Source organism: Canis lupus, chromosome X (assembly GCF_048164855.1).
Source record: "Canis lupus baileyi chromosome X, mCanLup2.hap1, whole genome shotgun sequence".
In the NCBI taxonomy this organism is placed as follows: Eukaryota; Metazoa; Chordata; class Mammalia; order Carnivora; family Canidae; genus Canis; species Canis lupus.
Genome location: NC_132876.1, coordinates 95,838,656 through 95,910,744, shown reverse-complemented (window position 1 = coordinate 95,910,744; position 72,089 = coordinate 95,838,656). Strand labels below are relative to the sequence as shown.

General features: G+C 36.9%; 1 pseudogene; it reads left to right on the top strand.

Annotated features, from left to right (window-relative positions):
* Positions 1-43,751: 43,751 nt before the first annotated feature.
* On the top strand, positions 43,752-44,938 carry LOC140628203 (NPC intracellular cholesterol transporter 2 pseudogene; annotated as a pseudogene).
* The last annotated feature ends 27,151 nt before the right edge of the window (positions 44,939-72,089 follow it).

The window sequence follows — 72,089 nt, the reverse complement described above, 5'->3', positions numbered from 1 at the left end:
TTTCCAGAAATGCATCCATTTCTTCTAGAATGCCTAATTTATTGGCATATAGCTGCTCATAATATGTTTTTAAAATGGTTTGTATTTCCTTGCTGTTGTAGTGATTTCTCCTTTCTCCTTCATGATTTTATTAATTTAAGTCTTTTCTCTCTTCTTTTTAATAAGGCTGGCTAATGGTTTATCTATCTTGTTAATTCTTTCAAAGAACCAATTCCTGGTTTTGTTGATCTGTTCCACAGTTCTTCTGGTCTCGATTTCATTGAGTTCTGCTCGAATCTTTATTAACTCTCTTCTGCTGGATGTAGGATCTATTTGCTGTTTTTTTCTCCATCTCCTTTAGGTGCAAGGTTAGCTTTTGTGTTTGAGTTCTTTCCAGTTTTTAGATGGAGTCTTGTATTTCCCCCTCAGGACTGCTCTTGCTGTATCCCAAAGATTTTGAATGGTTGTATCTTCATTCTCATTAGTTTCCATGAATCTTTTTAATTCTTCTCTAATTTCCTAGTTGACCCTTTCATCTTTTAGCAGGATGGTCCTTAACCTCCACGTATTTGAAATCCTTCCAAACTCCTTCTTGTTATTTAGTTCTAATTTCAAACCATTATGGTCTGAAAATACGCAGAGGACAATCCCAATCTTTTGGTATCGGTTAAGACCTGATTTGTGATCCAGTATGTGGTCTATTCTGGAGAAAGTTCCATGTGCACTTGAGAAAAATGTGTATTCAGTTGCTTTTGGATGTAAAGTTCTATAAATATCTGTGAAATCCATCTGGTCCAGTGTATCATTTAAAGCTCTTATTTCTTTGGAGATGTTGTGCTTAGAAGACGTGTTGATTGTAGAAAGTCCTACATTGAAGTCACCAAGTATAAGTGTATTATTATCTAAATATATCTTAACTTTGGTTATTAATTGATTGGTATATTTGGCAGCTCCCACATTTGGGGTATAAATATTCATGATTGTTAGGTCCTCTTGTTGGATAGATCCTTAAAGTATGATGTAGTGTCCCACTTCATCTCTTACTACTGTCTTCAGGATAAACTTTAGTTTATCTGGGCAGCCTGGGTGGCTCAGTGGTTTATCACTGCCTTTGGCCCAGGATGTGATCCTGGAGACCCGGGATCAAGTCCCACATCAGGTTCTCTGAATGGAGCCTGCTTCTCCCTCTGCCTGTGTCTCTGCCTCTCTCTCTCTGTCTTGAATAAATAAATAAAATCTAAAAAAAACCACAAAACTTTAGTTTATCTGATATAAGGATGGCTACCCCTGCTTTCTTTTGAGGACCATTTGAATGGTAAATTGTTCTGCAACCCTTTATTTTCAGGCTGTAGGTGTCCTGAGGTCTAAAATGAGTCTCTTGTAGACAGCAAATAGATGGGTCTTGCTTTTTTATCCAGTCTGAAACCCTGCGCCTTTTGATGGGGTCATTAAGCCCATTCACGTTCAGAGTTACTATTGAAAGATATTAATTTAGTGTCATCATGATACCTATTCAGTCCCTGTTTTGTGGATTGTTTCCTTGGACTTGCTCTTTCTTTTACAGTCCCCCTTAATATTTCTTGCAGAGTTAGTTTGATGGTCACATATTCTTTCAGTTTCTGCCTATCTTGGAAGCTCTTTATCTCTCCTTCTATTCTGAATGAGAGCCTTGCTGGATAGAGTATTCTTGGCTGCATATTCTTCTCATTTAGGACCCTGAATATATCCTGCCAGCCCTTTCTGGCCTGCCAGGTCTCTGTGGAGAGGTCCGCTGTTAATCTAATATTTCTCCCCATAAAAGTTAAGATTTCTTGTCTCTTGCTGCTTTAAGGATCTTCTCTTTATATTTGGAATTTTCAAGTTTCACTATTAAATGTTGAGGTGTTGAGCGGTTTTTATTGATTTTAGGGGGGGATCTCTCTATTTCCTGGATCTGAATGCCTGTTTCCCTTCCCAGGTTAGGAAAGTTTTCAGCTATGATTTGTTCAAATACATATTCAGAACCTCTGTCCCTTTCGGTGCCCTCGGGAACCGCAATTAAATGTAGATTTTTCCTTCTGAGGCTGTCATTTATTTCCCTTAACCTATCCTCATGATCTTTTAATTGTTTTTCTCTTTTTTCCTCAGTTTCCCTCCTTGCCATCAACTTGTCTTCTATGTCACTCACTCGTTCTTCTACCTCGTTAACCCTCATCGTTAGGACCTCTAGTTTGGATTGCATCTCATTTAATTGATTTTTAATTTTGGCCTGATTAGATCTAAATTCTGCAGTCATGAAGTCTCTTGAATCATTTATGCTTTTTTCTGGAGCCACCAGTAGCTTTATAATTGTGCTTCTGAATTGGCTTCTGACATGGAATTGTAATGCAAATTTTGTAACTCTATGGGAGAGACGACTGTTTCTGATTCTTTCTTTTGAGATGAGTTTTTCCTTCTAGACATTTTGCTCAGTGTAGAGTGGCCAAATAAGTTGTACTTGATAGAACCTGTTCTCCCTTTAAATCTCAGGCTGAATTCGTAAGTTTTCAGGATGATTTAAAAGTTATCTAGGTAATTTGGTGGGGACAGGTGACTTGGGGACCCTACTCTTCCACCATCTTGCCCTCTCCCCCTACATGATTACTTTTGAATACAATCTTGGAACTCTAGAGTTACAAGAAAACTTACAGCAAGGATTTCTAACTTTTTCAAGAATCAAGACTTTTACACATCCGATTAATGCTATAAACCCTCTCTTTAAAAAATGTACACCTGAAATGTACTTAAAATTTTGCTTAACTATAGGTAGTTTAAAGGAAACCTGAAAATCTCTTAGGGATCATATATTCCAGGTTAAAAACCCCTGTTTTAGATGTAGTCAGTCTGTATATTTTATAACATGCATTAATCAGCTTTATCACATACATTAATGAGAACCTGATCATACTTGAATACCTCTATTGGCAGCAACATCACTAATCTACAACACATTTGATTTTTTTACAGTTCTATTCACTGCTACTTATTCATCCCTTTTCATGTGATAGCCTTAAAATATAACATATAGCTCTAACAGCCTTCTTAGGTTTCCTTTTGTTCAGGCCAAATATCCCCCAAACCTTCAATCAATCTTCATAAATCCTGATTTTGCAAGTCGTTAAAAATTCTGATTGCTCTCCTCTGGGTATTCCAATTTGAAAATGTTCTCCTTAAAATGTAGTAACCAAAGAGAAGTGAATATGTGATCTGATAAAATAAAAGTTGGTTTTCCTTACTTACTGTGTGGAATCAAAACCTGATAATGAGTAATTGGTCACCTTTTCCTCCTAAACCCCAGTTCTTAATAGATGAAATTAGAAAGGATCAAATATAATAAAAATTATTAGGATCTTACCTAAGTAATTATCAAGAATTTTAACGTAGAGAATAATGCTATTAGCCTCCTAATCTATTCTTAATATTTTATCAATGAAATCTCAGGGAGGCAGGGCAGGAATATTATTTGAGCTAAGAGAAATGAAAAAAATATTAGCATAGTTATCTCTATAATCCCTGCTTCCTCCACTGCTAACCTCCTTACCTACAGTATCACACTTTTTAACAATGCTCTCTCAGGAAGTCATACATATAACCTAAATTCTGATAATTGTAGGTTCAGATCATTCTGGTGTTTATCATTACTTTGACAATAAAATGTTCTTCATTATTCTTCATATATTATCCGTTCATGTACTGCTTACATTTTGCCTATTAAATATATTTTATTATATTTCTCCTTAGCACTTACAAGATGCATTTCCTACACTGAACTTTGCCAATATTGATGATAACTAACTTGATAAATATTGCCATGATAATTTTTAGTCCTTAATTATAATCCTTAAAAATTGCCAGGTGATGATAAGAATTATATGATTAGAGTCATATGTTAACATGATAATTGGATCAATATCTTAGTCTAAAATGAAAAGTCTATTCCAAATACAATGAAGGCAAGTTGAAATGAAAGCTAATAGAATGTCATAAATTTACATATGACCTGCTAACTAGTAGCTGCTCACTCAGAAGTGTCCTGTTTTTAGGGGTCCTGACTAAATGCTGTTGTACATGATCTTATTTATATTTATTTTTTTAGTTTTATTTTTTCTTTACCTTATCTTATCTAATATTTTGATTAACCATATGGACAAGGGAATAATAGCATTTATTTAGACTTCTAAGTGAAAGGAAATGAAGAAACTGTGTGGCAAACTATTGAAGACAGAAACAATAAAAATAAACAAAGGAAGGTTACCAGATTGACAGGAGATGAAATAATGTCTAATAAAAATGAGTGCAAGTTAAGAAAATTAGGTAATTTTTTTAAAAGATTTTATTTATTTATTTCAGAAAGAGAGAGAGAGGGCACAACCATGAGCAGGGGGAGGGGCAGAGGGAGAAGCCAACCCCACCCCTGAGCAGGAGGCCCAATGCAGGACTCTACTCCAGGACCCTGGGATCATGACTTGAGCCAAAGGCAGATGCTTAACCAACTGAGCCACTCGGGGGCCCTGAAAATTAGGTAATTTTTAAAGAGTTTATTTATTCATTAAACATTTGGGGGCAATGTTCTGTGGTAGGTTCTAGAACAAGGGGAACAGAATACAGGTCTTAGCTTGAAGAACATCATGATCTGGAGACCAGTGAGTTATAGACTCATTAAAACTAAAATTCCAATGCACTATTTCCAGATGCTTAGATATGACTCAAAGTCCACTATTCCATTTCTGATATTATTACCAAGATCTACATTATTCATCAAAAACTGATCACATTAATTGGGCCATTTTGGTTTCAAGCTATGCATACTGTTCCATGCATTGTGTTCAGGTACAGAAACAAACACTATAAAGGATAAATACTAATAGATACTTCCTGACTCAATGCCCCATAATTCTAATATCTCAAGAAAATTGAAATATTATAAATCTGGCAACAAACACCCAGTAGATCCATTAATGCCACTGAACAAATAAAATACCTTTTAACAAAATGTTCCCCTTGCATATTTTCTGATGATGAAATTAAAAAAAAATCTTTGATGAGACTGGATCTTGGGAAGATGGCAGAGTAGGAGGACCCTGGGCTCACCTCATCCCATGTTAACAGATAGATATCATCCACATCAAAGTAAATAAAAACAGGAAAGCAATTCAAAGACTGGCAGAACAAACTCCACAACTAAATATAGAGAAGAATTTGCATCTTAAAGGTTGAGAAGGTCAGAAAAAGCAGAGGGAGTCTCAAGGAGCTGCACACATGAAAAAGGGCAGAAAAGCAAGCCCTGGCACCAGAGAGGTCACACAGGGAAGACTAATCCCCATAATGTTTGGTTTTAAACACTAGATGGGGTGAATTCCATGAATTTGTATAACCAGTGGGTCTTGGAGCTCAGAGCTTTGAAAGTCATCTGACTCTGCACTGGGCAAACCTGAGGTCACGTGATAGCTGTGTTGCTACCCTTAAAAAAAAAAAAAACCAGCAGCCTGCACAGAGAGGCAACATAAAAACGGCAGTTTGCACATTGCAGGGCGGGATACAGGAAACAAATATATTCATACTGATTTCAGAGTGTGTTGAGGGGCTTCTGTGAAAACAAGGGAGGTGGTAGGCATCATTTTCCTTCCCACCTCCCAGCATAGAGTCACCTGCTGGGGCTGCACAGACATTTGTAGCCTTGGCCCAGGGTTCAGAACAAATTTTATTAAGACTATGTGTACACACCATGCCTAGGTTCCTGGTACACTGATGCCACCTAACACAGCACCCAGCTGCCACACCATACCCAAATACATACCTCCAGCCACCATTGTGCACTGAGCTTAGCCACACCCAGCCATCATGATGCACTGTGACAAACCTTGCACTCAGAGCTGCCACAGTGCTTCAGGGAATCCACCATAGGACTAGTGGCCCCATGCAAATTCTGCTAACAACATTGCCCCACTCCTAAGTTTTCCAGTGGGTGAGCCTCTTCAGAGCTTGGCCTGCCTAGGTCCCACTAACACCACAGAGAGCAAGCACAGTCCCCAACAGGCAGAGAGGCAATGCAGACAACTGCGCTGAAAGGAAAAGTGAGCCAGACACAATAGCATGGCATAAGCAACACAGATAGGATACTCTTTGAAGTGTCAGGTTCTGGTGAAGGGGGGACACTGAACCGCTGGGTACTCTAGGACCTCTTCCTCATAAAGTCACTACTTTCAAGAATAGAAGACATAGCTGACTTTCTAAACACACAGTAAGAGACACAGAGAGGCACACAAAATGAGGAAACAGAAATCTATCCCAAATGAAGGAAGTGGACAACACCACAGCCAGAGATCTTAGCAAAACAGATATAAATAACATGCCTGATAGAGAATTTGAAGTAATGATCATAAGAATACTGATTGAAATTGAGAAAAGAAGGAAAAACATGAGCAAGACCCTTAGCAGAGATAAGGAAAAACATAGCAGAGATAATGGGCTCAATAAACAAAATGAGAAACACGCTTGACAGAATGAACAGCAGGCTGGAAGAAGCAGAGGAATGAGTTAATGACCTAGAAGCCAGAGTAATGGAAAGTAATCAAGCTAAAAAAAAATTATTCAAACTGAGAATATACTTAGGGAAATCAGTGACTCCATCAAACATTACATTCATATTAGAGGAGTCTGAGAAGGAGAGAGAGAGAAAAGGGAGCAGGAAATATTTGAAGAAATAATAGCAAAATACTTTCCTAATATGGGGAAAAACAGATATCCAGACCCAGGAAGCACAGAGAACTCCCATCAAAATGAACAAAAGCAGATCCACATCAAGACATATTGTAATTAAGTTGGCAAAATATAGTGATACAGAAAACCCTTTTTAAAGCAGTAAGACAAAAAGAAAACAGTAACACACAAGGGAAAATCCAAAAGGCAATCTGGGGATTTTTCACAGAAACTTTGCAAGCCAGAAGGGAGTGACATGATATAGTTAAAGTGCTAAATGGGAAAAATCTGCAGCCAAGAATCTATATCCAGCAAGGCTATCATTCAGAATAGAAGAAATAAAAGAGTTTCCTAGAAAAAAAACTAAAGGAGTTTGTGATCACTAAACTAGCCCTGCAAGAAATATTAAAGGGGACGCTTGAGTGGAAAAGACAGATCAAAAGTGAAAGTATAGTAGTAAAAATATTTCTTTAAAAAATCAGTCTAGGGCACTGAGGAGGGCACTTGACAGGATGAGCCTGGGTGTTATACTATATGTTGGCAAATCGAACTCCAATAAAAAAATATATTAAAAAAATCAGTCAAGAAACTCACAAACCAAAGGAGATATATATATATATCTATATATATCTATATATAGATATATATATACACACACACACTAATATACCTATAACATATATATAGTATATATATACTAACATATATATACTAATATACCTATAACATATATATATAGTGTGTATATATATATATATATATATATATATATACACACTAACATATACCTAAAACATGGAGAAGAGACTTGAAAAGAATGGGTTCAAACTTAAACGACTATCAACTTAATATAGACTGTTATATGCAGAAGAGGTTATATATAAGCCCAATGGTAATCATATATCAAAAACCACTAATAAACATACAAGAATAAAGAGAAAGGAGTCCAAATATATCACTAAGGGAAATAAGCAAACCATGAAAGTAAGAAAAGTAAAAGGATGAGAGAACATCCTCAGACATAATAAACATAAAATAAAATGATAATAAATACAAATCTGTCAATAATTCCTTCTAATGTAAATGGAATAAATGCTGCAACCAAAAGACATAGGATGAAAAATGGATAAACAAATGAGACTTATATGTGGCCTACAAGACACTCATTTCAGATCCTGTAGATTGAAAGTGAGGAGGATGAGAAACATTTATCACACAAATGTATATCAAAGAAAGACATGGTACCAACACTTATTTTGGACAAACTATACTTTAAAACAAATACCATAAAAATATACAAGGAAGGATATAATAATAAAAGGGACAATCTAATACAGAAGATATAACAATTATAAATATTTATGCACCAAATATTTGGGAGCACCCAGATACATAAAACAGTAAATTACAAACATAAAGGAACTAATTGATAATAATACAATACTATTAGAGGACTTTAACACCTCACTACCATTAGTGGACATATCTAAACAGAAAATCAACAAAGAAGCAGTAGCTTTGAATGACACATTGAAACAAAGTTGACAGATATTTCAGAACACTCCATCCTAAGACACCAGAGTACACATTCTTTTTAAGTGCACACAGAACATTTCCCAGAATAGATCACATGTTAGTCAACAAAACAAAGCTCAAGAAACCCAAGAAGATCAATGTCATATCATGCATCTTTTCTAGCCACAACGATGTGAAACTAGAAATCAACCTCAAGAAAAAATCTTGAAAGATCACAAACACATGGAGGTTAAGTTGCATGCTACTAAACAATGAATGGGTCAATAAGGAAATATAAAAAGAAATTTAAAAATTACATGGAAACAAATAGAAATTAAAACACAATGGTCCAAAACCTTTGGGATTCAGCAAAGGTGGCTCTGAGAAAGAAGTTTATAGCAATACAGGCCTACCTCAAGAAACAAGAAAAACGTCAAAATAAACAAACTAACCATACACCTAAAGGAGGTAGGAAAAGAAAAAAAAAAAGTAAAGCCAGCAGAAGAAAAGAAATATTAAAGATCAGAGGAAAAACAAATGAAATAGAAACTAACTAACTAAATAAATAAAACCGATAGAACAGATCAATAAAATCAGGAGCTAGTTCTTTGAAGAAAATAAATAAAATTGACAACCTAGAAGAAATGGATAAATTCCAAGAACCATATAACCTACCAAAACTGAAATAGGAAGAAATAAAAAATGTAAACAGATTAATAACCAGCAAAGAAACTCAGTTGGTAATCAAAAACTCCCTACAAACAAAAGCCCAGAAGCAAATGGCTTCATAGGCAAATTCTATCAAGCGTTTAAAGAAGATATAATATATATTCCTCTCAAACTGTCACAAAAAATAGAAGAAGAAAGAAAAACTTCCAAATTCATTCTATGAGGCCAGGATTACCCTGAAACCAAAACCACAAAAAATAGCAGAGGCCAATATCTCCAAGGAATACAGATGTAAAAATCCTCAAGGAAATACTAGCAAACAAAATCCAACAACACATTAAAAATATCATTCACCACAATCAACTGGGATTTAGTCTCTGGTTGCAAGTGTGGCTCAATATTTACAAATGAATTAATGTACTACACAACATCAATAAGAGAAAGTATAAGAACCATATGATCATTGCAATAGATACAGGGAAAGCATTTGACAAAAAATATCCATTTGTGATAAAAACTCTCAAAAAAGTAGATTTAGAGAGGGGAGAGGCAAGATGGCAGAAGAATAGGGTCCCCAAATCACCTGTCCCCACCAAATTACCTAGATAACCTTCAAATCATCCTGAAAATCTACGAATTCAGTCTGAGATTTAAAGAGAGAACAGCTGGAATGCAACAGTGAGAAGAGTTCGCGCTTCTATCAAGGTAGGAAGACGGGGGGGGGGGGGAAGAAATAAAGAAACAAAAGGCCTCCAAGGGGGAGGGGCCCCGCGAGGAGCCGGGCTGAGGCCCGGGCGAGTGTCCCCAGGACAGGAGAGCCCCGTCCTGGAGAAGCAGGAGCTGCACCAACCTTCCCGGGCTGAAGGGGCTCGCAGGGGGTTAGAGCAGGACCCCAGGAGGGCGGGGATGCCCTCGGGCTCCCGGGGACACTAACAGCACCTGCGCGCCCAGGAGAGTGCGCCGAGCTCCCTAAGGGCTGCAGCGTGCACGGGGGGACCCGGAGCAGCTCAGAGGGGCTCGGGGGCGGCTCCGCGGAGGGGGCTGCGGGGCGGGAGCGCGAATCCAACAGCACAAACCGGGAGCACAGGGCGCCGGGACACAGCCCAGGATCCGGCCTCCCTCGGGACAGGCAGAGGCCGGGAGGGCCCAGGACAGCAAGGACGCTCCTGCCCCGAGCTGAGCAGATCAGTGGCCCCACCCCGGAGCCTCCAGGCCCTGCAGACCGAGAGCTCAGGAGTTACTGCAGGGGCTGAATCCAGGGTTCCAGAGCTGGCCGCCGCCACTGTGGTTGCTCCTCCTGGGGCCTCACGGGGTAAACAACCCCCACTGAGCCTCACAGTGGCCTCACCGGATAAACAGGATAAACATTACTCACTGAGCCCTAAACCAGGCAGGGGGGCAGAGCAGCTTAGATAATAATACAGTTATACTTGGTGACTTCAATCTAGCTCTTTCTATACTAGATAGGTCTTCTAAGCACAACATCTCCAAAGAAACGAGAGCTTTAAATGATACACTGGACCAGATGGATTTCACATACATCTACAGAACTTTACATCCAACCTCAACTGAACACACATTCTTCTCAAGTGCACATGGAACTTTCTCCAGAATAGACCACATACTGGGTCACAAATCGGTCTGAACGGATACCAAAAGATTCGGATCGTCCTCTGCATATTCTCTGACCATAATGCCTTGAAATTAGAACTAAATCACAACAAGAAGATTGGAAGGACCTCAAACACGAGGAGGTTAAGGACCATCCTGCTAAAATATGAAAGGGTCAACCAGGAAATTAAGGAAGAATTAAAAAGATTCATGGAAACTAATGAGAATGAAGATACAACCGTTCAAAATCTTTGGGATGCAGCAAAAGCAGTCCTAAGGGGGAAATACATCGCAATACAAGCATCCATTCAAAAACTGGAAAGAACTCAAATACAAAAGCTAACCTTACACATAAAGGAGCTAGAGAAAAACAGCAAATAGATCCTACACCCAGCAGAAGAAGAGAGTTAATAAAGATTCGAGCAGAACTCAACGAAATCGAGACCAGAAGAACTGTGGAACAGATCAACAAAACCAGGAATTGGTTCTTTGAAAGAATTAACAAGATATATAAACCATTAGCCAGCCTTATTAAAAAGAAGAGAGAGAAGACTCAAGTTAATAAAATCATGAATGAGAAAGGAGAGATCACTACCAACACCAAGGAAATACAAATGATTTTAAAAACATATTATGAACAGCTATATGCCAATAAATTAGGCAATCTAGAAGAAATGGATGCATTTCTGGAAAACCGCAAAGTAGCAAAACTGGAACAGGAAGAACTAGAAAACCTGAACAGGCCAATAACCACGGAGGAAATTGAAGCGGTCATCAAAAACCTCCCAAGACACAGAAGTCCAGGGCCAGATGGCTTCCCAGGGGAATTCTATCAATAGTTTAAAGAAGAAACCATACCTATTCTACTAAAGCTGTTCAGAAAGACAGAAAGAGATGGAGTACTTCCAAACTCGTTCTATGAGGCCAGCATCACCTTAATTCCAAAACCAGACAAAGACCCCACCAAAAAGGAGAATTACAGACCAATATCCCTGATGAACATGGATGCAAAAATTCTCAACAAGATACTGGCCAATAGGATCCAACAGTACATTAAGAAAATTATTCACCATGACCAAGTAGGATTTATCCCCGGGACACAAGGCTGGTTCAACACTCGTAAAACAATCAATGTGATTGATCATATCAGCAAGAGAAAAACCAAGAACCATATGATCCTCTCATTAGATGCAGAGAAAGCATTTGACAAAATACAGCATCCATTCCTGATCGAAACTCTTCAGAGTGTAGGGTTATAGGGAACCTTCCTCAACATCTTAAAAGCCATCTACGAAAAGCCCACAGCAAATATCATTCTCAATGGGGAAGCACTGGGAGCCTTTCCCCTAAGATCAGGAATAAGACAGGGATGTCCACTCTCACCACTGCTATTCAACATAGTACTGGAAGTCTTAGCCTCAGCAATCAGACAACAAAAAGACATTAAAGGCATTCAAATTGGCAAAGAAGAAGTCAAACTCTCCCTCTTTGCTGATGACATGATACTCTACATAGAAAACCCAAAAGACTCCACCCCAAGATTGCTAGAACTCCTACAGCAATTTGGTAGCATGGCAGGATACAAAATCAATGCCCAGAAATCAACGGCATTTCTATACACTAACAATGAGATTGAAGAAAGAGAAATTAAGGAGTCAATCCCACTTACAATTGCACCCAATAGCATGAGATACCTAAGAATAAACCTAACCAAAGAGGTAAAGGATCTATACCCTAAAAACTATAGAACACTTCTGAAAGAAATTGAGGAAGACACAAAGAGATGGAAAAATATTCCATGCTCATGGATTGGCAGAATTCATATTGTGAAAATGTCAATGTTACCCAGGGCAATTTACACGTTTAATGCAATCCCTATCAAAATACCATGGACTTTCTTCAGAGTTAGAACAAATTATTTTAAGATTTCTGTGGAATCAGAAAAGACCCCGAATAGCCAGGGGAATTTTAAAAAAGAAAACCATGTCTGGGGGCATCACAATGCCAGATTTCAGGTTGTACTACAAAGCTGTGGTCATCAAGACAGTGTGGTACTGGCACAAAAACAGACACAAAGATCAATGGAACAGAATAGAGAACCCAGAAGTGGACCCTGAACTTTATGGCCAACTAATATTCGATAAAGGAGGAAAGACTATCCATTGGAAGAAAGACAGTCTTTCAATAAATGGTGCTGGGAAAATTGGACATCCACATGCAGAAGAATGAAACTAGACCACTCTCTTCCACCATACACAAAGATAAACTCAAAATGAATGAAAGATCTAAATGTGAGACAAGATTCCATCCAAATCCTAGAGGAGAACACAGGCAACACCCTTTTTGAACTCAGCCACAGTAACTTCTTGCAAGATACATCCACAAAGTCAAAAGAAACAAAAGCAAAAATGACCTTTTGGGACTTCATCAAGATAAGAAGCTTTTGCACATCAAAGGATACAGTCATCAAAACTAAAAGACAACCTACAGAATGGGAGAAGATATTTGCAAATGATGTATCAGATGAAGGGCTAGTTTCCAAGATCTATAAAGAACTTCTTAAACTCAACACCAAAGAAATGAACAATCCAATCATGAAATGGGCAAAAGACATGAAGAGAAATCTCACAGAGGAAGACATAGACATGGCCAACATGCATATGAGAAAATGCTCTGCATCACTTGCCATCAGGGAAATACAAATCAAAACCTCAATGAGATACCACCTCACACCAGTGAGAATGGGGAAAATTAACAAGACAAGAAACCACAAATGTTGGAGAGGATGCGGAGAAAAGGGAACCCTATTACACTGTTGGTGGGAATGTGAACTGGTGCACCCACTCTGGAAAAGTGTGTGGAGGTTCCTCAAAGAGTTAAAAATAGACCTGCCCTACGACCCAGCAATTGCACTGTTGGGGATTTACCCCAAAGATTCAGATGCAGTGAAACGCTGGGACACCTGCACCCCGATGTTTCTAGCAGCAATGTCCACAATAGCCAAACTGTGGAAGGACCCTCGGTATCCATCGAAAGATGAATGGATAAAGAAGACGTGGTCTATGTATACAATGGAATATTACTCAGCCATTAGAAACGACAAATACCCACCATTTGCTTCAACGTGGATGGAACTGGAGGGTATTATGCTGAGTGAAATAAGTCAATCGGAGAAGGACAAACAGTGTATGTTCTCATTCATTTGGGGAATATAAATAATAGTGAAAGGGAATATAAGGGAAGGGAGAAGAAATGTGTGGAAATATCAGAAAGGGAAACAGAACATAAAGACTCCTAACTCTGGGAAACGAACTAGGGGTGGTGGAAGGGGAGGAGGGCGGGGGGTGGAGGTGAATGGGTGACAGGCACTGAGGGGGGCCTTTGACAGGATGAGCACTGGGTGTTATTCTGTATGTTGGTAAATTGAACACCAATAAAAAATAAATTTATTGTAAAAAAAGTAGATTTAGAAAAAACATCCTTCAACATAATAAAGGCCATCTAGGAGAAACCCACAGGTAGCATCATCATAAGTGGGGAATAACTGAGAGCTTTTCTCTAAGGTTAGGAACAATACAAGGATGTCCACTCTTACCACTTTCATTCAACACAGTTTGGAAGTCCTAGCCACAACAATCAGACAGTAAAAGAAATAAAAGACATCCAAATTGGCAAGGAAGATATAAACCTTTGACTATTTGCAGATGACATGGTTCTCCATATTGAAAACTAGAAAGACTTTACCCAAAAATTGCTAGAACTGATAAACTAATTCTGTAAAGTTGAAACATACCAAATCAACATACAGAAATCTGTTGCATTTCTATATACCAATAATGAAACAGCAGAACAAGAAATTAAGAAAACAATTCCGTTTACAATTGCACCAACACAATAAGATAACCTAGGAATAAATCTAATTAAAGATGAAAAACACCGATACTCTGAAAATTGTAAGACAATGATGAAAGAAATTGAAGACAACACAAAGAAATGGAAAGACCTTCCATGACCATAGATTGGAATAGCAATTATTGTTTAGATGTCTATACTATCAAAGCAATCCACACATTTAATGCAATTCCTATAAAAATACCAACAGCATTTTTCCCAGAGCTAGAACAAACAATCCTAAAGTTTGTATGCAACCACAAAAGACCCTGAATAGGAAAGCAACTTTGAAAAAAACAAAGCAAAGCTGGAGACATCACAATCCCCAACTTCAAGGTATATTACAAAGCTGTAGTGATCAAGACAGTATGGTACTGGCACAAAAATAGACACATATATCAATAGAACAGAATAGAAAAGCCAGAAATGAGCCTGCAACTATACAATTAATTAATCTTCAACGAAGAAGGAAAGAATATCCAATGGGGAAAAGACAGTCTCATCAACTAATAGTGCAGGGAAAACTGGAGACTGATATGCAAAAAAAATGAAACTGGACCACTTTCTTACACCATACACAAAAATAAATTCAAAATGGATCAAAGACCTAAATGTGAAACCTAAAACCATATAAAACCTAGAAGAGAGCATAGGCAGTAATTTCTTTGACATCAGCTATAGTAACCTATTTCTAGACATGTCTCCTGAGGCAAAGGAGATAAAAGCAAAACTATTGGAACTTCATCAAGATAAAAAACTTCTGCACAGCAAAAGAAACAACAAAACTAAAAGGCAACCAACAGAATGGGAGAAGAAATTTGCAAATGACATATCTGATAAAGTGTTAGTAACCAAATATAAAGAATTTATACAATTCAACACCCTAAAAATGAATATCCAATTAAAAATAGGCAGAAGACAGGAACAGGCATTTTTCCCAAAAGCCATATACAGATGGACAACAGACACATGAAAAGATGTTCATCATCACTTACTATCAGGGAAATGAAAATGAAAACTAGAATGAGATATCACTTCACACCCATCAGAATGGCTAAAATCAACAACACAAGAAACAACAGGTGTTGGTGACGATGTGGAGAAAAAGGAACACTTGTGCCCTCTTGGTGGGGATGTGAACTGGTACAGGTACTGAGGAAAATAGTATGAAGGCTCCTCAAAATTAAAAATAGAACTGCCCTATGATCCAGCAATTGCACTACTGCGTATTTACCCAAAGAATACAAAAATGTTAATTCAAAGGGATCCATGCGTCCCTATGTTTATAGCAACACTGTTTACAATAGCCAAGATATGGAAGCTGCCAAAGTGTCCATCAATTGATGAATGGATAAAGAAGTAGTATAGGGAGGAGTTTAGATTGCAGAGAAGTAGAGTGACCCTAAGCTTGTCTCATACCTGAACATAGCTAGATAGTTACCAAATCATTCTGAACACCCAGAATAATCCACAGGAGGCCTGAGAGAACAAAAACTGCAGTCTACAAGTAGAAAAACAACTTTTAGAAGGTAGGAGGTGTGTGGAAGTTCACTTGGGGAGATGCAGCTGTAAATACAGCCCTGGGGAGGGAGCCTCCTTAACACTGCAAAGTATTAGAAAAGGCAGAGCACAAAATTTGAACTTTTAGAAGTTCGCTGCTGTGGGGGAAGTGCCTGGCTTAATGGTGTGCAGGTGGAAAAAGAGGCAGAATCTTAGGAATGACAGGGTGGTCTGAGGATCCCCTGGGTTGCAGGAAAAACGGATGGCATCCAGGTGCTACACTGTTCCCAGGTATAGGAGTTGGGTAGCCGGTCACGAGCAGCAGGTCTTGGCACCAGCGTTCTGCTATAAACTGTGAACTGCAGTGCAGTCCTTTGAGTGCTTTCCAGGGTCAGGCTGGCAAAGGAGGCAAGACCCTCCCCTGGAGGAACAGTGTGGATCGAGCCCCAGGAGTTTGGAAACGCAGCCATATGCCTTAGATAAAGAGGCTCAGACATGGGCAGAGTGAACGCAGGGTTCAAACAGAAATCAGGGACACAAATAGGAAAATTGATTTCTCTTCTATAAGGGCTCACTGAAGACAGGCGGTGCGAACATTCATCTCTGAGGCTTAAGAGTAGGGTCCAGCCATTTTCATCCCTCCCATCAGTGCTAAAAGCATGCAGGGAGCAACACAGCGCCCCCCTGTGGTGTCCAGAGCTGCATACACCAAGCCCCACCTAGCCGGTGCCCTGGTGATGCTCTTCCATTGAAACAAGGAAAAGAGCTAGGGGTGGTGGAAGGGGAGGAGGAGGGCAGGGGGTGGGGGTGACTGGGTGACGGGCACTGAGGGGGGCACTTGACGGGATGAGCACTGGGTGTTATTCTGTATGTTGGCAAATTGAACACCAATAAAAAATAAATTTATTATTAAAAAAAAGAAAGAAAGAAACAAGTCAGTCTGAGAATCAGTGCAGCAGACCCCTCCCCCAGAAGACCAGCACAAACAACTGGTTCCCACTGTTTATTGATCACAGAACGCTGGAAAGCCTCAGCTCTGGGGGAAATAGGATCTGCTTCCTTTTTACTTTTATTCTTTATTTTTAAATTATTATTATTTTTTCATTTATTTTCTTATATCTTCCAATTCCTTTTTTAAAATGTTTATTATTTTTTTAATTTTTATATATACTTTACATATATTATTTTGTTTTCTTTAATTTCATTTTGTTTTCCTCTTTTTTTTATTTTGGAATTTAGATTCTTTTAACAAGCAGATGAAAACACATCCAAGATATAGTTTTTCTTTTGCTCTGTCTTCTTGTGTTTTTTTTTCTTTGTTTTTTCATTGCTGTTGTTGTTGTTGAGGATGTTGTTTTTATTGTTCATATGTCTCTTCTTTTCTGGACAAAATCAAGAGATGGAGGAATTCACCTCAAAAAAAATGAAACAAGGTAGAACATGCAGCCAGGGATTTAACCAATACAGATATAAATAAGATGTCTGAACTAGAATTTAAAACAATGATTATAATGATACTAGCTAGGCTTGAAAAAGCATAGAAGACAGTAGAGAATCCCTTACTACAAATTAAAAGAACTAAAATCTAGTAAGGCCAAAATTTAAAAATGCTATAATGAAGATGCAAACACAAATAGAAGCCATAAAAACAAAGACAGATGAATCAGAGGAGCTAATCAGTGATATAAAAGATAAAATTATGGAAAATAATGAAGCTGAAAAGAGGATGGAAAGAAAGGTAATGAATCATGAAGGTAGACCTAGGGAACTCAGTGATGTATTAAAACATAATAGTATTCATATCATAGGGGTATCAGAAGATAAAGGGGCAGGAGTTTTATTTGAGTAATTTATAGCTGAAAACTTCCCTAATCTGGGGAAGGACAAAGACATCAAAATCCAAGAAGCACAGAGAACTCTCATTAAATTCAACAACTGGCCATGGCAAAGGCATATCATAGTCAATTTCACAAACCACGCAAACAAGGAAAGAATCCTGAAAGAAGCAAGGGAAAAACAATCTTTAACCTACAAGGGAAGATAGAACAGGTTCAGAGTGGCTTTGTCCACAGAGATGTGGCAGGCCAGAAAGGAGTAGCAGGAGATAATCAATGTTCTGAATGGGAAAAATATGCAACCAAGAATATCCAATAAGGCTGTCATTCAGAATAGAAGGAGGGATAAAGAGTTTTCCAGACCAAACAAACAAATAAACAAAAAACTAAAGGATTTTGTGACCACTAAAACTGCCCTGCAAGAAATTATGAAGGGGACTCTTTGGTGGAAAAAAAAGACCAAAAGCAACCAAGACTAGAAAGGACCAGAGAACATCACCAGAAACGCCAACTCTACAGATAACACAATGGCTCTAAATTCATCTCTCTCAATAATCACTCTGAATGTAAATGGACTAAAAGTCCCAACCAAAAGACATTAGGTATCAAAATGGATGTAATACATTGGGATTGATTCCTTAATTTCTTTTTCTGCTGCTTCATTATTGGTGTATAAAAATGCAACAGATTACTGCACATTAAATTTATATCCTGTGACTTTGCTGAATTCCTGTATTACTTCTAACAAGTTTTTGGTGGAGTCTTTCAGATTTTCTACATAGAGTAATATGTCGTCTGCAAATAGTGAAAGTTTGACTTCTTCCTTGCCAATTTGAATGCCTTTTATTTCTTTTTGTTGTATGATTGCTGAGGCTAAGACTTCCAGTACTATGTTAAATAATAATGGTGAGAGTGGACATCCTTGTCTTATTCCTGACTGGAGGGAAAAGGTTCACAGTTTTTTTTTCCCATTAAAGCTGGGTGTCTTTTGTATATGGTCTTTATGATGTTGAGGTACATTCCATGTATTCCTACTTTGTTGACAGTTTTTTTATCAGGAAAGAATGCTGTATTTTGTCAAATGCTTTTGGGCATCTATTGAGAGGATCACGAGGTTCTTATCCTTTCTTTTATCAATATGACGTATCACATTGATTTATTTGCAAATATTGAACCACCTCTGCAGCCCAGGAATAAATGCCATTTGATTGCAGTGAACACTTCTCTTAATGTACTATTGAATTTTATTGCTAGTATATTACTGATAATTTTTGCATCCACGTTCATCAGGGATATTGGCCAGTGAGTCTCCTTTTTAGTGGAGTCTTTTCTGGTTTTGGAATCCAGGTAATTCTGGCTTTGTAGAATGAGTTTAGAAATTTTCCTTCCACTTCTATTTTTGGAACAGTTTGAGAAGAATAGGTATTAACTGGAGAGCCACATGCAGAAGAATGAAACTGGACCGCTTTCTTATACCATACAAAAAAAAATAAATTCAAAATGGATAAAAGACCTTAATGTGAGATAGGAAACCATCAAAATCCTGAAGAAGAACTCAGGCAGCCACCTCTTTGACCTCAGCCATAGCAACTTCTTACTAGACATATCAACAGAGGCAAGAGAACAAAACCAAAAGTGAACTATTGTGACTTCATTAAGATAAAAAGACTTTTACACAACAAATAAAATAATCAACAAAATATAAGATAGTCTATAATATAGGAGAAGATATTTACAAATGACATATCTTTATTAAGATTTTATTTATTTATTCATGAGAGACAGAGAGAGAGAGAGGCAGAAACACAGGCAGAGGGAAAAGCAGGCTCCATGCAGGGAGCCCGATGCGTGACTTGATCCTGGGACTCCGGGATCACACCCTGGGCCGAAGGCAGGTGCTAAACTGCTGAGCCACCCAGGGATCCCCCAACAAATTACATATCAGATTATATATATATAATATACATATATATTATATATATATAATATTCCATTACTCAGCCATTGAAAAAAATGAAAATTTGCCATTTGTCATGATGTGGATGGAGCTAGGTTGTACTATGCACAATGAAATAGGTCCATCAGAGAAAGAGAAATGCCATATGGTCTCACTCATACGTGGAATTTAAGAAAGAAAACAGATGAACATATGGGAAGAGAGGAAAGAAAAAAAAAGGAGAGAGGGAAACAACCCATAAGATACTCTTAACAATAGAGAACAAACTGAGGGTTGATGGAAGGAGCTGGGTGGGGGATGGGCTAGATGGGTGATGGGTATTAAGGAAGGAATTTGTTGTGATGAGCACTGGGTGTGTTATGTAAGTGATGAATCTCCGAATTCTACTCCGGAAACTATTACTATTATTGCACCGTATGTTAACTACCTAAAATTTAAGGGAAAATTTTTTTAAAAAGAAGTGATTATATATATATATAAAATGGAATATTACTCAGCCATAGAAAGGAAGGAAAACTTGCTATTTGGAATAACATGGATGGAGCTAGAAAGTATAATGCTAAGTGAAATAAGTCAGAGAAAGTCAAATATCATATGATTTTACTTGTATGTGGAACTTAAGAAACAAAACAAATGAACAAAGGGAAAAAAGTGAAGAGGGACAAATCAAGAAACAGACTCTTAATTAGAAAGAAGAGACTGATAGTTATCAGAGGGGAGATGGGTGGGGGGATGGGTTAAATAGGTGATGGGGATTAAGGAGTACACTTGTGATGAGCACCAGGTGATGTATGGAAGTGTTGAATCACTATATTGTACACCTGAAACTAATAACACTGTTAACTAACTGGAATGAAAATAAAAACTTAAAAAAATAAGAGTAACATATATAAACAATAAACATTGGATATTTGCTGTAAATTAAAAAAAAAAACTTTTGATGAGGCAATTTTCATTCACCATTTCCTTATTTTTAACTTTAGGCCGCTATAAAGTTCCATTTTCAAATTTGTAGAAGTAAAAACAAAACTACATATTTGTGAGATTCAAGAAAGTCTTAATTTTATATAATTAGAAAAAGTACAAAAATAAATTTGATGATAACATTGATATACTAAAATATTAAGGACATGTAATTAAAATATATCTTCATGAGAATAGCCTTACTGCTATCATTTTTGGCTATATATCCAAACAATATTCACCTTCATTGAAGGTGGTAAAGTAAGGAAACACTTCAACTTAACATGTCAAAAACAGAACTCTTGAAAGTGAGCAGTAAAACCTATTCCTCCCACAATCCTCCTCGACACAGAGAATGTGAATTTCTATGCTACTAGTTGCTGAAACCAAAATACTGGACATGTTCTCAACTATTCTTCCCTGATAATTCATAATCAAATACATCAGGAAACTTTGTTGGTTTCTTTCAAAAAAAATTAAATAAAAAAATCTAACCAATTATTTTCCTTCCCAATGCTACCACCCTAACTTAAATGTATTTTATTCAGCTTATCTCATCTTATTCCTGTGACATAATTTTTTCATCAGTCACCAGGCCCTAGACACAGAAATCTCCTTTCTGTTCCCCCAATTAATTCTGCATATTCTTGCCTCAGGGCCTTTACAATTGTTTTTCCCTGTCAGGAATGGTCTTCCTTCAGATATTTGCAAGGCTCCATAGGTTCTTTTTTGTCTCTGCTAAAATGTAGCTTGTCCAGAAAGGGCTTTCTTCAACACCCTATATAAAGTAGTAAACTATATCTCCATTAACATTAACCTGCTTCCTGCTTTTTTCATATCACTTGTCATCATCTGTCACAAGTGTACTTCTTTATTTGTTTAATTTCTATTCCTCTCACTATAGTGTAATCTCCAGGAGAGTAAGGGTATCATATATAATGTTTTGTTCATTGTTGTTTCCCAGGTGCCTGAAAACCACACGTTTTAGATCCCTCCAAAATATTTGACAAAGGAAATGGTTCAGTATTAGAATATGTGGCAGCTGAAAGGAATGAAGCTAGCTGAGAGCCTCCAGCTGCAACGTCCATGAAATTCACCAGAATGTTTACACTGAAGGCAAGCTCTCCCCCTTCTAGCCAATGACTGAGCACAATGATGCATGACTCACTTAGCAGGTAATATGAAAATCTGAAATATAGTCTCAGGCTCTTCTTATCTAATCTTTCTTCCTTCCATCTCTCTTTTCATTGGTGTAAGACCTGATTCATCATCTATGTCTCTCCCTCTTACTCCAGTCTCCTTGCCACTTCTTCCTTTTCACGCGTTTCCCCCAATAAATCTCTTACACTTTTGTATCTATCTTGGTGTTTGTTTTTGGGTAAATCTAAACAGACAAAGATTATTGGTTTGAATGTACTGTTTAATTTTTAGGAATCAGAATTATGCATATTTTGTTTGAAAAATAATTTTTAGTTAAAGAAAAAATACAATAACTACATTGTGAAAGAGACATTGAGAGAGAAAGAGAAACAAATAGAGACAGGAAGAGACAGGAGGAGAGAGAGAGAAAATTTTCTCTTTCCTTCAAGGACTTGGGCTTGTCTTAGTGTAGCAATTGCCAGGAACAGTGGCTGGAAGGAGGAAGATCCAGGCAGTAAATGCAAGAAAGCATTGAGAATGAAAACAAGAAAAGCTGAACAAAGGGGCTAACAATGAGCAAGTAGCAGAAACCAGGCTATGATGGTTAAATTGGGAGAGATTTAGGAATTGAAATGGAGTAAAAGGCAAGACTTGGATAAAGTGAGATGGTCCCATAATTTTCTACAAAATGAACCATGGAACATAACGCTAATTTTATGTTGCATTCTAGGGCATTCTGTGGGTAAATAATACAGCACATTCATATTAACAATATACCTCATCAAACATGGATGTAGATAATAAAATTCAAAATACATTTTCAAATTATATCATGTTTCTTTTAATAATCTCTGTCTTTATAATTGTAGTCTGTAGACATTAAGAGAAATGTTCATAAAACACAATACAGAGATTCCCAAAGATCTGGGAAAATTTCAAGAGAGCCCCAGAGACCAAAGACACATGGCCTTTAGCACCTACATGATGGTACTGAACAAAGTAATTGACTGCATAAAACCACATTCATGAACATTTCAGTACCCTTTCTGGACTCTTCTCTCAATTATTTCTTTTGAATATTGTAATGCCATTAATGGCCATTGCATTATGCATACACCAGCAAGCTAACTCATAGACTGATTTGAGAGTTATAGTGCAATAGTAATATGGCCCATGCCATCTAAGAATGAAGGGAGGATTTAAGTTGAAATGTGAAAATTATCAATCTAATTTATAAGCAATATTGGAAGATTGACTTTTTCAGGGTGACTAGGACATGAAAGGTTTTGGGGCCCAATAATCCAATAATCCATTTTAAGGTTATTACTTAATTATAAAACACTTCTGGATACATACTTTAACCTAGGTATTGGTGATTTAGGAATGTCAAACAAAATAGATAGGCTCTTGCCCTTGTTGATACTTGATATGGATTTCAAAATATTTCCTCATGATTCTGATGCCATGCCGATAAAATTAGAACTGTAATTCAAGACTTTATGATCATTTTTTCAAATGCATTTCGTTACACGGGAAGTCACATATAAACACTGGCTAGAAATATTGTACAATGTAAAAATACATTCTATCAATTTGAAGCATTAAAATCAAAGAGATAGTTTGCCAGCAAAATGTTATTGGAAGGAAATATTTTGCAGTATACACTCATATTTCCTTCAGAGAAGTGGAACAAACAGGTTGGTGTCAAACATGTTAGAGGCATCCCATAGTACAAACTCTCACATTTCAGTAGAACTTTCATGGTGTGACTAATTAGCAAAATGCTTAATCCAAGGGAGTTTAAAACTGTCAATGGCCTGAAAATAATTGACTGCAATGTAGGAAATGCAGAAGATAATATCCAATACAAAAGATATTTGACAATAACTGTTTGTAGAACATCACTTCAGTCTTAATGTGACAGTCTTGAGTGCCTGGTACAACAGCAAAACATTGTTGCAACATCTGACAGGCAAAATCTTAAAGATACATATTTCCTTCAGTGCAATAGACTAGATGAGTGACATGGAAAATGAAATCACTTATCTGATGAGTTAGATCTTAAAGATCTTGCCAAGAAGAGCAGAGTATTAGTGATGCTCAGAAGGAAGTTCTTATGCAAGTTGTATAGACATAAATACACATAATCACTAAAAAGTGGAAATGAGAAAGAACACACAAAAAATATGGCAGTTATGAGAGATTCTTTTGCTTCCCTTCAGTGGGTTATGAAACCAGCATTTGTCAAAAGCTAAGCAGGCAATGATAGTTACATTACAAATTATGTCATTAAATGGGATGATCCAAACACTTGGTTGTTAGGAAATAGAGTTCTGTATTCCACAGGAAGTAACCTCTCACCAATGATTTCATTCATTTTGGAAGGCCTTCTGTGTAGTGAGAAGACTGAAAAGATTTAGATAAATTTAAATTCTCCTTTATCAAAATATATTTCCCTGGTACGATGATTGGCTTTTTAGAAATGGCTATGTCTCAAGTCATGAAGAAATTTGATGACACATGTAAATCCAGGCTCAATTGTGTGGTTATAAATGCCATTTAGAGCCTTGTAGTATGCATCCCCTATTAAGTCTTTAACTGTTCTCTTTATTTGTCAATGCAAGCTCTTTTAGTATATCTTACACAAATCTCTCAGGGCTGCAAACTATTAATCTTTAGGAAAACTAGCTACAAAGACTTCCCTTTATGAGATGGAAATGTTTAATATTTTCAGCATGAGTCCAGCATTACTACAGGAGAGTATATCATAGAGGTTTTGAAGCGTTGGATCAAACTTCCCAGATATGTAATGCATCCCCCTTGCACAGCAAGTCAAACAGAAAAGGGCATGTACAGGGCTCAAAGAATTGGTAATGGTGATTGAAATTTCACAGCAAATAAAATCTTGCATCCTTCTTTTTCACCATGAAAGCATCATAGATATTAATTTGTCTCTCTAAATTGGGTAAACACTTTGTTAGTTTGGGTTCTTTCAAAAGTAAAGGGTGAAACAAAGATTTGAGTATAGGTAATTTATTTGGAGAAGATCAAAGGAAACGAATGAGGAAGGTAAAACAAAAAATAAGAAAAGGTCAACAAAAGATGTGGTAACAAGAACTTTTTTTCTCAGAGAAACTGGGGCTTAATCCAAAAGGAGCCCTCTAAGGCACCATGTAGAACATAACTTGGAGGACACCTGGGTGGCTCAATGGTTGAGTGTCTGCCTTTGGCTCAAGGTGTGGTCCTGAGAGATGGAGTCTCAAATCAGGCTCCCTGCAGGGAACCTGCTTCTCCCTCTGCCTATGTCTCTGCCTCTCATGAATAAACAAATAAAATCTAAAAAACAAACAAACAAACAAACAAACAAAAAACATGACTTTGAATTACGCCAGTGGTAGCCCGGGTGGCTGATACAGCCGAAGCATCTGTAGGCCCTTCTTTACTGATTCCCATCCCTCACTGACTCAGAACTCTATGGGAAGAGATGCATGGGCTTAAATACCCAACATGACCAGCTTGCAACTGAGCAAGCCCCATTTTCTTGGAGAAATTCTTCACACAGAGAAGAAAAAATATAGAGACCGGTGTTTTGAATGAAAGCTTTCAGCATGCTAGGGATTTTTCTCAGCTGCAACGTTACTCAGGTTGCCAACAAAGTATTGAAAGGGATACCAATAGCATCCTATACATATTTGTTTTATGATTTTTTTCAAAAGCACATTTGAAATAAAATGTTATGTTTCTTTATGCCAATGAAATTGAGTAATAAAGAGTGCATACTTTGGAGGGAAAACATATCTGTTTTTCTCCTTTTTTATTTTTATTTTTTTAAAGATTTTATTTATTTATTCATCACACACACACACACACACACACACACACAGAGCGAGAGCAAGAGCGAGCGAGAGAGAGAGAGAGGCCGAGGGAGAAGCAGGCTCTATGCAGGGAGCCCAACATGGGACTCGATCCTGGGTCCCCAGGATCAGGCCCTAGGCTGAAGGTGGCGCTAAACCACTGAGCCACCCGGGCTGCCCTGTTTTTCTCCTTTTTTTATTTTTATTTTTATTTATTTATTTTTTGTTTTTCTCCTTTATTAATTATTTTAGTTGGATCTAAGCTGATGAGGAAATAACATTTTGCCTGGTATAGGAAGGGCACACATCTGGAGAAAGGCCCTAAATTACGCATATACAACCAGATGGCTCTACTTCCTGAATAGAATTATTTGACAGTAATTTGATTTTGATATTTTTCTTCATTTTGGAAATCACTGCCTAATATGCACTTATAAAGACTATGAGGAGCTTGAAATATCAATGCAGAAATGTTTCATTTTAAGTTTAAGGAAATTGAAATTCTAGAGTGTTTCAGGCATAGTTTATGTATCAAGCCACTTTAGACTTGGCTGCCACTTAATATTTAGAAACTAACAGTTTTAGAAAAGAAAGAGGTTCACCCTAGACTTTCTTTTGTATTGTTTTGATCTGATTAGAGAACACTCGGGTACATATACAAATCACATACACACATTCACACACACATCACACCCATACACACAAGATCATACCCTTGAACTCAGTAAGATTAAGTGATCAATAAAACACAATACCTTGCTGTAAAAAGTCATGAAAAGAATTTCTTAAACCTAGAAATTAAGGAATTTCTGAATAGCTCAAAACTTAGCAATAAATAGGCAAATCCAGCTAATATTTAATAAATCAAATTCATAAAATATATTTCTGATGTCAAAAACAGCAGAAATTTAAATAAACGTTTTTCTTTTTTGCTGAATTTCTATTAGTGAAAAACCTCAATGTTTCTGACTGGAAAGATTAATTGTACACAACTGAGAAGAGTTTTAGTAAACAGACTTATTTTGGGGATGTAATACATTCTGTTAAATTGGAAGTGAGTTGTCCAAATTAGGAACTTTTAGAAGTTAGCAGATTAGATCTGTGTTGAGTTTCCAGAAGATGTATAAGGGCCAATTTGATAGGTGAAATATTTGTATTCTCATATTTTTCCTGATTATATACACAAAATATTTAGTGGTAGTTATCTATAATTTATGTGTATATAAATTTAGGGTTTTTTTAACCTTTTAATTTCCTTTTCCTTGTTGAATGTCTGCAGTGCCCAAAAATAAAGATGTCTATAAAAAAAACAAATATTTTAAGGTGTCTGGGAGGTCTGGGGAATCACAAATATGACTGGTTATAAAAAGAGGTAAATGACAAATCTGGAATGCAAAATTAATTTTGCATGTTATGCCAATAATAGAAATCACAAATATTTTATCATCTGTATTTAATCTAAAAATAGACTTACTAGCAAAACGGCATACCCTACAATAGGTTTGCAATTAGTCATTTAAAAGTAACTCAAAGCTTGAGGTTTGGTCTTACACCAAAACCACTTATTATATATATGAAAATGTTTTTATTGGACCTCTAAACATATTGGGAGTTCTGTAGTCTAAGTCTAGGTTTTCATCTCTCTCAGAATCTGAAATTCACTATAAATCATATTTATTAGCAATTCCAAGTATATACATTAGGGTCACTTATGAATCATATCGGCTGGAACAACTTTTAAAATATGTGGGTTCTAGACATGCAAACTTAGGGTAGCCAGTTTGCACTTACAACCCAATGAAGTAACCACCTGAAAACATGTAAAGAAGATTCTCTGAAAGACTCAACTCATCCTGTAAGTGTTTCAAAATGAGTGATCTTTACAATTATTTCATTAAAAGAAAAGAGGTTAAAGCATATACATGTGTATACAGAGTGGGGAGCGGTAAGTGATTTTGATTACTATGGATATCTTAGTAACTAGGAGATCATTCAAAAAAATTTAAATCTTCCAAAGTGTTCAGATTTTCTTAATATTAGTAGAATGCCAAGACAGGGAGTACTTTTATATACTTAATATTGTTTTTGTTAGATGGAATGGTAGAGTTTTTCATATTTTATCTAGCTTATTAAAAAGTTTACCTTCAGATATTAACTACAGTTGTTTCAAAAGAAGTTAATTCAATGAACCAAGGTTAGCTGTTTATTTAAGAGAAAGGAAGGTACAGGATAGAGAAAATTAGGTTTCAGAGCAACATGTAAATCCTGGATTGCCTAGCATTAAATATGTATTATGTAAAAATTTACTCAATATATTTCAGTCTCTGACTTTCATATTGTATAGCAAGAATAATTATTCTTAACCTGCAACATAATTATAAGGAGATCAAATAAATGCATATGATCCCTAACCTATAAAATTTGTTCATTAATTGAAAGTTATAAATCTGGGCAGCCCGGGTGGCTCAGCGGTTTAGCGCCACCTTCAGCTCAGGGTGTGATCCTGGAGACTCGGGATTGAGTCCCACGTCGGACTCCCTGCATGGAGCCTGCTTCTCCCTCTGCCTGTGTCTCTGCCTCTCTCTGTGTCTCTCTCTCTCTGTCTCTGTCTCTCATGAATAAATAAATAAAATCTTTAAAAAAAACACCTTTGAAAGTTATAAATCCTAATCCATTTGATTGTTAATTTATTCAACAGCATGGGCTAATGGATTTTTATTTTCTTTAATGATTTATAACCCATGAATACTATTATTTATCTTGATGTTCACATTTTCTCAGGTTAGTCTCCTGTATTCTTTGGATATATCCATATTTCTTTGAGTCTTTACTATTCTGTGGTGCAAAAGTATGTTCTAGGCTCGTTTTTATTTTTCCTATACTAGCCCTAAATAATGGCATTTAGAAACCAAGGTCAATGTACTGGGTACGCTCTTTGCTACTCATATGTCATTCCTTTTTAAATCTCTTAACAAGCAGTTTAACTTTATATTAAAACTTCCAATTCCAGTCTAATAGTACAAGGTACATGTTTCTTTTTTCATATAAGTAACCTCATTCTTCAATAGTAAGAAACTTGCATCTCAATTATCTTCAATATATTTACTTGTCTAGAATACACAGAAAACAATTTCAGAGTTAACAAAGCCCATGCTACTGCTGAAAGTAACCCTAAATTATAGTTCAATATTTATTTTTAAACATAGTGAAATATACAAATCCTCATTATAAAATTTAATGAGTTCTGATAAATGTATGTAACTGTATAACCAACAAATGAATTAGGATATAGAATATTTTCATCACTCTAGAATATTCTCATGACCTTTTCCAATGAATTCCTTTTTCCAAAAAACAACTTATTTGATGATTGATCTTTTTTAGATTTTTATTTATTTATTTATTAATGAGAGACACAGAAAGAGAGAGGATTTAAGTGTACTAGAACTTCATGTAAATGAAATAATGCAGCATGTACTATTATAACCGCTTTCTTTTGTGCAGCATAATGTCTGTGAGATTCATGCCTATGGTGGAAGGAATGAATATTTTTTTCCTTTTAATTACTTTATCTTATTTCTCATATTAATATACTACAATTGATTTATCCATTCTCATGTTGATGGAAAATTGGATTGTTTATTAAAGTTTTTCATAATTAGGAAACAAGCTGTGATGAACTTTCCTGTAGAAGTCTTTTGTAAACACCTATTTTCATAATTATTAGGTAAATACCTAAGTGAAATTGATGACACCCTTCCTTTATTTTGGAAATTAAGGGGTATGTTTTCAATATTTCATTTTGCAGCATAATTTTAGATGAAGGGTTCTCATACATACTTTATATCAAAGTGAGAAAGTATTCTATACCTAGCTTTTGCAAGTTTTTATTATAAATGAGTGTTGAATTTTTTAATAGCTTTTATCTGTGTCTATTTAATGACCAAGTGTTTTTCTGCTTTATTTTGCTAATGTGGTAAAAAAATCCTAATTTTTTATTGTTAAACAAACCACGAATTGCTGGGATGAATCTCACTTGGACATGAAGCATATGATAATAGGTTAGACTTTCTTATTTTTAAAGAGTTTTGCTTCTAGGTTAATGAGGGACATAAGTGCAATTTTTCTGTTTTAGGATTTTTCACAGGTTTTGTTACAGGTTATACTGGTGTCATATTACAAGTGGCTAAATTTTCCTACTTTCTCAATTTTTTAAAATAGTTTTCGTGGGCAGCCCTGGTGGCTCAGCGGCTTAGCACCGCCTTCAGCACAGGGCGTGATCCTGGAGAACCAGGATTGAGTCCCACGTCGGGCTCCCTGCATGGAGCCTGCTTCTCCCTCTGCCTGTGTCTCTGCCTCTCTCTATATATATATTTATGTCTCTCATGAATAAATAAATAAAATCTTTTAAATAAATAAAATAAATAATAAAATAAAATAAAACCGTTTTTGTAAGATTGGTATTATTTTCTTTTTAAGTGGTTTATAGAATTCTGCACTAAAACCATCTGGGCCTAAATTTCTTTTGTTTTGAAAATGTAACTTATTTAATAAATATAGAATTATGCATATTTTCTCTTAATTATTTTTTTAAAAAGATTTTATTTATTTATTCATGACAGACACAGAGAGAAAGAGAGAGAGAGAGAGAGAGGCAGAAAGAGGCTCCATGCAGGGAGCCTGAAGTGGGACTCGATCCCAGGTCTCCAGGATCACACCCCAGGCCGAAGGCGGCGCTAAACCGCTGCAGCACTGGGGCTCCCCTCCCTTAATTCTTTTTTTTTTTAATTTTTATTTATTTATGATAGTCACACAGAGAGAGAGAGAGAGAGAGAGAGGCAGAGACACAGGCAGAGCCTCCCTTAATTCTTATATCACCTTTGGAAAACTGTGGTTTTAACAAATTCGTCCTTTTCATCCAAGTGATCAAATTTATTGTCATGCGCTTTTTTTTTCATAATGCTTTTAAAAAAGATTCTCTTATTATACTTCGATGTCTGTAGGCTAAATGGTTATATCTTTTATTTCTGTTATTCATAAATTATGCTTTCTTTTCCTCTTGATTATTCTTGCTAGCAATTTAACAATTATTTTATTACTCTTTCAGAAAAATAAACTTGGTTTTATCAAGTTTTCTCTATTTTTGTCTGTGTTCTTGTTATTTCCTTTCTTTTTCTTATTTTATATTTAATTTGCTCTCTCCTTTTCTGACTTCTTGAAATGGAAATTAAACTACTAGTGTTGATTCAATATAAGCATTTAAAACTACAACTTCCAAAAAAATTTAAAAAATAAAGCTACCACTTTCCCTGTAATTTCTGCTTGAGTTCTTCCATAACAAAAGCAGAAATATTTTTGTCATCTAACTTGAAATATTTTATTTCTTCTGATTTATTCTTTAACATGTGGGGATTTTAAAATGTCTTGATCAATTTTTAAACATTTGAAGGTTTTGTGTTTATTTTTTTCTTATTATTTTGAATCATATTCCCTTGTGGCTAGGAAGGATAATCTGTAGTATTTAAATATTTTTATATGTATTGAACATTCTATGTGAGCCTTAAAAGTATGTGTATTCTGAAACTACTGATTGTAGTGGACTATTAAACACAATATGGTTGAGTTGGTTAAGATGAAAAAAAAAAAAAGAATGTTTTTATCTCTTCACTACCCTTACTTTTTTTGCTAGCTTTATCAATCACTAATAAAGGTATACTAAAACTCAAAATTTGTGGATATGTCTGCTGTTTGGACTGTGTCAGCTTTTGCTTCATGTATGCATTAGCTTCCTAAATGGCCATAACAAAGTATCACAGACTTAATGGTTTGAAACAGAATTTTATTCATAAACATTATGGAGGTCAGAAGTCTGAAACTAGATTGTTGTAGTGTTGATTCTTTCTGAGGGATCTAAGGGAGGGAGTATTCCAGGCCTCTCTTCAAATCCTAGGGATGACCAATAACCCTTTGCATTTTTTGTCTTGTGGAGCATAATTCTAATCTCTGCCTCTATCTTTACACACTATTCTCTCTATGTCTCTGGATCTTCACATGGCCATCTTCTTATAAGGACACCAATGACATTAGATTAAAGGTACATCCTACTTGAGTATGACATCATGCTAACAAAACTAACTATATCTACAATGACAGTATTTCAAAAAAGGTCACAATCTAAGATACTTGAGGTTTGGACTTCAACATATCTTCTTTTGGGGAAGGCACAATTCAACTCATTACAATGCATTTTTAAACTCTTTTATTAAGCAAATACACATTTGTCACTTTTATATTTTTCTTGTGAATTAACTGATCATTATGAAATAACTTGCATTTGTAGTATTATTCTTTTTCTCCATATGTTTTGAGTTATACCTATTATTTTGCTATTTATGTTTTATCACCTCTGTTCTTTGTTTTCCTTTTCCTTATTAACTGCCTTCCTTATGATTGTTTGAATATTTTTTAAAGATTTTATTTATTTATTCATGAGAGGCAGAGAGAGAGAGAGAGAGAGAGAGAGAGAGAGAGAGAGAGAGAGAGGCAGAGACACAGGCAGAGGGAGAAGCAGGATCCATGCAGGGAGCCTGATGTGGGATTGATCCCGGGTCCCCAGGATCACACCCTGGACTGAAGGCTGCGCTAAACCGCTGAGCCACCTGGGCTGCCCTGTTTGAATATTTTTTTTAAACCCATTGCAATTCTATTAGTGGCTTTTAGTAATACCCTCTTTGCATTATTGTGTTTTTATTGTATTTTCTCTATGGATTAAAATGCTCATACTTAAGTTATAAAATTCTCTCAAAGTAAATAGTTTATCACTTTACATAAAATTCAAGAACCATTCTATATGCTATTATTATAGTATTACATCTATACAAATTATAAATCTCACAATATTTTATTTTTCTCCTGGAAAGGTTTAAATATTTTGTTTTGTTTTTTTTTTTGTTTTTTTTTTGTTTTTTTTTTAATATTTATTTATTTATTTATGATAGTCACAGAGAGAGAGAGAGAGAGGCAGAGACACAGGCAGAGGGAGAAGCAGGCTCCATGCACCGGGAGCCCGATGTGGGATTCGATCCGGGTCTCCAGGATCGCGCCCTGGGCCAAAGGCAGGCGCCAAACCGCTGCGCCACCCAGGGATCCCGGTTTAAATATTTTGAATTAAGTTCAGAAAGGAAAACATTAAGTTTCTCCATATATTCACCATGTCTAGTGTTGTTTATCTTTTGTATATTTGAGTTGCACCAGGTACAACTTCCCATTGGACCAAAGAACTTTCTTTTGAAACTTTTGAATTCTAGTTCTGCTGGCAACAAATTCTGTCAATTTTCATTTATCTTAAGATATGTATTTTGAAAGATATTTTCTTTTGGTATAAAATTATAGGTTGACTTTTTTTCTTACTTCTTGCACTTCAAATATGTGATTCCTTTGATTTCTGGCCTCTGTTGTTTCTAATGAGAAATCAGATATGCTGTACTTAGATCTGATTTTCTTGTTTATTCCTCTTTGGGCTTGATGGGACTCTTGGATTTGTCAGTTTGAGTTTTTCACAAAATTTGTAACTTTCAGCTATTATGCCTTTATATATTTTTCTATTCCATTCTCTTTCTTCTCTCTTTTGGGGAATGCAAACATATATGTTAAACTGTTTGATATTGTCCTACATATCACTGAGGTAGTGTTCTTTTTTTTAGTCTTTACCTTCCATTTTCTTCAGATTTTATTCTTTCTGTTGATCGATCTTTAAATTCACTGACCTTTTTCTTCTGTCACCTTCTTTTTCCTGTTAACCCTTTAAAGAGATTTTTAAATTTTGTACATTTAAATCTAGAATATGTTATTTTTCTGTATCTATTCACTTATTTTTCCATATCTATTTACTCATTTAGACCATTTTTTCCTTAAAATACTGAAACACATTTACCATAGTTGTAAGTCCTAATTTGTTTATTAAAACATCTAAGTTAACTCAGAGTCTGTGTGTATTAACTACTTTTACTCTTTGACTCATCATTACAGGTCACATTTTCCCATTTCTTTGCTTGACTTGTGAATGTTACATTATAAATAGTCTTATTTTATCTTCCTCTGTTAAGTGTTGATTTTATTTTTTGTTTTAAAAGGCTGTTAGGGAAGCCCGGTCTGCCCAGGGTGTGATCCTGGAGACCCGGAATCGAGTCCCACGTCAGGCTCCCTGCATGGAGCCTGCTTCTCCCTCTGCCCGTGTCTCTGCCCCTCTCTCTCTCCCCTTCTCTGTTTCTCATGAATAAATAAATAAAATCTTTAAAAAAATAAATAAAAGGCTGTTAAATATGTCTTCTTCATTATGGGAAGTGAGTTAATGTCTGCTCAGTTCCTTAAGCCTTCTCTTCCTTATTTTCTTCTATGATTTTAGGCATATTTTGATGCTTTTGCTTGCATGGTTCCTTTTGTTTTTTGACTTCTCACATTCCATTTTAGATGCTCTTGCAGCCTGAACCTCCATTCTCTGACTGCTTTTGCCAACAAGATAACACCTTTATTTTTGAGTTCTAGTGATTTCATGTTGTCCATAATCTGGGGTGGCTGCCCTTATAAAAACCTATTTAAACTTTAATGTTACCTAGTGTAAATCCCTTCTTTCAGGTGTGGTTTCCTTCCACTTTCTGAGTTTCTGCCTGCTTTCGATTGTTCACCATTACCTTTAAACAATTGTTTTTGTTTGTTTCATTTTAGTTTTGTTTGCTTCACTATTTTGTTTATAGGTGCTATCTGTGAGGGGATTAATATTATACAAGCTACTCCACTTTTAGCTTGTGGAAGTGGAGTAGAAGTGGACTTTGTTAATTTTTTAAAAAATTATATACCATTTATTATTTGTCAGATTTTTTTGTTTTAGTTTCAAGAAATTATTTCTTTTTAAAACTACCAGCATATTTTTCTAACATTCCCTAAGTCTACACAGTTATCAAGTATTGGAGGCAGGATTTGACCTCTGGCATTCTAGTTGCTATGCTGTGCTACATTAAAAAAAAAAAAAAAAAAATAGGGGGCAGCCCTGGTGGCGCAGCGGTTTAGCGCCGCCTGCAGCCCAGGGTGTGATCCTGGAGACCCTGGATGGAATTCCACGTCAGGCTCTCTGCACGGAGCCTGCTTCTCCCTCTGCCTGTGTCTCTGCCTCTCATTCTCTCTCTGTGTCTCTGCCTCTCATTGTCTCTCTGTGTCTCTATGAATGGATAAATAAAATCTTTTAAAAAAATAGCCAATGGTTGATCTAACACAAACATGAATTTCCAAAATCGCTCAATTCATAAATTTACATTAAATCTGTTATATGAAAAAAATGAAACTATAAATACACTAAATACAAATCCTGAAAGGGTCTAAGAATTAGTTATTATTGTCCTTTTCCAATTTTTAATAGCAGTTCCAGAATAAGTGGGTCACATCCGAAGAGAAGGAAGTAGATTTTCGATTTAGCAAATAATAAGTTATTTCAGGCAAGCAGTGCTACACAGGACAATGGATCAGAATATGGCTAAGGAAAGAAATTAAAGGAAGGAGAGATAAGTTTGACATGGTAAAAAATGACAGAGAATAAGACTAGGAGAGGCGGCACACACTAAGCAAAATGATGATAAGTTAAATAAGGCAAAGGTAAGTCAGAAAATATATATGAGGACAAAATATTCAGATGTTATTTATATAAGTAAAACATCTGAAATGTGAAATAATTGTGGAAAATTTTTAGGCTCTCTGGAGGAAAAGTGTTATATAAGTGTGACTTGACTTATTTTACTTCTTGCTATGAGGTAGAATATTACATGAAAAAAAAAAAAACCTCTGGCAGGACAGAGATTTTTTTTTTAATAGAATATGGAGGTGATATTAGCATTTCACATCAAACTTTGGATGAATCAGCTACTCAGGGAAAATAAAATCCAAAACTACAAAATAAGTTTTTAAGCACTTACTCTAAAATTCTGAATTGAAAATATGATAGTTGTGATAATAAGATATCAATATTTCACCTCAATCATAGGGCAACTTACATAATGTGAAATTTGAAATATTCTTCAACTGAAAATTACAGATTCAAATGTTATCTGTAAATATAATAGTTATCTTATTTCTGTTAAATCTACATTTTTATGAACTAGCTGCTATTATAGAATAAGTTACAGCTATGTTGATATTTTGTTATTATATGGGAATAATATATTGAAGAAGTAGATTTCTCTAACTCACCTCTGCTGAATATATGTTGTTATAAGTATTTATCATATACAATTTTTAATTATAATGGCTCTTATTTTCTGAAATACTTCTTATGTTTGTGATATAATTTAGTTTCATCATATAGGGAGAGCATACTCCCAGTTTATCCAAAAAATCATGACTTATGTCTTGTTCTTAATCTGGTTTAAATTTTCCATTTTTAACACTGAATGATTTTTTTTTTACCTTTTAACATTTTAAATATTTTAAATTTTACAGAAAAGTTGCAAAAATAGTATAGAAAGTACCTAAATGTCCTTCGTTGAGCTAAACCAAAATGGTTTTATCTTACATAACCTTATTATAGCATCAGGAAATTAACACTGATCCAATGCTACTAACTAATCTAGAGACTACAGTTATTTGCTCCCAGTCTTCTACTTTATGCCTCTTCTGTAGTCTACATTCTTTTTTTTAAAAAAAGATTTTATTTATTTATTCATGTGAGACACACAGAGAGAGAGGCAGAGACACAGGCAGAGGGAGAAGCAGGCTCCATGCAGGGAGCCCCACGTGGGACTCGATCCCGGGTCTCCAGGATCACGCCCTAGGCTGAAGGCGGCGCTAAACCGCTGAGCCACCCGTGGTGCCCTGTAGTCTACATTCTAATTCAGAATCACGTGCATCAATTTTTGTGTCCCCTTAAGTCCTCTATTATATGATAGTTCCTCAGCCTTACTTGGTCTTTCAAGACCTTGACACTTTTGAAGATTATTGGCCAGTTATTTTGTAAAGTGATTAGATAGAGATTACACATTTTTTGGCACAAATACAACAGAAGTGACAATGTCCCTTTGCTAATGTATCATTTCTGGGGCTATGTGATATCAACATATATAAATATTTATGTTAACTTTAGTCCCTCAATTTAGGTCGTGTTGGCCAAATTTCCCCTTTTGTCATTAATATTTAATGATGATAAGTTAAGACTATATAAATAGCCTACTCCTCCTGCTTTTACCGGTAAATTTTATTTTATTTTACTTTATTTTATTTTATTATTTTATTATTTTAAAGATTTATTTATTTATTCATGAAAGACAGAGAGGCAGAGACACAGGCAGAGAGAAGAAGGCTCCACGCAGTGAGGCTGATGCCGGACCCGATCCCAGGACTCAGGGATCACACCCTGAGCTGAAGGCAGACATTCAACCACTGATCTACCCAGGTGTCCCAACCCGTAAATTTTAGTAACCACCAATGATTCCTGCTTATAACAATTATTATTGTTATATCTACCTAATTATTATTTTCTATTATTTTTCCTCCACTTATTAACTGGAATTCTACTGTAAGGAAGAGGTGTTATGGGCAGCCCGGGGGGCTCAGCGGTTTAGTGCCCACTTCAGCTCAGGGTGTGATCCTGGGGCCCCGGATCGAGTCCCGCATCAGGCTCCCTGCATAGAGCCTGATTCTCCCTCTGCCTGTGTCCCTGCCTCTCTCTCTGTGTCTCTCATGAATAAATAAATAAAATCTTTTAAAAAAAAGGAAGAGCTGTCCTTCCCCTCTCTCATTTATTTATTTACATAATTATTTATGTCAATATGGATTCATGGATATTTATTCCCAGATTTGGTCATTAGAAACTCCAAGAAGATGAGATGCCTGGGTGGCTCAGCGGTTGTGTCTGCCTTTGGCTCAGGGCATGATCCCAGGCCTGGGGTCCAGTCCCACGTCAAGCTCCCTGACAGGAGCCTACTTCTCCCTCTGTGTCTCTCTCTCTGCCTTTCTCTCTGTGTCTCTCACGAATAAATAAATGAAATATTTTTAAAAAAGGAACTCAAAGAAGTTAGCTTCTGTGTACCTTTTAATTAATCATACACCCTGTCTGGGCTGCTATACCAAAAAAAAGCATAGACTGAATGCTTTATAAATACAAATACTTATCGCAGTTCTGGAGACTGAAAGTCCCTGACCAGGGTGCCAGCATGGCCTAAGTCTGGTTAGAGTCCTCTTCTAGGTTGTAAACTGCTAAATTCTCATCGTATGCTCACCTGGCAAAAAGATTTAGAGTGTTCTCTGGGGTCTCTTTTACAAGGGCACTAATCTCATTCATGAAGTCTCCACCCTCATTACCTAATTACCTCCCTAATCACTTCCTAATACCATCACATTGGGGGTTAGGATTTCAACATTTGATTTTGAGGGAATATATACATTCATTGTATACGAGGCCAACATTTTCTAGTGATTTCTTACTTTCTGGCAGTACCAGAAGTACCAAGAAGTACCAAGATTATCTTGGGCCATCTTGCCTTTTCCTTACCCCATCCCTGGTATCAATTATTTCTCCAAGAATCCTTGGTTTCTTTAATTGGAGAAGAGTATTTAAAAACTAAGACAGTAGCACTAAGTTTGACCTTTTATTACTACTGAGTTGTCATTGCTTCTAGATCCTTCATCAGACAGAACTAAGAAATATATCTCTATCTGTATTATACCTATCCATCTAACCATCCATCCTCACACAACTTCATCTTTATTTATTTCTAAATATATTGATCACTATATATAGTAATATTCATTATTTCATACTGACACATCCAAATCCAAAGAACACCGAGGGTCCATGTTAGTCTTCTCTCCTTCATTATTTGTAACAATTTCTCTGACATTGAGAAACCCAATTCTCATTATCCACAATGTATTTACTTATCTCTAGCATACACATATTGTAGTTTAGTGTTTCTAACTCATACTCTTTTGAGAGTAAATTTATCAACTAGAATATTTGTATTCTGGTTTCTGTTTTGCCTTACTGGATACATTTACTGTTTGTCAAACATAGTTGGGTTAGTTCTTTTCTTCTTTCCCTTCAGTATGGCTATGAGTTTCAATTTTAATAGGGTTAGATTCATTTTTTACTGTTTGCATTTTATTTTTTGTTCTCATATTTTGGGTTGCTTTTAACTCTTTCTTAATTTAATTTTATTTATTTTGGGAGTATGTGCAACATTAACACAGTTTAGAGTCAAAGCTATACAAAAAGGTACTATCAGAGAAGTGTCACCCTTCTATCTTTACTACTCCATTCTCTTCTTTCATTCTTACAACCACCCACTTCTTATAGGTAATCAATCTCATCAGATTCTATTTCGTCCTTTCCATTATTTTGTTGAGTATGCTTGTGTGCATCCTCATTGTTACGTGAATGATAGCCTGCTACAAGTACTTTTGTACTTAGATTTTTTTTTACTTACCAATATATACACTGAAAATGAATCCATGTCAATTCACAGAAATCTCCCCAAAAATGTTTATACCTTTTTAGTACTCACTTATATGTATGTGTCATAGTCTATTCAATCACTTTCTTTGTATAGGCATTATTAAGGTTTTCCCCAATATTTTCCCTGCAGTGCAATGTGCCCTGTTGACTAGAACCTGGCACTTCAAGGGTATCTGGGTATCTTGTGTGTTGTGTGTACCTTGGTGTTGTGGCTTAGCCACTTTTGGCTTCTGTTCAGTCATCTACAATGGTTCTCTTTGCCTGTTGTGGGAAGATTTTAGTCCCTGTGTTGTTCGGGGTTTTTTGTATACTTTTTTATTGGAGTTCGATTTGCCAACATATAGTATAACACCCAGTGCTCATCCCGTCAAGTGCTCCCCTCAGTGCCCTTCACCCAGTCACCCCATTCCCCTGCCCACCTCCCCTTCCACTACCCCTTGTTCGTTTCTCAGAGTTAAGAGTCCCTGTGTTGTTAGGGGCCACGCTGGGGCCACCTTGGGCTTAAGTTGAGTCAGACCAGGCATTTTCCAGAAATGCAGCAGCACTGTACTGCTTAGCACTTTCCCTGTGTTGTCCCCTGAAAAGATTTCTTTGATGGGTGTAACCTGAAGTCATACCAGATGTCTGCCCCCAGCCCACTGCCGGAGTCAGAGTCAGACTGGTGTGTGTGGTTATCTTTCCCTCTCCCCAGGACCTGAGTCATTTTGGAGTGGTGCCAGCCCCTGTCAGGGTTGGTTGTACACTGACAGGCTTGTGGCACTCCTTTAGATGGAGTCTGGCCAAGGCTACTGGAGGGGGCGGGCCCACAGAAGAACATGGGCCTAGGGTGCACAGTGTTAGCAAGCCTTGCAGGGTCTGCTGTGGAGAGGATTTGGAGCTGGGGCCTGGCTGGAGAAGCATGCTGCTGAGGGCCTACTGTTAGTTAGGTGGAGAGATTTGGTGCTATGCTGGTTCCTGTAGGTGTCCCTGTATCTATGCTGTGCAGTGGGAGAGGGAAGTTGTGCCCACCAGCATTTTGTTCCTGGAGAAGTCTCCCAATTATCTCTGCCCCTCCAGCACAAGCTCTGAGATTAATAAATAAATCTCCCTCCCTTACAGCCCAGGCATTTTTCAGACTACTGTTTCTATATTGCCTCTCAGTGGGGTTGTTTGTTGTGCTATCTCTTTAAGAGCAGGGACTCAGTTTCCTCTTGCCCTCCTGGCTCTCCCAGAACCACACCCACTGATTTTTAAAGTGCCAGGTGATGAGACCCACTGACTATAAAAAGTAATGAAACTATGCCCGTCTGGTTTTCATGCTGGTTTCCTGTGCCTGAGGTGCTTGCTATGAGTGTCCGGTCCTCTTTCCTTTCTGTATCTGTGGTGATCTTCCCACAGATAGTCCCATGGATATGTTTAGGTCCTGACCATGTCTCTTTTCTTTCTACCTTCTTCAATGTGGCCTCTTCTTTACATTTAGCTGCGGAGAGTCTGTTCTGCCAGTCTTCAGGTCATTTTCTGGGTTGCTTACACTGATTTTAAATGTTATCTAGTTGTATCTGTGGGATAAGCTGAGCTTAGGGTCCTCTTACTCCACCATCTTCCCTGAATGTCAGTTTATTACATATTTTTAATGTGAACCTATTATGTAGTGAAGGGAATAGAAATATCAGTGGATTTGACTTAGGACATGTGTATTCTAGTGGATGGCCATGGAGTTCTCATATGTTTGCTCAGTGTGAAGAAATAGTTGGGTTAGTTGAGGAATGACTAAGTGAAGACCCAGTGCTAGGATAGAGGTGAAGGTATGGATGCCTGGTAAATAGAATCCAAATGGTTAAGAAAATAAAAGTTCACAAAGGAGAACTTTAAATTGGCTACATAGAAAAATAGTTTAGCTACTTTTCTTTAGATTTTGTCTATTGACTTTAAGAAACTGCAATCAATAAAACTCAAATTTCTTTTTGTACTTAGTAGATTCATATCTAATATTTCTAAAGCCTACAGAAGTACATAAATAAGCAATATTATGTGGGGAAAATAAAAGGGCTTTTCCCAATCAGCATCATTTAGCCGGTTAGGTTTCAGGTCAATATATCCAACATAAAAAGAAGGATTCATTAACATGTGACACTCCATTAGCATATGTACAATAAAAGCACTGATGTTATCGGAGAGCTGTGTCATAATTCTAAGATTTTATTGGATTCTAGTATTTTACAAATATTAGAGATGACACTCATTAAATACTACACTAGATTAAACATGAAAATTATTATCCTCATTTTAATACAATTTTAATGCTATAAATGCCAAAAGGATTAACTGGATGTGTGAATAAGTCACTACTAGATGTTCACTCAGACAAAATTCACACAGATTTTTTTCAGGGACTGAAATTATACATGCTTTCAGATATAAAATAGACCAGTGAATCCATGGGCATTCTCATTTCTTAGAGAATTAATCAACTCAAATTGTTAATGTTACAAGAAGTTTCCATTTGTATTTCTATCCATGAAGGATAAAATTTTACCATTTTAAATAAAACAAAGGATAAAGAATTATACCTGGCCCTGGACCATTATCTCATACATAGATTTCCAATAATTGTTTTGCTGAGTCCAGCTGATTCCACCATAAAAACTGCTTATTAGAATACAAAATCAACCAGTCACCTAATTTGAGTATATTCTTTTTACTACAGATTGTTCATTTAAGAAACAAGATTGTTTTAAATTATGGCACTCCTTCACATCCAGTTGTAATCTCTTTGATCAAATCAAACTCTAAAAATTCATCCATTTTTTTCCCTCCCATGAACATTTGGCAGTCTGTTGAATTATGTTAGGCATCTTATCTGTAAATCTGTATGTGATACCTCTTTTAGCAGAAATCTAAGCATTTCTTAATCTCTTCAATGCTATAACATTTTCTCTTTACTCATAAATAATCTTTTTGAGTACCTGGATTTGCAAAAAAGAAAACATGTTTGTATCACAGATTTACATACTAAAAAAGATACTTACGTGTGTATATGTGTGTGCATCTGTGTAACTATTTGTGTGTGTGTTCTATGAACACAACATTGAACTCCTATTCTGTGTAAGACAGGTTCCTAAGGGCCATGGTAGCAAAAAGCCATATTTCTTTCTTTGTAATTATGAATAATTGACATAGATTCTAAATATTTGCATTTTAAAACTATATTTTCCTCTATAGTAATGCAATATAAAATTAAAAGAGATAGTTTCCATATCCATTATGTTGCCACTTTGTTGTTAAAATGGCAAAAAATTGGTTCAGAAATCAATAATTTGTACCTGCAAACTTTGACATGCAATGCCCCAAAACAAGAGTGAAGAGTAAAATAATTTTAAGCACCCAAAACATTTACACAATATTCCAAGAGGAAACTCGTGTTCTCCTTGAATGGCAACATAATGCACGGGTGAAGAACTGGGCTACCTGGCTTCAAGTCAAGGCTTTCCCAATTTCTAATTCTAAGGAAAAGCAGCTAAATTAGTTTTATATAGTGCCAAATTCAAATTATCTTTGCAAATTTTAAATTCCTCAACCATTTTAATTCTAGTTACCATGCACCTCCATCTTCCCTTGCATTCTCTTGAACTATGTTGAAGTATTTACATATAAATATATGTAATTCTCTCAGCTCAGTATAGTAGACAGGCAACATTAGCTATTTTATTTAATTAAATTAATATGCTCAATTAAATATTTCACCAGATAATCTCAAAAAATTTCAAAATATGTTGTGTTGCCTCATTTTTTATTAATGATATGCATAAATCATAATGAAGGGTAGATTCTGATAAGTCAAATAGAGCAAGATTTTAAAATCTGGTTTACAATCAGCAGAGAGCAGATTCTTCTAAGAACTTGAAAACAGAGGGTGAAAAAGTTTTTTAAAAAGTAAAAATCTCAAAAGCAAAAGAAAACTGCTATGACTCACATATTCACATAAAAGTTGAATAGATTTGCATAAGTACTATACTATTTTAGACAGAAGAATAGTAAATAGGGGCGCCTGGGTGGCTCAATGGGTTAAGTGTCTGCCTTGGGCTCAGGTCATAATCCCAGAGTCCTGGGATCCAGCCCCCTCATCAGGCTCCCTGATCCATGGGGAGCCTGCTTCTCCCTCTCCCTCTGCCTGCTACTCTGCCTACTGTGCTCTCTCTCTCTCTCTCTCTCTCTCTGTCAAATAAGTGAACAAAAATATTTTTAAAAAAGAAGAATAGTAAATATAAAACAGAAGTATTGCCATTCCAAATTCCTTCATCCATGAAAAGCATAGTCAGTCCATCATGGCAAGATAACACTTTAAATGAGAACATAATATCATCCTCTCCACACAGCTCAATGTATCTGATTTAGGGTATTGGCATTAGATACACAGAATCTAGAACCACGCTTTCTCATTTGAGTCCTTCCTAGCTGTTACTTAACATCTTTGTGCCCTAGTGTTTGCTCAGAAAATAAATTATTTACTTCAAAGGATTGTTTTGAACCATAAATTAAGGAAATAGAACTATGTAAATGCAACTGCTATAATTTACTCTCAAATAATTGGATTTGACAGTAAGATGAATCAAATTTTCAGGTTAAAATATGTTACAGATCCTCCCCTGGCCCACCCCGGCAGGTTATCTTGTGACTGAGGCTGTCGCTTCTTCCTCCCTGGAGCGCTTGGAACCTGCCTAGCCGCGATGCGTCTCTTGGTCGCCGCGTTCCTGCTCCTGGCGCTCGGCGCCTCGGCCCTGGCGGAGCCCGTGCATTTCAAGGACGGTGGTTCTGCAGTTGGAGTTATAAAAGAACTGAATGTGAACCCATGCCCTACCCAGCCTTGCAAACTGCACAAAGGCCAATCTTACAGTGTCAATGTCACCTTCACCAGTAATATTCCATCTCAAAGTAGCAAAGCCGTGGTGCATGGCATCGTGTTGGGCGTCGCAGTTCCCTTTCCCATTCCTGAGGCTGATGGTTGTAAGAGTGGAATCAACTGCCCCATCCAGAAAGATAAGACCTACAGCTACCTGAACAAACTGCCAGTGAAGAACGAATACCCCTCTATAAAACTGGTGGTGCAGTGGATGCTTCTGGGCGACAACAATCAACATCTCTTCTGCTGGGAAATCCCAGTTCAGATTGAAGGCTAGTGCTGTTTAAGCCAGTATGTCCATCTGGGGGTGAGAGAGCACAAGTGGAGGGAGGGCAGGAGAAATCCAGTCTAACCTAAATCCGTGCCATAAGATGAAAGGAATTTCCACACCACCATTTTATGCTTCTCAGCCTCCAGAAGGTTCCAGACCTTGTTTCCTGAGAGCTCAGAACTATTGCCCTTGTAATATCTTCTTTGAAGGGTTAGAGGGAAGAAGAGAGAGGGAGGGAGAGGCATGAATTTAATTGTCCTCAGTGTTTCTTGCTGTTGGAATACGGAGGGTCCAGCTGGTCAGGACCCAAATGAGGCTGCATAGGGCCCTTGGATGATTTGCCCTCGGGTGATCAGCCTTTGCAGCGGAGGACGGTTCCCAACCTCCCCCACCTCCTGGGATATTACATCCGCAAGTTCCTCATCTCCAAGTGCCTCCTTGAGTTCCATATATTGGGCCAGCAAGTCGGCTGACCTGTGACAGCACCTCCAGCTCTGCTGCTTCAACAACAGTGACTGGCTGTCCAGTGGTGCCCAGCATGTCAAGGGAGGGGACGTGCTCAACCACAGAAACTCACGTCTGAGTGGCCAGTTCTCTATAGTTCTCTCCTGTCTCCTTTTCTGTCTAAGGTGGTTTTCATTAAATGCAGCACTTGATTAGCAGATGTTTGATTTTTTTTTTTTTTAACAACACTAACTTGTGGCCTCTTTGTGCAACTGGAAATGTCCTTTTGAATAAATAAAACTTGGTGGTCTTGTCTTCTGCAAAAAAAAACCAATATGTTACATAAGTATCACAAAAGGCTGACATGTATATAACAATTTTAATTTTTCCTATTAAAAATGGCCAACATTAATCTACTTTTTCTTTTCTATTTTTAAAAATTTTACTTATTTATTGTATTCAATACAATACACAGAGAAACACACAGAGAGAGAGGCAGAGACACAGGCAGAGGGAGAAGCAGGCTCCACGCAGGGAGCCCGACATGGGACTGGACTCTGGGTCTCTAGGGTCACGCCCTGGGCTGAAGGCGGCGCTAAACCACTGAGCCACCCGGGCTGCCCTAATCTACTTTTTCATTTAAAAAATAAGCTTTGACTATATGGAAGCATCATTAAATTGAGACCATTCACATGAGGTGTTTTCCATGTTACCTCTCAAATATTTTTTTTTTAAGATTTTCATTTATTTATTCATGACAGACACACACAGAGAGAGGCAGAGACACAGGCAGAGGAAGAAGCAGGCTCCATGCTGGGTACCCGATGTGGGACTCGATTCCAGGTCTCCAGGATCACATCCTGGGCTGAAGGCGGCGCTAAACCACTGATCCACCCAGGCTGGATGCTCTGCCACCCAGGCTGCCCTCAAAGATGTATTTAATATTCCTTTTTGGCTGTATTTTCTTTCAGGTAACTGGAAATTATTTAGTAAATGACTATTACCAACGTCTGTAGTTTTGTACTTCTCTTTATAACTTCTACATGGGTCCTTGCTCCCAGATTTCCTTGATGTCCTCCTGTCTACAAGTACATTTCTACCATTTGAATGTTTTATTGATCTCTTGTGGATAATTAAATTAAATGAGGAGAGAAATAAAGAATATGTAGTTTTACCATAGAGTCCCATTGTTTTTCACTATTTTTCAGTAAATATTTGGACAAGAAAATACTGTTGGAAAAAATTGAGGATTATTTAAAATATGTTTTTCTAATAATACCCTATTTTTTTCAGTTTTCAAAGAATTAAGATAAATTTTGACTTTTTTTCTAAACAGCTCTGTTAATATTATATAGAGTATCACACTAATTTTAGATATCTTGTATTTTCTGACCATCAATCACCAAGCCATTATGCTAATGATTCTATATACAATTTGAACACATACTTTAATTTTTTTTTTCATACTTTAATTTTTATATCCATAATTTTCACACACTGTTGCATGCCGTTCCAGTGATCCAAATCTTACAAAAACAGGATAACTACATAAATTAATGGTCTGTATCAATAATTCTGCATTGAGGATAAAAAAAGTAGTCGCTTAAAACAATAATTTGTCATTGTTCATGAGTCTGTGACTGAGTTGAAAGTTTTGCTGATCTGGGACAGCCATGACTGATATTGAATGGTTTGCTCATATGTCTTTATTTAGCAAATATGTTGGCCATAGGCTGGTTCTTACAGGATAGTCTTACTCACATGTCTGGATATAGGACAAATAGGTGTTGGCAGGGACAAGTGTGGCTGAGCTACATGTCATTCATCCCTCAACAGGTTAGCTTGGAGGTCATTACTTGATAATGACAGAGTTCCAAGAGAGTGAGTGGAAGCATGCCATAACTCTTGAGTTCTCCATTCATAACTGGCAGGTCACTCTTGCTGAATTCTATCTGTGAAAGAAGTCACAAGAACAACCCAGATCCCTGTGGTGGGAAAAAGACTTTTTCTCTTGATGGGATAAACTACAAAGTCACATTTCAAAGAGGCACAGGTAATGGGAGAGAATAATTTCAGTTATTGTTGCAAATAATCCACAATACCCTCTTTTATAGTTCTTTGACTATTTGTACATTTACCTTTACACACTTATAAAAATTCTACAAGGAGTGTATATTGAGACATTTGGATTTAGAAGTGTAAAGAAATATCTCTTTGATGGAAAAAATAGATCTGCTTTTATTCATACATAAAGTTTGTTATGGATCAGAATTTTATCACCTGGCAAAGTCGGTTTAATTTTTCATTTAATGTCTCTTAGTTACCAAGAAGCTATTTGCAAATAAAAGAACACACTGAAAAACCTTCCTGGTGAATGCATGAGTAAAAAAATAAATGAATAACTATATTTTATCTATTAATGATGTTTTCTCTATTGTGATGCTATTGTATTCTCTGAACTAAATATTCCAGGATAATATAAACTATATAGATGTGCTTTATATTATTTTTTTTACATAAGTTCCATGCCCAACGTGGGGCTTGAACTCATGACTCCAAGATCAAGAGTTGCATGCTCTACTGACTGAGCCATCCAGATACCCCTACAGATGCATTTTAAACAGTATGAGAGGCTTCCAAAATTATTTGTCCTTTCATTGCCATGCTTATATATTATTCTCTGTATTTCAAATACTTGTGCTAATTTAAGAATCCACTAAGAAATTTCCAAATTCACCTAACACAACATAGTATTTAATATTTGGTAAAGTAAGTTGAGCTATATTCAAACATATTCTAATAATCACTGTAGATATTTTACAAGTACAGAAGACATAGGTAGCAAAAGATGAGTTTTGCTGTATTAACAGACAGCTCCCAAATCTCAGTGGCTTAATTTAATAAAAGTATCTTGTGCAAAGTATGTTGCATGCCTGGCTGACATTCCAGTTCAGCTGTTTTCCATGTGTTGGCTCAGCTTTCCAGAGTGCATGGATTTTATAACATCTCCATTTAATTTCATGAAAGTAAAAAAAAAAAATTTGACCAGCCAAGTTAAAGTTCTTGACTACTTTCATCTGAAAGTGGTACATATTTCTTCCACTCACTCTCTTTTAGCCAAAGCAAGTCACGTGGTCTCTCTCAACTTCAGAGGGGAGTAGGACCATGTAATGCTTCAGTATGCCCAAAAGGAGAATAACTGGAAATATTAGTGAGTTGTGCTAATGTCCCCCTCTATAACTACGATTAATTTGAATGATAAAAAGTTCAGTCACTCTTTTGATTTTTAAAATATTTTATTTATTTATTTATTTATTTATTTATTTATTTACTTACTTATTTTGAGAGAGAGAGTGAAGCAGGAGGAGGGGCAGAGGGAGAAAGAGAGAGAGAATCTCAAGTGGACTCCACGCTGAATGTGGAGCCCGACACCAGGCTTGATCCCAGGATCATGAGATCACAACCTGAGCCAAAATCAAGAGACACTTATCCAACTGAGCCACCCAGGCACCCCTCAGTCATTCTCTTAAATAAGAAATCCACAGAGACTTGGATTCCCCATGAATGTAAGAGAAAAGTAAAATACAAATGAGGCTTTCCTGGCCTAACAAAGAAAACACATAAGTTTATAGCTCTCCGACAGAGACACCAATTTAAACAGAACTACTGGGGCTGCAGTTACTAAGTTAGATGTCCAATTAGAATTACAAACTTTTTAAAGGTTAACATTTAAAAACTTTAGCAACCATTTTGTTTCAGGATGCCCTAAATATTTTTGTCAGATGTATGGAAAATTTTAAGCAAGAAAAGCCTTAAGATGAAGACAAAATGTCTTTTTTGTATCTTTAGAAAGGGACTATGTTCTTCTTTTGGCAGGGATTTTTTCATGGAAAAACTAAAACGCTTTTTTTTTAAAGCTAAAAAGTGGATTTTAAAAGAAGGCCAGCAGGAAAAATGCAAATTTTTATGATACAGAAAGAAAGGGCCAGAATAAGATTGTTAACAAATAGGATACAGGCCATATAATTCTCTGTGTCTAAACTAACTATATAGTGTATATTAAGTGTTCTAGCTGTCTTATTTTCCCCTTGAGCATATTCCTCACTAGATGCAATAATCTTTAAATTTAGAGACTTTTTAAAAAAATTTTCTAGTGTTGCACACAAAAGGTCTTTATATAATACATGCCGGTCAGCTGAAAGGGGTAACATACTAATACTTCAGTATTCTTAAATAATAATACAAATATGCTAATTGTATTGCCTGGAACTCACCTACTAAGAAGTTGACAAAACACAAGGAGGGACATCACATGAATGAGTGGCAATACAATTCTGGGACTTATTTAATAATGTGTCAGAAAGAAGGAAAGACCTGTATAGGGGGCTGTGATGGATCATTTGGTAGTCAAATAATAACAAAAAAATGGTTGTATGTTAGAAGAAATAATAATGGTAATGAAAGGTTGATGCTCTTGATAATAGACATAAGACAGACCTCAGGACTCCTGGGTGGCTCAGTCGGTTAAGTGTCTGCCTTCGGCTCAGGTCATGATCTCAGGGTCCTAGGACCTAGCCCCATGTCCCGCTTCCTACTCAGCAGGAAGTCTGCTTCTCCCTTTCCTTCTGCCCCTCCCCACTACTTCTGCGCTCTCGTTCTCGTTCTCTTTCTCACTCCCTAAAATGAAGAAAAAAATCTTAAAAAAAAGAGACAGATGTCAACAGTTTCCTTAAAATTGATGCTGGTCATCTTATTTCAGATTATCATATTTTATTGCAACCAAACTTTACTAATCTGAGATTTAAAAGTAATATGTCCTTAATTATGAGGATGCCAAAGGTGTGTAGAATTAGCAACTATATGAGAGGTTTGGTATTTATAAAATTTTGTCTTCATCCATCAATGTTGATAACATCACTTTATTATATTTGGACAAGAATAATACACTTGTTGCTTGCTTCCTCCTTTGGCTTGTTTTTTTTTTTTAAATCATATTAATTTAGAGAGAAGCTATTTGTTATACAAGACCTTTAAAGTGTTCTTCACTGAAATGAACTTGGCTTAGGGGGAAATATGTTTGTGTCAAAAAATATTTAATTAAGACACAGAATGTAGGCTGTGACCTTCATTGTCCTATCTTTTCTCTGATCTCATAAACTGATTTTTGTACTTCGATGGCAAATTTCAATGTAAAAACTAGTATAATTGCTTGCAAACTTTGGAGAATCACCCTCTTCAGTCCATCTGACCCAAAACCCAGCCTAATTTTCTATATGTAGGCCAGCTGACAGGCCAGTACTGCCAAAGCTGCCATCTTTTAGGAAGCTCTAAATTGAGGCTCTTTCACTTGACAATACTAAGATGCCATATTGCTTTTCACCCCAAGTTAGGCTATAAGCCCTGAAAAAGTTCAAATTTGTAAATTTTTGTCATCTTTCAGGGAAGAACTACCTGTGCTCCATCTAGAAAAGTGAGTATTTTTAAGAAATGGAAAAAACATTATTTTTTAAGATTTATTTATTTGAGAGAAAGAGACAGTGTGAGAGGAGGGAGGGAGGGGGAAACAGACACAAAAGCAGACTCCTCAATGAGCACAGAGTCTGATATGGGGATTGATCTTAAGATCCTGAGGTCACAATCTGAGCTGAAACCAAGAGTCAGATGCTTAACCGACTCTGTCACTCAGGTGCCCCTGGAAAATACATTCTTAAGTGAGAATTTTGGTCATATTATTAAGATACAAAATTATTCTGCTTATTGTGTTTTTGATCTTCATCATAAATATTTCTGTCTCAAGTGTTTAATATTCTGCATTTTAGAAGTAAAGAAAGTGATATGTGCTAATATCTGAGAATGAGAAGAAGAATTACTCTGAAAGGCCTTCTGTGTGCTGAGAGGAATCAAACAAGTTTGTTGTTTCTCATCATTCTTAATGTATTCAAATCCAGGACTCCCCCCCACATATATATACTGAGTCCATAATCTACAGTGCCAGAAAGCCCCACTTATTAGCCTTATGTTTATCCATGCTCTGTAAGTGTGCCTCTCACATTGCCAGCCACTTTATAAATAGGCTCTTTTTGTCACAATACAGGATGGGAGGTGTAGACTAATACTAATCACATGTGCTGAAAAATATTGCTGAACATGGACATTTTATTCAACACATCTTTCCAATACCACCTTGAAATATAAAAAAATCATATATTAGAAAGTCATAGGGGCGCCTGGGTGGCTCAGTCAGATAAATGTCCTACTCTTGTTTTCAGCTTAGGTCATGATCTCAGGACTGTGAGATTGAGCCCTGTGTCAGGCTTCACACCAAGTGTGGAGCCTGCTTACCATTCTCTCTCTCTCTGCCCTTCCTTCCTACTCAATCTCAATCTCTCTCTCAATCTCTTTCTCTCTTTCAAAAATAAATAAATATATCTTTTTAAAAAGAAAGAAAGTCATAAAGGATTGCTTCAACCTTCAAGTTTATTAATTGATTCATTTTCCTCGAGTACACTGTGTCCATTCTCTGAATAGAAGGTGAAAAACAAAATCTCTTTGACACTATCTGCCATCTGTTTCCCTAGAGTTCTCTTTGTAAACAACTTCTGGTTGTGACCCTTTACTGCATGCATTTACAAAACTAGTATTATTTGAATACAGGGGTGCTGGGCTCTACATTACACACTGGGGATACAACAGTAAACAAGGCAGGTATGGTCAGGGAATTAAATGTTATTACAATCTAGCAACTCTGAAAGATAGTTTGTAACATGCGAACACACAGGTGGTTGGCATAAAACCACAAAACAGCAAAGTGTTACTTCAACTGGTGAGTCGAAGTTCAATCCCACAAGCAAATAATTTCTTGGCTGTTTGAAATGAGAACAAGAAATAACTCTAGAAGTAAAGAAATTTGATGGGTAACCTAGACAAGCTCTTGGCCTGAAATAATACAACTTGCATGAGCCAGGGAAGCACATAAATAGGAAGATGCCATTGGTGTGCTTAACCAGAATGATAAAATAAAAACGGGTAGAAAAGAGATCATCATAATCACTTAATACTAAGGATTTTACCAATATGCTAGTAAAAAGTTTTAATAGTTAACAGCAAAGCACTGAAATACAGGTGCAATTAGGATCATTCTTGTTATTTCATATTTATATATAATTGATTCAAGTCCCATTTTAAATCTATGGGAAAATCACTTGCCTCCCCCAGACTTATGTAAATATCTTAGAAATTTTTATTCTCATGATCAATTCTTGTTCCCAGTACTTTCCACTAGGAAACTTTAGATCTCATATTTTACTGCTGTCTTCTTTTATTTACCTAATGTGCAGATGTGCAACTCAGTCTGTGTTCCTTGATTACTGAAAAAAAAAATCACTTGCTTACATCATCTGTGTATGTAGCATATTTTATAAAAAGGTTGGAGTCATGAATAAGATTTATATCAAGCAATATATTATATTTAGATATTAGCTTGAGTTTGCAATAGTTTTTTTTAGGTATTTGGCAGGTATTTTTCTACTGGTCACTTTTCTCAGGACATAGGTTCTAAAAAATTGTTGAATGTCTTCAAGGGAAAGGTAGACGTTATATAAGCACACACAAATATCCATAAAAATGATTCTTGTCCACAGACATATAAATAAATTTTATCTAGTAGAAATGCAATTGATCTCTCCCATTGTAAATCACTTTTACATTTCATTGCAAATGTTTTTTAGCATTACTTACTGCTTATATATGTATGGTTCTTTGAAATCTCTTTTAAACTAGTTGTAACATCCTACTGATTTCCTTATTAATTAATGAGTTAAAGAATATCTTTGACATGTGTTGTGTTCATTTGATATTTGTATAAAAGTCATGATTATAAACTTTTTTGAGACTTAACCTTTAACAGGCTCCAGAACATTTGGTAAATTCTTTTTTTCCCGAGAGATGATGACTCATCTCTCCCTACTCCTCCATTTTCAGGAATCCTTTGCACTTCCTATCAGAAACTCAGTTATTCTTAGTACACTTTCTATTTTTATTTATTTATTTATTCACAAGAGATACAGAGAGAGAAGCAGAGACGCAGGCAGAGGGAGAAGCAGGCCTCATGAAGGGAGCACGATGTGGGACTCATTCCCAGGACCCTAGGATCATGCCCTGAGCCAAAGGAAGACGCTCAACTGCTGAGCCACCCAGGTGTCCCTTTAGTACCCTTTCTAAAGGACTCTTTGAGCATCCTTTGACAAAGTGGCATAATAACTGGGTTTCACTTTTAGCATCAGAAAACAACTTGAAGAAATTGCAAAATTACATATATTTTTCTCTTTCCCCCATTGTTCTTTGTAATTTGAAAAGAGCAATGTAGATTTTTGTTTCCTATGGATATAGATTATGCCGTAACTGCTAGAAATCAGAATTAGCAACCAGGCAGTATGATATTTTTTTACCCTGCTGTATACCTGTAGTGTATATTGAAGTTGAGGCTGTTAGGTACTTACATAAGATTCATTCCATAAAGTGAAATAAGTACTTCTTAGAAAATTGCTCTTTTAAACTAACTCATTATTTCTAGAATTAAAAGAATCTCTATCATTCTTAAGCAGATGTCCTTTAACCAAGGGATCCACAAATACAGAACAGCAATTGAAATAAAATAACACATCCTTCTCCACATTTTTTTTAAAAATTTCTTTTATGGAATCCCTCTCTAGGATGACTCATAACCAATATGATTTCAGGCATTAAGAAATCTGACTATGAAATTGAGGTCTGCATCATTTTGCAAAGTCATAAAAAGTTATGGATTAATCATAACTTTACAGTTTGGAACATCATTCATGTATGGTTAGAAGTTCACACTCCAAAGTTAAAGAGTGTGCATACTCGTAGGAAGGAACAACTAACAGAATGGCCGAAATTCCATGTGAATTGAAAACTCCTTGTTTTGTGCAATTGTAATCATCAGTGTACCTGAACCCACATCAATCTTCACTTGGTCCATAAACACAGTAGCTCTATAATAGTAAGAGAAAAATACAATGGAAAAATGGAAAAAGCCAACACATATTTAACTCTTACAGATACTCCCTTAAGTAATTTACTATTAAATACAACTTAAAATAATATAAAGATATGAATATGAACATAACGTTGACTATAATAGTCACTTCAGACAAAGAGGTATATGTCTTCCTGGCTCCACGAAATATAGTAAAAGGGAAAATATGAACTATGTTGGCTCAAGAGAAACTGAAAAAAATTTATTTATCCAGTCCTCAAACAACATGGAAAGATGCCTTAAATCTTGGATTAGCATAAGAAGCGCTCTTTAAAAAGTAAGAGCTATTGCTTAGGAAATCTAAGAAAAAAACCCATTATTCAAGTTATAAAACCTGTGATTATATTTATCTTTTTAACTTTCACAAAGAAAATTGTCCTAGTGTTAATGAAAATGAGAAATTGGGATTGAAATGTTATATTATTATAGTCAAAGATGAACTGCATATAAAGTATACTGATTCAAGATTCTATTTATGCAAAGATATGTAATTGGGTCATTATTATTTATAAAATACAACACCAAATGAAACATTTAGCTTAAAATACTTACTGTATCCTCACAGCATACAGTGAACTGGGAATTAACTGTCCATTTCTTTCATCAGAATAAATAGAAAAAACAAATAATATGGAATCCAAGGAGAAAAAGTGAACAGCACAAGACTAGGTCAGTATATGTGCAGACTCAATAATTCCATCTTTAAAATCAGTGCTTTCGGTCACAGCTGGACTAATCATGCAATAAACTGCACAGATCATAAAGACAGCCAAAATAATCATATGGGTCAGGAGGGTGGCCCATTCAGTTTGCATATGTGAATATGATCTGAATGAAAAGAAGTTGGCCACAATGAAAGAAATTACCCAGTAATGTAGATCAAAGCAGATAATCAGCATGGATAATTTAGGCCTGAATACAGACACAGAATATAGATTATGACTTTTCACAAAATTTCCAGCTAACCCTGTTTTGTCAATGTATATTGATCTTCCAAAAGGATTTTATTTCACAGGGACACCTTGGAAGTTTCCAAAACAACTGATGGTCAAAACATACAACATCTCTTACATCAGCATTGATCATTTTCTTTTTCTTTTAAACCCTTAGAATGGAAATTATCCTGTTTTTCTTTCCTCAGTGTGCCATATAAATATGCACACACATACACACATGAACACATGTATCCATAGCACTTCTTCTCCTTGGTACCCTCTTAGAGAAGAAAACAAGGCCCTGAAATAGAAACATTCCTAAAGTTATTACTCAAATATACAAAATATTCATGTAGATTATGAAATTTTAAATTTTGGATATAACTTTAGAAAGACTATTTCTACTGGGCAGCTGTATTCACCAAAATGACTTTTTTTCTCTGTTGGGTGTGTGTGAAAATCAGTATTTTTTTAATGAGGTAAAATTTGCATACAATAAAATACATAGATCTTGAACAGATTTATGAGTTTGTCAATAGCTTACAATACATAGATATAATGTAAATGGCTATCAAGATATGTTTTATTTTTTTTAAAAATTATTTTTCTTTGGGACTCCTGGGTGGCTCAGTAGTTGAGCCTCTGCCTTTGGCTCAGGGCATGATCCCAGAGTCCCGAGATCGAGTCCCACATCGGGCTCACTGCATGGAGCCTGCTTCTCCCTCTGCCTGTGTCTCTGCCTCTCTCTCTCTCTCTCTCTCTCTCTTTGTGTCTCTCATTAATAAATAAATACTATTTTTAAAAAAATTTTCTTTATTGGAGTTCAATTTGCCGACATATAGCATAACACCCAGTGCTCATCCTGCCAAGTGCCCCCCTCAGTGCCTGTCACCTAGTCACCCCAACCGCCCGCCCACTTCCCCTTCCACTACCCCTTGTTCATTTCCCAGAGTTAGGAGTCTCTCATGTTCTACCCCCTCACTGGTATTTCTCACTCATTTTCTCTCCTTTCCCCTTTATTCCCTTTCACTATTTTTTATATTCCCCAAATGAATAAGACAATATAATTGTCCTTCTCCAATTGGCTTACTTCACTCAGCATAATACCCTCCAGTACCATCCACGTTGAAGCAAATGGTGGGTATTTGTTGTTTCTAATGGCTGAGTAATATTCCACTGTATACACATACCACATATTCTTTATCCATTCATCTTTAGATGGACACCGAAGTCCCTTCCACAGTTTGGCTATTGTGGACATTGCTGTTATAAACATTGGGATGCAGGTGATCTGGTGTTTCACTGCATCTATTACTTTGAGATAAATCCCCAGCAGTGCAATTGCTGGGTCGTAGGGCATATCTATTTTTAACTCTTTGAGGAACCTCCACACAGTTTTCCAGAGTGGCTGCACCAGTTCACATTCCCACCAACAGTGCAAGAGGGTTCTTATTCTCCACGTGCTCTCCAACAACTATTGTTTCCTGTCTTGTTAATTTTCACCATTCTCACAGGTGTGAGGTGGGATCTCACTGTGGTTTTGATTTGTATTTCCCTGATGGCAAAGGATGCAGAGCATTTTCTCATGTGCTTGTTGGCCATGTCTATGTCTTCCTCTGTGGAATTTCTGTTCATGTCTTTGCTCATTTCATGATTGGATTGTTTGTTTCTTTGCTGTTGAGTTTAATAAGTTTTTTATAGATCTTCGATACTAGGCCTTTATCTGATAGGTCTTTTGCAAATATCTTCTCCCATTCTGTACGTTGTCTTTTAGTTTTGTTGACTGCTTTTTTTGCTGGGTGGAAGCTTTCAATCTAGATTAAGTCCCAATAATTCATTTTTGCTTTTGTTTCCCTTCCCTTCATAGATGTATCTTGCAAGAAATTGATGTGGCCAAGTTCAAAAAGGGTGTTGACTGTGTTCTCTTCTAGGATTTTAATGGATTCTTGTCTCACATTTAGATCTTTCATCCATTTTGAGTTTATCTTTGTGTATGGTGTAAGAGAATGGTCTAGTTTCATTCTTCTGCATGTGGATGTCCAATTTTCCCAGCACCATTTATTAAAAAGACTGTCTTTTTTTCCAGTGGATAGTCTTCCTCCTTTGTCGAATATTAATTGACCATAAAGTTGAGGGTCCACTTCAGGATTCTCTATTGCATTCCATTGATTTTGTGTCTATTTTTGTGCCAGTATCACACTGTCTTGATGACCACAGCTTTGTAGTACAACCTGAAATCTGGCATTGTGATGCCCTCAGCTATGGTTTTCTTTTTTAATATTCCCCTGGCTATTCAGAGTCTTTTCTGATTCCACACAAATCTTAAGATGATTTGTTCCAACTCTCTGAAGAAAGTCCATGGTATTTTGATAGGGATTGCATTAAACATGTAAATTTCCCTGGGTAACATTGACATTTTCACAATATTAATTCTTCCAATCCATGAGAATGGAATATTTTTCCATCTCTTTGTATACTCCTCAATTTCTTTCAGAAGTGTTCTGTAGTTTTTAGGGTATAGATCCGTTGTCGTTTTGGTTAGGTTTATTCCTAGGTCTCTTATGCTTTTGGGTGCAATTGTAAATGGGATTGACTCCTTAATTTCTCTTTCTTCAGTCTCATTGTTAGCGTATAGAAATTCCACTGATTTCTGGGCATAGATTTTGTATCCTGCCACACTGCCAAATTGCTGTATGAGTTCTAGCATTCCTGGGGTGGAGTCTTTTGTACCCCAGGCACAAGGTGACACCAGGAGGAACAACAACAGTGGCGGCAGCCAGCTCCCCAGCTCTAGAGTCAGCTCCCGCAGTAACTACCACAGTCTCCCAGTCCGCACTGGCCTGGATGCTCCGGAGGCAGGAGGCACTTATCTGCACAGCTCAGGGCACTCGGCAGCAGGAGCGTCCTTGCTGCCCTGTGTCCTCCCGGCCTCCGCCTTTCCTGGGGGGAGCTCAGGATCCTGGGCTGTGTCCCCCAGCACCCTGGGATCCGGGGCCTGTACTGCTGGAATTGCACTCCCAGGCCGTGCAGCCCCCTCCACGCAGAGCTGCTGCCAGAGCTGCCACCTGAGCTGTTCCCGGGGTGCACCGGGCACATTCCAGGCCTTTAGGGAGCTCAGCCCGCAGTGTGTGGCGCACTCTCCCCCGTGGCATGCCTCCTCTGTTAGTAACCCCAGGAACGTAGGGGCTCCACTGCCCCTCCTGGGGTCCTGCCCGAGTTCCCTGCCAGCGCCTTGCCATCTGGGAAGATTGGTAAAGTTCCTGCTTCTCCAGGACTGAGCTTTCCTGTCCTGGAGGCTTTCACCACCCCCCTTTGCCCAGCTCCTCCCAGAGGCCCCTCCTCCACTTGATTCTTTTTTATTTATTTATTTTTATTATTTTTTTCCATCTTCCTACCTTTTTAGAAGCTTGAACTCTTCTCTCTGTAGTGTTCCAGCTGTTCTCTCTTTAAATCTCAGGCCTAATTCATAGGTTTTCAGGATGATTTCAAAGTTATCCAGGTAAGTTGGTGGGGACAGGTAACTTGGGGGACCCTACTCTTGGGCCATCTTGCTGGCTATCAAGATATTGATAATGTTGTTTTTGCCTAGGCCCTGTGATCTTATAAACAGATACAATTAAAGAAATATCCCTAGGAAATTGACAGTAAAACAATAATGGTAGGGGACTTTAATACCCTAATTACATCAATGGATAGATAATCCAGATGGAAAATCAACAATGAAACAGAGGCTTTGAACGACTCATTAGACTAGATGCACCGTACAGATATATCTACAGAGAGAACATTCCATCACAAAAGATCTGAGTACACATTCCTTTCAAGTGCACATGGAACATTCTCCTGGACAGATCACATGTTAGGTCATAAAACAAGTCTCAATAAATTCATAAAGATATCATTTCATGCATTTTTTCCAACCACAATGGTATGAAATTAGAAATCAACTACAAGAAAAAAATTGGAAAAAAATACAAACACACGGAGGCTAACCAACATCCTACTTAACAACCAATGGGTCAATGAAGAACTCAAAGATGAAATAAAAAATAAACAGAAAGAAATGAAAATGAAAACAAAATAGTATGAAATCTTGGGACCCAGCAAAAGCAGTTCTAAGAAGGAAGTTTATAGCAATATAGGACTAACTTAAGAAAATAAGAAAAATCTCAAATAAACAACCACACCCTGCACCTACAGGAGCTTGAAAAAGAAAGCTCACAGCTAGTAAAAGGAAGGAAAGAATAAAGCTTAAAGCACCCATAAATGAAATAAAGATTTAAAAAACAATAGCAAAGATCAATGAAACCAACTTTTAAACCTTTAGCCAGACTTGTCAAGAAAAGAGAGAAGACTCAAATAAACAAAATCAGAAATGAAGAACTGAAATAAACATTTATACTACAGAAATATACTACAGAAATTATAAGAGAATATTATGAAAAATTATATGTCAAAAAATTGACAACCTAGAAGAAATGGATAAATTCCTAGAAATACACAATTTTCCAAAAGTAAATCAGGAAAAAGTAGAAAATTTGGACAGACCAATTACTAGCAATGAAATTGAATTAATAATTTAAAAATTCCCAACAACCAAGAGTCCAGGACAATTAGCTTCACATGTGAATTCTATCAAACATTTAAAGAAGAGTTAATACCTATTCATCTCAAAACTATTCCAAAAAGCAGAAGAGGAAGGAAAACTTCCCAATTTATTAACAAGTCCACTATTGCCATAATGCAGAAACCAATTAAAAACATGACAAAAAAGAAAACCATAAGCCAATATCTCTAATGAACATAGATGAAAAAATCTTCAACAAAATATTAGCAAACCAACTCTAATAATACATTAAGAAATCATTTACCATGATCAAATGAGATTTATTCCAGGAATGCAAGGGTAGTACAATATTTGCAAATCTATGTGATATATCACATTTACAGGATAAAAGATTAAAACCATATGATCATCCCAATATATGCAAAAAAAGCATTTGACAAAATACAACATCTGTTCATGATAAAAACATAACAAGATGGTTTTAGAGGGAACATAGCTTAACATGATAAAGGCCATATATGAAAAATCCATAGCTAATATCATACTCAATGATGAGAAACTGAGATATTTTTCTTTAAGATCAGGATATCCACTTGTAGCACTTTTATTCAACATAGTACTGGAAGTGCTATCCTCAGCAATCAGATAACAAAGAAATAAAAGGTATCCAAATTGGTAAGGAAGAAGTAAAATCCACTGTTTGCAGATGACATTATCTATATATAGAAAACCCTATAAGCTCCACCAAGAACTACTAAAACTGATAAATGAATTCAGTAGTCACAGGATATGAAATAAATGTATAGAAATCTGTTGTGTCTCTATGTACTAATAAAGAAGTAGTAAAAAGAGAAATTTAGAAAACAATTCCACTTACAATTGCACTAAAAAGAATAAAATACCTAGGAATAAACTTAACCAAAAAGTGAAAGACCTGTACTCTGAAAACAGTAAGATGTTGATGAAAGAAACTGAAGATGATACACACAAATGGAAAGATATTTCACGCAAATGAACTAGAGGAATTAAAATCCTTAAAACGTTCATACCACCTGAAGCAATCTACAGATTCAGTGCAATCTCTATAAAAATACCAATAACATTTTTTCATGGAATTAGGACAAATAATACTAAAATTTGTATGAAACTACAAAATATCTTGAACTGTCAAAGCAATCTTAAGAAAGAACATAGCTGTCGATATCACAATCCCAGATTTCAATATATACTATAAAGCTGTTCTAAACAAAGCAGTATGGTATTGGCACAAAAAAGTAGACATATTTATCAATGAACCAGGATAGAGACCCCAGAAATAAATCCATGCCTCTATGGTCAGTTTCTAACAATGGAGGCAAGAATGTACAATGGGAAAAAATCAATCTTCAATGAAAGGCAAGAACTGAAACTCCTAAAAGAAAACATAGGCAGTAATCTCTTGGACATTGCCCTTAGCAATATATTTATGAATATGTCTGCTCAGGCAAAACAAAAGCAAAAATAAATTATTTAGATTACACCAAAATAAGATTTGCAGAGCAAAGGAAGCCATCAACAAAACAAAAAGGCAACCTAGGAAATGGATGCAGATATTTTCCAATGGTATATCCAATAAAGATATAGAAGGGGCTTATGTAATGCAATGCCAACCCCCCCACCCCCAACAATCCAGTTAAAAAATTAATCAAGGACCTGAATAGACATTTTTCCAAAGAAGACATACAGTTGGTCAACAGACACATTGAAATATGCTCATCACCAGGGAAATGCAAATCAAAGCCACAATGAGATTATTACCTCACTCCAGTTACGATGGCTAGTAACAAAAAGAAATAACAAATGTTGATGTAGATGTGGAGAAAAAAGAAATCCTTCTGCACTGTTGATAGGAATGTAAATTGGAGCAGCCACTGTGGAAAACAGTATGGAGGTTCCTCAAAAAATTAAAAATAAAATACCATACGATGGAATAATCTGCCACTGGGTATAATCTATCCAAGTAAAACGAAAATGCTAATTTGAAATGATATATGCACCCCTATATTCATTGCAGGTGATTTACAACAGCCAAGATATGAGAGGGACTCAAATGCTCACTGACAGATGAATGGATTACAAAGTGGTGTGTGTGTGTGTGTGTGTGTGTGTGTGTGTATATATATATATATATATATGATATTTTCCTGTATCATATATATATATATATGATAGAAAAATACTCTGCCATAAAAAAGAAAGAGATTTTTCCATTTGTGACAACATGATGGACCTAAAGGGTATTATACTAAGTGAAATGAGTCAGAGGAAGACAAATGCCATATGATTTCACTTATATGTGGAATCTAAAAAAACAAACAAACAAAAAATCAAACAGACTCTTAAATACAGAAAACAAAGTGGTAATTTCCAAAAGGGACATAGGTGGGCACATGAGCAAAATAGATGAAAGAGATTAAGAGGTACAAACTTCCAGTTATAAAATAAGTCACAGAGATGAAAGGTACAGCAGAGGGCATATAGTCAATAATGTTGTAATAAGATATAGTGACAGATGGTGACTGCATTTATTATGTTGAGCAGTGAGTAATGTACAAAATTGTTAAATCACAATATTATACACCTAAAACCAATATAACATTGTATGTTAATTATACTTCAATAATAAAAGAGAAAGAAAGATAGAAAGAAATCTTCCCACTCATTTGTGTTATAGGAAACAGCTTACCACAAATAAACAACCTTCCCTATATGACCAAAGACTCATAAATATCCCCTTTTTTACAAGGCAAAACACGGACTCTCCAAATTTCCACTCTTTGCCTCATAAATGATTAACTGTTTTGTTCCCACTGACCAATCAGAATCAATATTTGTTACATAAACTGGTTTAAGTTTCTCTCTTTCCCTAGGCCCCTGAATTCTGACCCACTCTTACCCTGAACCAGCATATAGCCCCTCTCTACTGGCCCCTTCTGAAAGTAGGCTGACTTCAGGGTAAAATCCTCTGATCTACTTTCCAATCACACCTCACTCTTCTCCCACTTTCCTCTACCTGGTCCTTCCCAGCCCTAAGCCTTGTTCACTCCTCCCTAAAAAGAAAAGCCCTTTCTGCCTAACCTTTGAGATAGTTGTAGATTTCTATGGCCTGAAAATTCTCCCTATTGCAATGCCCACACCCTGCTACTTTATTGCAATTATGTTTTTCAAATAGTCTCCTTCTTACCAAAATCTGTATTTATTTTCACTTGACAGTTATTAGTGCCTTGACTCCAATGAATAATGGGACTCACAGGCTCCTATCATCTCGGTGACAATAATGGCACCTTGTAAGTCCTTTGAACTCCTCATCTATTCAGCAATTCAACTATCTTTTGATGAATTCCACTCTCAAATCAGTGTTCTGCATGCCTCATCTGTTGTAAGGAGTTACTTTGATTCCTTAAGGCAAAGAAACTTTTCTTTGGCCCTTCTGTGTGGCCTCTTCTAGTTTTTCCTTTGCTCTTAAATTTGGGGATCATTTGAACAAATTTCCTCAGCAGGGATGGGAAGCTTGGGGTGGGGGATTTTCTCTGACCAGAAAATAGTGCAGGAAAATTAATCAAGTAACACTGTTTACTGTTTCATTTAAGATCTTAGCTCTGATTTCATTTTCTAATCCCATGGGTACTTCTGACTATCAATTGCTCTCCCTCTGCTTCTCCCACTGACTATGCTTCAAACTGATTTATGGCACTAATTCAGTTAAATTTCTGCAAATGTAGGATTATTCCACTAAGGTTAATTTGGAACTGCAGTGACTCTATGGAATTCTTGTGATCTGCCTAAATGTGTTCATCTCTAGGAATCCCTTGAATCCTGGGAATTCAAAACTCTCTCTGAACAATGTGCATATTTCTCATGGTATTAGGAAGCTGAATAAGGACTTTCTCAGTCCAAGCTTAATAAGGACTTTCTCAGTCCAAGCTTAATCAGGCTATTTAGCAATATCGGTCTATGTTATCCGAGGTCGTTGGGTCTCTGAAGGATCATCTGCCAAACTCAACTGTTGCTCCATCACCCACTCCAAACACAAAAGCACTTGCATGTTCCTCAATTCCCTCTCCTTCATCCTCAGCTCCTCCAAGCCTGTTTCTGTCTCCTTCACTTCCAGATTCTAACTCTCCTTGTATTTACCTGCCTTTCCTGAATGTATGGCTACTTTGCCAGTCCTCTCACTTCCTATAGTTATTCAAGACCTTGATCCTGCTCCCCCAGTGCTGGATTCCCATGGACAAGAAGCTGCACAACCTGAATTGTCAGCCCCTTCAACAAGTCATGTTTAAGCCTTGGTCTTGAGTTGACTTATATGCCATCATAAAGATTCCCCTTATCCAAAAAAGAATAAGGATGGATTTTCTATACAATTTAAGTTAGTGCTAGGGGTATATTTTCCCGAGCTTCCTGATATATGCCAATTAGTCCAAAAGGACCTGAAGATGGCACTAATGTCCTAATGGTCCTATGGCCCTCAGGCTAACTGGTTTAAAATTAATAATGCCTTAAAATTAAACTAAAATGTATCCATAACCTACAACAGAGGTAAGGAAATCAATGGAAAAATATTAGATTCCATTCCCGTCTGAAAGCAAATAGTCAAATATTCAGAAATGCAGACAGCAAAGAGATGGATCTTCTAACTGTAGGCACTGCTTAGAAAACATTTGGAAGGATCATTCAGATATAATCCTAAATGATTACATGATATTCACTTTAGTCACCAGTTTTGTTAATGGGTCCTATGCTGAATTGAGAGAACATATTCAAAATATTGCCTAATTGACAAAATGTCACCCCTCTGAGATCCACGCTTTAGCAAAATATCATAAAGATGTACAAGCTAATAAAACTTAATCTGAAAGTATTTACTCATAGCTCTCCATCTGAAACCAATTGAAGGTAATCATACAAAGGACTTCAAGCCATCCTCAGCTTCCCTTCAATCTTCCATAGATCAGAACATCTGTAGATACTGTAAGATAAAGGGATGTTGAACTAAAGATTATCTAAAAAGAAAAATACATACAAGTCTCAATGACTCCCCCAAAGGCATCTGCTTTTCTATTCCCAAAGATCCTTAAATACACTGGATCCTTAAATACCCAGCAAGTGGAAACCCAATCAACTTCCTCAAAGACACTGGAGCTACCTATTCCACCCTTAATAATTCACAATCCCCCACCATCATAGCTCAGAGTACACAAACCATCCTGGTGGTGGTATTAGATAACTTAGCACATGATTTGTCCCTTTCTAAACTACTTTCTATAATTTTTGGACTCCATGATCATGACACCCAACATAAATAATTACACAATATCTATTAATCTGTTAGGCAGATATTTACTTCCTAATTGGAATATTAATATATATGTTCTCCTAAAGGACTAACTCTTGAAGACTTGGAATCCTCCCCTACCCACCTTTGTCCTCTAAAAGCTTTGTCACCCCAACTTCCTTGTTCTCCTTGTACTTCCCCAATCCCTTGACAGTCCTTGCATTTGGAATATGTTTGCTTATATTCTTGAGTCTCTTTGGGGTATAGGATCAACAGACAGAATATATTTTGGAAATCAGAGTCCTGGAGGCGGGGCAAGATGGCTGAAGAGTAGGGTCCCCAAGTCACCTGTCCCCACCAAATTACCTAGATAACCTTCAAATCATCCTGAAAATCTACGAATTTGGCCTGAGATTTAAAGAGAGATCAGCTGGAACGCTACAGTGAGAAGAGTTCGCGCTTCTATCAAGGTAGGAAGACGGGGAAAAAGAAATAAAGAAACAAAAGGCCTCCAAGGGGGAGGGGCCCCGCGAGGAGCCGGGCTGAGGCCGGGGCGAGTGTCCCCAGGACAGGAGAGCCCCGACCCGGAGACGCAGGAGCTGCACCGACCTTCCCGGGCGGAAAGGGGCTCGCGGGGAGTTGGAGCAGGACCCAGGAGGGCGGGGATGCCCTCGGGCTCCCGGGGACACTAACAGACGCCTGCGCCCCGGGGAGAGCGCGCCACACCGCTGGCACTGGAAAGGACTGGAGCGCACGCCTGGCGGGGCCCGGGGCGGAGCCCAAGCCGGGGCTCCGGCAGCAGCTCTGCGCGGAGGGGGCTGCGCACCCCGGGAGCAGCTCCCACGGTGGCTCAGGCAGCGACTCCAGGCAGAGGGGGCGGCGCGGCCCGGGAGCGCGATTCCAGCGGCACAGGCCCTGGATCTCAGGGCACTGGGGGACACAGCCCAGGATCCGGCGCTCCCCACGGGACAGGCGGAGGCCGGGAGGACACAGGGCAGCGAGGACGCTCCTGCCACTGGATGGCCCCGCGCTGTGCAGATTGGCGCCCCCTGCCTCTGGAACATCCAGGCCCCTGCGGACTGGGAGCTGCGTGCACCTGGCAGAGACTGGGCAGCTCCCTAAGGTGCACACACCTGAGAATCAGCACAGCAGGCTGATTTCCTTCCAGAAGACCAGCTGGAAGGAAAGGGGAAGAGCAAGTTATTGACCAAGCAGTGCTGGAAAGTTCCAGGGGAAGTCGAGGGATTTACAGTATATAAAATCAGAGGATACCCCCCTTGTATTTTGTTTTCTGTTTGTTCCCCCCCTTTTTTCTTTTTTCTCTCTTTTTCTCCTTTTTCCAGTACAACTTGTTTTTAGTCACTCTGCACTGAGCAAAATGACTAGAAGGAAAAACTCACCACAGAAGAAAGAATCAGAAACAGTCCTCTCTCCATAGAGTAACAAAATTTGGATTACAATTCAATGTCAAAAAAAAAAAAAATTCAATGTCAGAAAGCCAATTCAAAAGCACAATTATAAAGTTATTGGTGGCTCTGGAAAAAAGAAGAGAGGAATCAAGAGACTTCATGACTGCAGAACTTAGATCTAATCAGGCTGAAATTAAAAACCAATCACATGAGATGCAATCCAAACTGGAGGTCCTAACGACAAGGGTTAATGAGGTAGAAGAACGAGTGAGTGACATAGAAGACAAGTGATGGCAAGGAAGGAAGCTGAGGAAAAAAGAGAAAAAAAATTAAAAGATCATGAAGATAAGTTTAGGGAAATAAATGACAGCCTCAGAAGGAAAAATCTACATTTAATTGTAGTTCCCAAGGGTGCCAAAAGGGACAGAGGACCAGAAACTGTATTTGAACAAATCATAGCTGAGAACTTCCCTAACTTGTAAAGGGAAGCAGGCATTCAGATCCAGGAGATAGAGAGATCCCCCACTAAAATCAATAAAAATCGTTCAACACCTCGACATTTAATAGTGAAACTTGCAAATTCCAAAGATAAAGAGAAGATTCTTAAAGCAGCAAAAGACAAGGGATCCCTAACCTCTATGGGGAGAAATACTGGGTTAACAGAAGACCTCTCCACAGAGACCTGGCAGGCCAAAAAGGGCTGGCAGGATATATTCAGGGTCCTAAATGAGAAGAATATGCAGCCAAGAATACTCTATCCAGCAAGGCTCTCATTCAGAATAGAAGGAGAGATAAAGAGCTTCCAAGATAGGCAGAAACTGAAAGAATATGTGACCTCCAAACTGGCTCTGCAAGAACTATTAAGGGGAACTCTGGAAAACAAAGAGGAAGTCTAACAAAACAATCCACAAAAACAGGGACTGAATAGGTATCATGATGACACTAAATTAATATCTTTCAATAGTAACTCTGAACGTGAATGGGCTTAATGACCCCATCAAAAGGCACAGGGTTTCAGACTGGATAAAAAAGCAAGACCCATCTATTTGCTGTCTACAAGAGACTCATTTTAGAACTACAGCCTGAAAATAAAAGGTTGCAGAACCATTTACCATTCAAACGGTCCTCAAAAGAAAGCAAGGGTACCCTTCTTCTTATCAGATAAATTAAAGTTTATCCCAAAGACTGTGTAGTAAGAGATGAAGAGGGACACTATATCATACTTAAAGGATCTATCCAACAAGAGGAGCTAACAATCATCAATATTTATGCCCCAAATGTGGGAGCTGCCAAGTATATCAATCAATTAATAACCAAAGTTAAGACATACTTATGTAATAATACACTTATACTTGGTGACTTGAACCCAGCGCTTTCTACAATCGACATATCTTTTAAGCACAACATCTCCAAAGAAACAAGAGCTTTATTTATTTATTTTTAATTTATTTTTAATTTTTATTTATTTATGATAGTCACAGAGAGAGAGAGAGAGAGGCAGAGACATAGGCAGAGGGAGAAGCAGGCTCCAGGCACCGGGAGCCCGATGTGGGATTCGATCCCAGGTCTCCAGGATCACGCCCTGGGCCAAAGGCAGGTGCCAAACCAGTGCGCCACCCAGGGATCCCCTTAACAAAGAATTCTTGATCCCTGCTCCAGCTTCTGTAATACCCCAATTGTTCCCGTGAAAATGCCTAACAAAAATGGATATCTATTAGTTCTAAACCTGGGGGCCAAAAATGAAATACTAAAACATATTCCCTTTAGTCCCAAATTTAATAGCCTTGTCACTTCTATAATCTCTGTTACCATTATTTCACTCTTGTTTACTTCTGCTCCAGCTTCTTTGGTATATTCCTTCACTGTAATTCCCAAGACCTATCGGCTTTCACTTTGAGAAATCAACAATGTGTTTGGATTGTTATGTCACGGGGATTTATGGAAACCTCCACCTATTTTTCCTCAGGTATAAAATGCAAATTACATGACTTTGGTATGTTATGGAAAACCAAGGAATTTATGTGCGCATCTGGAACACTAATCAAATAGTTGGTTGACCTTCTAAAACCTTATTATTACCATACTCAAAATCAATGCTGATATTGGCAATAAAACTCTTGAGGCAAAGGGAAACTCATTAGCTTATAATATGTGAGTTAGCAGTTTATAAATCTGTCCTAATCCCATTTTAATCAGACAAAATATTATTTATTCCATTTACCACCTGATCCTCTAATCAAGGAAATCAAAATCTCTTCTTATAAGGCTCCTGAAGATTAAAAGGCCAATTAGAAACAAGATGGATATTAGATCCACCCAGATGAGATTCTGAGACACCCAGAAGACTACTTCATCTCTACTCAGTTCCCTTACTCGAAATCTGCACTATGACCTTCACAAGATTAGTAATTATGGGGAAAAAATCAACTCTTCCACCAGTATTGGTAAGTAAACTTCACTCCTTATCTGGGGCAAGTGGTACTCCCTTGCCGCATCTGCCAAAAACCATAATCTTGGCAAAGCTCTAAAGGTAGAATAAGGAAGAGAACCACCTTCAGTGGTACCCTTTCTCCATTGAAAATTAGATTTTAGGGCAGCCTGGGTGGCTTAGCGGTTTGGCGCCGCCTTCTGCCCAGGGTGTGATCCTGGAGACCCGGGTTTGAGTCCCACGTCGGGCTCTCTGCATGGAGCCTGCGTCTCCCTCTGCCTGTCTCTCTTCCTCTCTCTCTCTCTGTCTCTCATGAATAAATAAATAAAATCTTAAAAAAAAGAAAGTTAGATTTTCTTTAACTCCCTAAATCTCATGTCTATCCTTACCATTATTTGCATGTCTTCTCAGTGGCTAGAAGCTTCCCCATGTAAAAGGGCCATTATTGCTATTGTTATACTTCCAAGCAGAAATTTTCCCTGCCTAGGGAAAATTGCCCTCTCAGGTGAACAGGAAACTTATTTCATTGGTAAAGTTATCAGAAATCCAAGTTCTTCCTTTGTCCTACAGATTACATTGTCCTTACCACACCTAGTTATCTGAACTGATTGAGTACCCAGACAATTAAAACTAAATTTGGAAAATTCTCAGAACTCAATCTTCAATGGCCAACATCTTGACTTTGACCTTGATTGGTCTCAGGTCTTCTTTCACTAAACATCACTTTTATTCCCCTAGGAAATAATTACTGGCAGACCTGTAAGAAATCCATCCTCTACATGGGCAATAGACAAATTCAATCTAATTAACTCAAATATTCTTAAAAATTATGAGGGACTTATTAATTATACCTACATTTATTATTAATAAGTTAGGGTTGCTTTTCCTCCAGTCACCAAAACTACTTCACGATCTAGAAACTGGACACTTTTTCCTCTGGAAGTGACATCACCAAAAAACTAACCTTGAAATATTCTGGTAGGGCACCTATACTATCTTCCTTAACACTTTCATTCCAACCAATTGGGTATCGAACTCTGCTTCCACATCTTACAATTAAGAAGGCACAAGAAGTACATAGAATGGAAATCTACTCTACCTGGAGATGCTAAACTGAAACCCTAATAAGAGCCCAAGCAAGAGATTTAATGAGGTAAACAGCTTTCCTAAGAACTGCAGATCAAGCAAATGATATCTCAACATGGTCAGATTCTACCCAAAATGTCAGAATAAGACCTCTCAGTATTTGTCTTTTTCCTATATTTATCATTCTCATTTTCCTTCTTTGCTGCATCTTTCTTCTCTGTCACCACCAACATCATCCTTGGCATCTCCTTAATTCTCTCCACTGCAGTCACAGCCTTTCATGATGATTCTCCACTTGTATTATTTTCCCACTCTCTCCCTTACCCAAGCTGTTCCTTTTCTGATAATCCCTCCATCTTCTTCATAACCCCCCAAATTATGGCATTCTTTCACCTAACTTATACATCTAACTCATAACCTTAGTTCTGATTCTTGGTTATACACTCCTTTCTCCTTTAGAGTTTTCCAGTTTTCCACAAGTACTCCTCCCCCTACCTGGAAAAATACTATAGACATGATCTTCCACATTTATACTGTTCTTGGAATATACTCTGTTTACAATCCAAATTATGAGCTACAAGAAGGCCATAATATTGTTTCAGTGTCATTGAAGTATAACTCAAAAATAGAAGTTGTATATGTTTAAGATGTACAATATGACCATTCGATATATGTATACACTGTGAAATGACTGCCACAAACAAACTAATTAACATATCTATCATTTCACTTTGTTGCCATTTTCTTTTCTTTCCTTTTCTCTTTGTGGTGAGAACACGAAAGATGTACTTTCTTAGAAAATTCCAATTATATAATACAGTATTATTAAGCATAGTCAGTATGCTGTTCGATTAATCTCCAGAACTTATTCTTTTATATAACTGAAACTTTACAATGCTTGATCAATATCTCCCCAAATCCTCTTCTCCTCATCCCCGGAAACCACCATTCTACTATCTACTTCTATAAGTTTGACTATTTTACATTCTAGATCTAAGTGAGATCATGCAGTATTTGTATTTGTGCCTGGCTTATTTCACTTAGCATAATATCCTCCAGGTTGATCCAGGCTATTGCAAATGGTGGGATTTCCCTTTTTGAAGAGTGAATAATATTTCATTGTGTATATATAGACCACATTTTATTTATCCATTCATCTGCTGACTAACATTTAGATTGTTTCCATACCTTGGCTATTGTAAATAATGCTGCAATGAACATGGGTGCACAGATATCTTTTTGAGATCCAGATTTGATTTCCTTTGGATATATACCAGGAAATAAAATTGCTGGATGATGTTGTAGTTCTATTTTTAGTTTCTTGAGGAATCTCCATACTATTTTCCATAATAGCTGTACCAATTTACATCTCATCAACAGTGTATAAAGGTGCCTTTTCTCCAAATCCTTGCTGGAGTTTCTCATCTTTTGTCCTTTTGATTATAGCCAGATACTGTAACAGGTGTGAGGTGATATCTCACCAAGGTTATGATTTACATTTCACTGATTATTAGTGATAATGAAGACTTTTCATATACGTGTTTGCCAGTTGTATGTACTCTTTTGAGAAATGTGTATTTAATTCCTTTGCCCATCTTTAAAATCTGTCTTTTAGGGTTTGTTTTTGCTGTTGTTGTTGTTTGTTTGTTTGTTTTGGGTTTTTTGTTTGTTTGTTTTGCTCTTGAGTTGTATGTGTTCCTTATAAATTTTAGATACTCTTTATCAGATATATGTATTTCAAACATCTTCTCCTGTTCTGATGTCATGTCCAAAAAATCATTGCCAAGACCAGTATCAAGAAGCTTTTTCCCTATATGTTCTTTTAGTAGTTTTATAGTTTCACATGTTCTGTTGAAGTTTTTAATCCAATTTGAGTTGCTTTTTCTTTTTCCTTTTTTTTAAAGATTTTATTTATTTATTTATTTATGAGAGAGAGAGAGAGAGAGAAACAGGCAGAGGGAGAAGCAGGCTCCATGCAGGGAGCCCAATGTGGGCCTAAATCCCGTGTCTCCAGGATCATGCCCTGGGCCAAAGGCAGTGCTAAACCGCTGAGCCACCCGGGCTGCCCGAGTTGCTTTTTCTATATGGTGTAGATAAGGGTTCAATTCCATCATTCTGCATATGGATATCCAGTTTTCCAAATACTGTTTAATGAAGAAGCTATCCTTTCCTCGTTGTGTGTCCTTAGCACACAGTTGAAGATCAGTTGATTATTTATCCATGAATTTATTTCTGAAGAGGGCCCTCATATTTTAAATATCTCTGTCTCTTAAGTTTATGGAAGCTTGTGTTTTTATAGTAATTTCACTGAATCCTTCTTTAGGAGGGAATTACTGCTTGATCAGCTCTTGAGTCCTAGTATCCATTGCCTTTTTCAATTTTACATACCCACCTGGTTTCTAACACTGCTCTTCAGAACATCAAGCCCCTTTCCTGTGATCCTAGACTTGTTTACAATTTGATGCCTTTTTCCTTAAAATTGACATCCCCAGGTCCATCCTTAAGAAGAAACAAAATCTCTACCTGATTCTGCAAAGGTTGAACAAACTGGAAAGTTATTAATAATTATTTT